Raw genomic sequence first — 72,089 nt, 5'->3', positions numbered from 1 at the left:
TTCCCATGATCTGGAATGCTTTTCCCTCAGACGTCTGACTCATCTGCCTCCCTCTAGACTGTTCAAATTCCACCTTCCCAGTAAGACTTAGCCTGTCTACCGTTTAAGTTGAAAGCCTTGCTCCTCTCTGCCCACAGTCTCACCTCACCATATACTGCTTAATCTCCATAGCATTTATTCCTGGCGAACCTACCAGATAATGTACATGGGTTTCTGTTCTCCCCTCCAACTGGAAGATAGGCTGCACAGACTCAGGAATTTTGCCATTATTAAACCTAGTGGGGGCCCAGCAGAGCTCTAGGGTCAGCCAGAACTGGGCACAATTATAACTCTCGTGATTTGATATTTTAGTGGGTTAGCTCAGAGCCAAGCCAGTTATTAAAGAGGATCTTTTCTGCTATTTTAAGCAGCATGGTACATTTGAGGTCAACTTAAGTTTTCAATAATTACAGAGCAAGTATGAACTCTTCCTTTGTTTCTCCAGACACATGAACCTGGATGCCAAATCCATCCTCTCTGGGTGTAGTGGGAATGTATGAAGATGACTGGCCTAAGTCTCAATTGAATAAAAAGATGCCCCAAAAGACATTTCAGCATTTTCGAGAAGTTCAGTCATAAAGTGGGTTCCTTATCACACATCAGGGATTATCTAGCCTCCAGTGTGGTGGTTTTTTTTTTTTGCAGTAAAAATGTGTCATTTTATATTTTAAATTTGCATTATGAAAATAAGTCTGTACACGAAGTAATACATATTTAATGAATATGAATCATGTAAATTTGGTCATGGTATTTAAGGTTGGCTTTGGCTTTGAAGTATTTTTAAATTCATAGAAAATATTGAACTTCTAATAAAATAAATAAAACATTGTAATAATTGATATTAATAATCAACTTCAAAATTTCTTTGTCTGCATTTTCTGTTCAATTTTAAAAGAGAAGTCACTTTCAGTAGTGTTCCAAAGTGAGTGGATTGCACCTTCTATGATGTGAAAAAAGATCCGATTGCCATTAGCTGTTCTTAAGTGCTGAACATAACTGAGAGAAATTGTAACAAGACACTCTCTGTCACTGGCAGGAAATCCATCTCCATCCTTTGCGGGGGCAGTCCCGAGCTCATGTTTTAATGGACGCGAATGCAAACCGTGGTTCTCACGTGACTTTCTGAAGAGCCCCCGCAGCAGGCCCAGGTACCTTGAGTGGACTAAGTCTCACTTTATGGCAGTGGCATCAGATGGTGGCTACAGAAGGTTGCCGACGTCCCTGTGTGCTCTGACAGGCTCTGCAGACCGGGGGACGAAAGGACCAAGGAACTCTGACCGCCCTCGGGAATCCCAAGTGACTGGAGGGACACCGCGTCAGGGCCCCAGGCAGTGTCGCCCACTGTTCCGGAGGCGGGCGGAGGCTCCGCAGCCTCATTTCGTCCCGTCCCTTCCAGTATTTAAAATTATTGTCAAGATGCTGCATTAACTCAGGCAGGTCTACAAAGGCGTCCTAAGCAGCAAACATGTCTGTGATGAAATAGTCAATGAAAGAGATTTGGGATTTGGGGATGCTGCAGGTATTTCTGTCAAAAACTGCCATCACCACAGGCAAGTCCTGTCGCTTCTCTTCATCAGTCTGAGAAAAACATTCTTCTGAGACACGTGCGGCCCACTCAATGCACTGCTCCAGGGGTCGGCAAGGATTGGACACATCAGCACACTTAATCAGTCAGGGTGAGTCACCCCAACTCTCCCTCCTCTGGACCTTAGTTCCTCCTGATTGTCACTCGTTACACTGAAAACAGATTTCAGGAGTCAGCATGTGCAGCCATAATGTGTGCCTAATTCCACATCCCAGTCACTGGGACACAAAATTTTGGTGTCTTAAGTCTGGCTCCCACATCACCACTCACATATGTCAGTTCTTCCTCTACAGCTGAGTCAGTGAGTAAAGACACATAAACAGAAGTAGATTAATACGAACAAGGTTTTATTGACATATATATATATATATGTACATAAAGCTGGGAAAGAGAAAGGCCCATTCAGGCAAATGCACAGGGGGAGAGGAAGCATCTGAAAACAGCAGTGGGCATCCTGCCCGTTCCAAGTCTAGGGAAAACTTGGGTCCGCCAAGTTAACAGTCAAGCCAGGGATGGCACAGAGGATGGTACAGGCAGCTGTCTTCCATTCTCCTGACTGGAGCTTCTCAAGTCTGGTGTAGTTCTGAAGTGGGCTCATATGCTCCTCACCCTCCAGCACACACACACACACACACACGCACACAGACACACACAGACACACACACACTTGCACACCCCTGAGGTGTGGTCCTCCGGCTTGCTGTAGGAAGAGAGGAGGTGAAGTTTCACTTCAAGGGGCTGAGCCACTTTCCAGTGAGGCAAGGTCCATTCATGGTGACACACAGTTTGCAGAATAAGATCTGCTCTTCATTTGTTGAGTTTCTTCATAGAAGAAAGGAATTCGCTGGTGGCTCCTATGAAACCCTGGGCAGGTTATGAGGCTGCCAGACTCCTATGAGCACAGGCACAGCTGCCCTGACCAGGGGCCTGCAAACACAATGCTGGCTCGTCTAAGTCAGAGGGGTGTCCTGACTCGGGGACCCCAGTGTTCTTCCTGAGAGTGGAGCTTCCTCTCTAAGTATGGATGCTGCTATCCCCCATGGTACCACCTGGGTTTTGACCGGGGGGGCCCTCAGGTGCTTTGTATGAATGTGGCACCAGAAGTGTATCCAGTCACAGCAGGTGTGGTGCTGTCCCCCATGCCCCCCCCCCCGTTCTCTGCACAGATGGGTTCCAAGTCTGATGGCAGTTATTGACACAGGGCCTCCCAGCACCGGTGAGATGTTGTGCCCTCCATCCGCACCACCTGTGTGTTGGCCAGGTGGGTCCCAGTTGTAAGCGGGAATAGCAGGTCCTCCAATCATGGGCATGATGTTGTTCCCTCCTAGACGACCACCACCTAGATTGTGGGCAGGTGGGCCCCTTGTGCTTGGAAATAAGGTACAACTAGAAGTGTGTTGAAACCCACGGGTGGTAACCACACTTGCAACTGCAACAGATGTGGTGTGCTCTGTTAGAAGGTGGAAAGTGACATGTCTCTTGACACAGATTTCTTCTCCTTGGTGATGGAACTTTGAAATGTAGATTTTCTACGTCCAGATGGGCCCTGTGTGCAGTGACGGAAAGTGGAAACTCTAGGGCCTCCCATCGTGGGGATGGTGTTGTCCCCTGCCATCACTGTACCACCTGTATTCAGCCCAGGTGGGCCCCAGGTATTTGGATTTAAGGTGGAATCAGGTATGTTCCCAAATGCTGGGATGGTGCCTGCCCCTCCTAGTGCAGCAGCCTTGCCGTGGTCAGGTAGATGGCAGGTTGTCTGGCCCAAAGTAGGAACAGAAGCGGTGCTGGGTGCCCCACTTAGTCCTGCCCCGAAGTTAAGTGGTCTGGAAGCCTGTGAGTGAGTGAGGCCTGGGGCTGACACACCGACCCCACGGCTCCCACCGGCCGTAGGGGCTGCAGGTCCCATTAACAGTGGGCCCGGTGTGGTGTCGGCAAAGAGCGAGCCACTGTCCCCAGTACTGGGCATCCTGGTGGCAAGTCCAAAGCCAGTAGCAATGGACACAGCCCTGGGGAGAATGCCTGGGTTGTCGCCAAAGGCCGGCTGCGTGTTGCTGGTGGTGGCGAATAGGGAAGCTGGCAAAGCTGACTGGATGATGCTGACTTGCGGTGGCTAGGCTGCAGGGGCGACTAGGACTTTATCTTGTGCTGAAGCTGCTGGGTTTCCCAACAGAAAATTATCGTTAGGCCTCTGCCCATCGTTGGCCCCCAATGTGGCCTGAGACGGGAGACCTGGGTCCAAGGAAGCTTGAAGTGTTGGTCTATCTGTTGGCCGGCGTTGCAGGTAAATGAGTCGAGTCATGGGCTGAGGCATTGCTACCACTGGGTGCTGTGTTCCCAGAACTAGGAACAGCCCTGTGAAATGTCGATTGGTTCTGCCTGGAGACAGAGGCAGACTGGAAAATGACAGCCTGGGAAGGAGGTGTGGTGTCCATAGGTACAGTGTCAGAGCTGCTGCCTGCTGAAGCATTGGTGACGGCCGAAGCCGTAACTGGGGGGCTGGGGAAAACAGGAGCCGAATGGAAAATGACAGCCTGGGAAGGAGGTGTGGTGTCCATAGGTACAGTGTCAGAGCTGCTGCCTGCTGAAGCATTGGTGACGGCCGAAGCTGTAACTGGGGGGCTGGGGAAAACAGGAGCCGAATGGAAAATGACAGCCTGGGAAGGAGGTGTGGTGTCCATAGGTACAGTGTCAGAGCTGCTGCCTGCTGAAGCACCGGTGACGGCCGAAGCCGTAAATGGGGGGCTGGGGAAAACAGGAGCCGAATGGAAAATGACAGCCTGGGAAGGAGGTGTGGTGTCCATAGGTACAGTGTCAGAGCTGCTGCCTGCTGAAGCACCGATGCCGGCCGAAGTCGTAAATGCGGGGCTGGGGAAAACAGGACCTGAAGCCATAAATGGGGGGCTGGGGAAAACAGGACCTGAAGCCGTAAATGGGCAGCTGGAGAAAAGAGGAGCACCAGAGAGAGAGGCCCTCTGCTGCCCATCAGAGGTCCCAAATATGGGCTGAGGGTTGGTTTGGGGGCCAAAGGGATGGTTAAAAATTGGGGTGGCGCAGGGGACCATCGGCACAGGTGGGGTGATGGACACTGGTGCCCCTGTAAGGTGCCTCTGCTCCACCCTGAAACCTGGGGGAGACCTAAAAATGACAGCTTGGGAAGGGGCAGCAGTGTCCATGTAGACACTACGCTGCAAGGTCACACTTCCAGATGCCGTGACCATGCTGGTGGAAGGGATTGCCACAGAAGTCCTGGGCTGCCCAGTTACAATAGGGGGATGGATGGTAGGGGCTGGAAGAGGGGTAGGTGAGTATAAAGGAGGGGTAGGATCTACACAGATGGGTGTTGGGGGTTCTTTTTCATGGGACGGTGTCTGGACCTTCCTTATATTCTTGGGGATCTTTTTCCAGCGACACTGAATGTTCTTCTCCAAGGTGCCTGGGTGTTTGGCAGCAGCTAAGCACGGAAGCTTAGGAGGAGGGGGCAGCTCACCTCGATCCCACGTCAGTGCCTCGTTCCCCGACGGGGGCGACCTCAGCCCTGGCAGCGGCAGAAAAAGCGGCAGGGGAATCTTCCGCTTCCAGGGCCTACTGCTGGTAGATAGCAGGGAAGAGGAGCTTCTTGTTGGGATGCGTGAAGACTCTTCATGCTGCAGCTCCTTCCCAGACATCGGTGAGCCTGGTGATTTGGGCCGGTGGTCTTCACCCAGCACTGTTTTTGTTGGCTTCTCCAGCAGCAGGGAGCAGCATGCGGTTGGGGCAGAGGACACCATGGCATGGGATGGGGCCTTCACCTCCCTCTTCTCACCTCCTTCCCAGGCTGTCATTTTCCATTCTGCCCCTGTTTTCCCCAGCCCCCCTCTCCTCAGTGGGAGGTGACTGGATGGTACCGGCTTCCTGACGTTGACTCCCTGCTCAGGGCAGAAGGCAGGCGCTGGAGCAGCAGGGTGGTCCCGGTCAGATGTGGCAGCCTCCCAGGAGGGCAAAACCAGCGGGTGACAGCCCACTGGGGCCCCACGGCGGGGCGGGCGGCGGGGCCGGTGGGGCCGGCGGCGGTGGCGGAGCCAGGTACGAAATTTGCATAGTAAATTGCCCATGTAGGACCGGTTGTGCGCCAAGCGATCCGAGAACAGAGTGTGAAATTGGGAGAGCTTCTCCTTAGCTTCACCTCCTCTCAAGGTCTAGCATGCACTGGACACTGGATGGCTCAGCCTGGCGCTTGTGACATGTCCATTGTACTCGTCACAGAGAAAGGGTGGGCGGGGCAGGGGGTGGGGCGGGGGGCGCATGCAAGCCCAGCCCGTGGAGAAAGCCCGGCCCAAGGGCAAAGGGCGGGGCCCCAGAGCCCTACCCCTTCTGGACTTTCTAGTGGCTGGGACTTCTCGCTGTGGGTGGCAGGTGTTTGGCACCGGATGGGCCACCATGCGGAGACTGTTGGGGACTGTGGAAGCCTTCTCCTGCAGAGCTCACCCTGCCTGGGCACCGGCTCTGCAGACCCCTCAGCCCTGCGTATGTATCGGCCAGCCCTCCCCCCTCAAGGGGCCCAGGGGCCAGAGCCTGTTCAGAGCTGAGTGCAGGAGGCACCCAGAGCTTGCCAGGCTGTGGCCCGCCTCCTCCAGGGACCTCCCCAGCTTCTCTGCGAGGCCTGATGACGGGAGCAACTTCTCCAGGGCTGCTCAGCTGCCAGCATCACCATGAGCCAGGTGGCGAAGGTTTCTGAGCAGGGGATGCAGAGCCCTGACCCGACTGGGTGCTGCACCCCACGATGTCCCTTCCTGGCAGATAGGTTCTTTCTTCACTTCTTTTTCAAAACTTGGTAAAACAACATTTAAACCTTCGACTGTTCTTCAGGTTACACAGATGGTAGTGGCTTAGCTGGGATTCGAAGCAAGCCTGTGTGATTCCAGAGCTCGTGCTCTGGACTGTGGCGCCTCCTTATCATATATGCTTCATGTGTTACTTTTGTTTTTTTTTCTTGTGGCCCTTACGGTACTTAGCCCTAAGTGCCATACGTGTGATGAACACGTACACTGCCCTGTAGGAGGTCTTCTTTTGTTCAACGCATGAATTGCTCATCCACCACACTGGGTTCTAGTCTCAGAAGATACAGGTCAGGGAGCACCAGTTGTCAGCATAGCAGCGTCCCACATTTCTAATTGAGGCTTGCAGCCCAGATTTTCCCTTTGGTCTAGTTTGAAGGATCCAGATATGTAAAGCTTATATTCTAGATAAATCATGGGCTATCCGGAAAGAAATTCACCAGTAAGTTATTCCAGTTTCTCTGGCCTTCCTGGAGTATATCCAGTAAGGCATCTCATTCATGTCTGGAAAGCAAATATATCATTTATTGCAACTTCATCGTGGAGCGACGTATTGGTTTAAAGTACGATCAACACAATTTGGTCATTGTGAGTATGCCAGCTGGGTCCACTGTTTACTACACATATGTAACTCTAGCGATTTTTATGCCCAAGAGAGGAGACATACTCTTGGGTGTCTAGGGCAAGGGAAACATGTGTTGTTATTCAGGAGCTGGAAGCTTCAGCATGACAGGAAATAATTGAAAAATCCTGGTCTACACATCACTTTACCTTGTTTGAAACTTGTTTCTTTGGCTTGCTTCATTGGAGTGTTTTCTCTCTCCTGGGGCTGACATTGTGTGTTCTATATCACGCATGTGACATGTAGAAGTTTCAGAACCCAGAGTCATATAGATGAGTAAAAATTTGTTTATATATTTTAGTTTAAAATCTATTGAAAATAACACTGGGCATAATTCATATATTCCAAAATTAGTTTGACCCTCTGCCCATGAGATTCTTTTTATGATATGTGACAGCTAATTTGGACTTCCATCCCCAATAAACTTTGAGGTTTGAGGACACAAAAGGTTTTGCTCAGACCTAAATTCTGTCTGAAAAAAAGGGGTAAATATTATAAGCCCTTTCTAACCTCTCCAGGAGCAGAAATGATTTACAGCTGTGGCATCGAACCATAATTCCTTGATCTCATTTGAGAAGAGTTCAGTAAGAAACAATGTCCTGATTTTTGTTTGTTTTGTTTGTTCCCTGTTTTCTTGTCTTGCTTACCAACAATCCATTGTAATTCATGAATTTGTATGGCAGCAGGCTGAGTGTTCCCTGGAGCTCTTTAAATGAACTTTTGTTCCTAAAATGATTTTTGTCTCCTTGTTTTCAGCCCCTCTTCTTTCCTCTGCCCTTGACTATAACCAGAGCTCAGCAAAAGCTGACTGGCTTTGTGCAGACCCTACTTAGGGTAGTCTTATCTTAATTATTTTATTCATGGCTCCTCCATTTCATTGTTTGCCTTCTCAAAATGTGTTGAAATCTTTCTGTGGTTGATGACTTCCACAATGTCTTGGCTTTTATTGGTTGCTTAATTTTGGTATTTCTACAGTTTCATTTAAACATGGTTTCAGGAGGAACAGAAAGTAAATGTTTCCTAGTCTGCCATCTTGCGCTGAAAATCCCTGTTGATTTTAGCATCCAGTGTTCCCATGGGAAAAAACCCAACCTTGGCATTAATAGATGTAACACTCAAGATTTCAGCTTTTCTTGAGCAATCACTAAGGATTTAATATGTGGTCATTTCTAATGGGAAAATAATAACTATCTCATGGAGTTGATTTGAGGATTAAATTAGATAATGAACATGAAAATGCTTTGTAAGGTTTAAAAATCTATAAAAATGCTTTTTGTTATTATTTGATTTGTTGCTATTTCAACTTTAGCTGACAGTTGTTTATGACCTTGCTTATGTGAGAAAATGCCTTCTGGTTTATTGTTTTGAAAGCCAGAATATATTTTTCAATAGCTGAATGGAAATGGCATCATTTGTGAAGGTTAAGGGTGAAGGCATAAATGTTTCTTGACACCTATCACTTTACAATGTTTTCAGGAACTAATTGACTCATGTATTCCTCTTCCAAATTTTGCTGAGGACCTCCTACCAGCCAGATGCCTTCCATCAGGTGTTGGAAAGCATTTTCTGGATTTTAAATGTCTTAGGCTTTGTGGGCCATATACAGTTTCTGTAGCTTCTCCTCCCCTTTTTTCTTCAACAACCTTTCGAAACGTGAGAACCATTATTAGCTCACAGTCACACAGATCCAGGCTGAGCGCCTGATTTGATTTGTGGCCAGTATTTGCCGATCCCGGCTCTGCGTCCTCACTGAGGAGGAGGCGCATTTTTGAGTAAATCATTTCTTTGAATCAACTGTTGGTCTTCTGGGGCTTGTCCTTATTCTCCTACAGTCTCTAATCAACATGGCATCCAGAGAGATCCTATTAAAACAGGTCAGATCATGTCACCCAAGTCTCTTCAATGGCTTCTTCACAAGGAAAGGCAAAGTCCTCAAAGTGCCTCCACAGCCCTAGAAATCTGGGCTTCTGTTTCCTCTCTGACTGTTTCCTTCTCCTCTCCACTTTGCTCCCTCTGTTTTCCACACACTGACATCCTTTCTGCTCCTTGGATACTCCAAACCCACTCTTGCCTCATTGCCCTTCCATCTGACTGTTCCCTATGCTTGTACTATTCACTTCCCAGATATGCACCTTGTTCCCTCTCACAACCTTAAGTTCCCTCTTAAATTTTATCTTCCCCAGAAAGCCCTCATTGATCACTTACTTTCAGATCGCAGCCTCCTCCTACCAGCTAACAATCTCCATCTCCCTTCTCTGCTTGCTGTTTTTCTCCAGCACTTACCTGATATACTAGTTATTCTACCCATTTATTTAATTTTTATTTACATATTTAAACTTATGATTTTATATTTGCTTCTTTACTTTTGTCTCTCCCCTCAGCTCGAGAGAGGCTATATTCATCTGTGTTGATCACTGCTGTGTTTCCTGAACATGCCTATAAAACATACTGAAGAAGGGTGCCTGAAATTTGGTAAGGGATCAATCAATTTTCTTGGCTGAATGAAGAAATATGTTCATAAATTAATGAACAAATCTCTGGGGTTTCTGAATTAAGGACTAATGGGAAGAGGAAGGCAAATGGTTGGGACAGGGTACTGCAAGAAGTAGTATTTGGAGTACTCTGATAGCTATCCTAATAGATACGATTTTGTTCATTTAAGTAGTTTTAATGAGAGAGCTGGGAACTAGGGACACACAGCATCAAGAGTTTTATAATGCATTCTGTAGAGTTCTTTTTAAGTGTGTACAAATATCATTGAAAATATATGCATGCATATACACCTCTGTTACTTTATTTAGTGCTTTACAAGAGCCCCTCAGTGAAGGGGTAGTAGCAACTATCAGTATCCTTCCTTTATGATGAGCTTAATTTATTCAAAGTTACATCATAATTTATTGGTAACTGAGAAACTAGACTTAGTAATTGAGTAGACCCTCCCTAGAAACCTATGACATTAATAAAACCAACAAAAATTTGTTCAGTTTCCAATGATACACACACTACAGACTCAATTATGGGCCATCCATTTTAATGAAGGGAAGAAGTGATTTAACAAATACAGAGCAAACAGAATATTAAGTTTTGTCCTCCGTTAATATTAGTAACGGATAAAGTAGGCTCCAGAGCCTTCAAGATAGCTTGAGACCATCATCTCTATGTCATGGGAAGGGGAATGTTCAGCCAGGATGTCTTTCTCTATCACTGAGAAAAATTTCCATAATATATAATGATACTTACTGAAACAGATATGGGGCATTTGGGTAATTACGAATCCGTTAGCATATTTTTCCGGAAGCCTTGACTACAAAATGAAGATAGCAGATTTGGACACTTTCAGCTATGAAGAAGTTGTTTGGGTATTCATCTTTATGCCAAATGAAATAAGCTTATTTCATCTCTGCAGCTTCCCATATACCATTTTCCAACCTCTGTCTTGTGTTTGGAAAGACTTTTAGAAATTAAAAATCAAGTTAAAAAGTGAGTGACAACTTAAATGGTATATGGAATATTTTGCTGACTTACAGGAGCATGCAGAATTAAATATGACCCAGTTGAAATGTTAATTTTATTTTAATATGTATGTTGGGGTGGAGTCTTCAAGGTGCCAGAAAACAAGAATTCACCCATCCTGTTTGGAACTGCAGCACACACACACCTTCAGTTACCAGTTCTGTTCATTCCACAGAATCATCTTGAGAACACATACTGTTTTTTATGTACCTGGTATATATCTCAATTAGTTTGAAGAATTTCCCAGATACCTGTTAATATGTAGTTCTCCAATTCCAATCTTGCCATGTCCTGTACCAGTGACACAGCACATAGGAATTTTATTTCTCTTTCTTTCTCTGGGTTGTTTAGAACCCAACGAAAGAACAATGGAATGGCATCAAAGAGATCAGCGTTCTTGACCCAGATTTACCATAAAATAATTGTATCCTCTTGGGAAAATTATAGTTATTCTAGGCCCCTTTCCTTTTCTTTACTTTGACAGAGCTGCACTAGATGACCCCAAATAACATTGCACTCTTTCAGTCGTAGCTTAGATGTGATTGGTTTTCTGAAACAAATGAAGACAATGACACATGAAGCTGTGCAACATCTCTGTAACTATGTTTTCTTAGAGTTGCCTCCATTGTACAGATGATAAGATGGCTGAGCACAGAAGCAGATGTTTTGACCAGAGGTTCCGGAGTAAATGGAGCTAAACCACAAGTTTCCTTCCTTTCTGACGCTCACTTAGCCACAACATAGGCTTCTGAATATTAAGCTGTAAAGCATATTATCAGCATAGTTTAAAAGAAGCTGTTCTTCTAGGATTTCCAATTAATAGCAGGAGGTTTTGAAATTCTTAAAAGATCATCTAATTTTGTGAGATTTACAGCTCTGTCAAGCAAGTTGTATTAGTGCCAGACAATCATCTGAGCTTCTGGATGCTTCTCTGAACCTCTTGAATTTTTCTTCCTGCTACCTGAAATTCATGCCAGATAAGCCTTTTTATAGAGAGTATGTACAGACTTGTCTATTTTCATCTAAGAAAGCGATGCAGTGAGTCAGGATGGGGGTTAAGCCCTCATTCTCAGAGTGGTATTGAGCTCCTGGTGAAATATAATCATCATTTCCTCAGAATAGAAAAGCAGTTATCTCAAGTTTTTAATGCCATTAACTATTTATACATTTATGTATAATACATATATTTATTGTACCTATGAGGTGTGTTCTCTTCGGAAAGTACAAAGCTATTTGAGACATAGGTTGTTCACTTTTTTGTTTTCCCACAAATACTGTGACCCTTTGAGCAGGAAGGTCTATATTTTACTAACATCTAGAACAAGCAGCTAACACGGTGTCTAAGATGTAGTCAATAAATATGAAATAGATAAATGAACACATTTTTAAGGAAAGGCCAGGACATGAACAAATAGAAAATTTTCCTGTTCAGTCACAAAGCCACAACAGACATAAAAATGATACAGACAACAAGTGCTATGGTCATTCAAAGAAGGCATAGAATAGATACAACGAGGATCTCCTCTATGGCACAGGGAACTATACTCAATATTTTGTAATAACTTATAAGGGAAAAGAATCTGAAAACGGAATCACTGTGCTGTACACCTGAAACTGACACGACATTATAAATCAACTATACTTCAATTAAAAAACAAACAGACAGCAGCAACAACAAAAAACCAAAGAGGTCATAGAAGTTCTTATGAGATTCCATAAGAGAAGAGAAGCCAAATGAGGACAGGAGAGAAGGCTTTTGAATCAGTTCAGAGGAGAAGTCACAGAGGAACTAGTCTTTGACCTGAACTTGAGATTAAGGTTAAGATGAATTAATCTTAATTAATTAAGATTGCAACACAGGGATATTACAGATGAAGGTAATCACATAAACTTACTATACTGAAACTTGCAGAGGTTATGAGTGTTGTTCAAGATCCCAACGCAAGTGCATTGTGGAATCAGAATTTTAAGTGAGGCCTAATGAACTGAAAACAAACACAAAAACAAGCCCTTCCTGTGATATCCACGTTGCCTTTGAAGTCGTTTTTTTTTGGTGGGTTGGTAGAAACTGGTTCCAGTGTTTTGCACAACTGTACAGTGTTTCTTGCAGGAATGACTAGTTCTGTCCCCCCGCGGCCCCCCACCCCCGAGTTGATCCTCAAAGTTTCCTTTAGAATGGACTTGCTAAAACGCAGACATGCAAGTATTCATGATGCCTGTGTCCAATCATTTCTCCTGCCATTGCCTACTTCACTTCTGGATTATGTGAACAATTCACTGTCTTCATTTATGCTTTTCCCTCCTCCGAGAATTCCTTTCTCCCTATGGGGCACCTGGGAAACCCACTTCATTTTTCAAAACTCAATTTACATATTATGTCTTTTGTGCACTCTTCTTTTTAGTGTTGTGATCACACGCTCCTTTTTGCTACCCTTGCACTTCTGCATGCCTGATTGTTGCACTCGCTACACTGTATTGTGATTGTATTTTTTACATATCTCTGTGTTCTCCTGGGCAACATTCCTTGGGGCCAGGGACTACCTTTTTTCATCTATTGATGCTGCCTTAGCATGTTACTTGTTGTGAAGTAGTTAGTTATAAAAATGAGATTTGATTAAATTGAAAATTGTTATGTACATATTACTTATTATCACTTTACAGATATAACAGGAAAAAATATTAATGTTGGTGCTCAAAGTTCACTTCTAGTAAATGGTGGTGGTACTTGACTTTACTTATATTATTTTCCCCACTATTTTATATCTTTCTACCTGATACCTCTTCTTTATTTCCATCTATGTTTCTTTATTACTAAACCAAGAAAAACAGGGATAAGAGTAGGGCTAGGCCATACTTGGCTGGAATAGTAAAGAAATTGTGTGGGGTTTTGGTGCGAAAATCCTGAAGCATACAGGTCTGCATCTTCCCTTTGAGGCATGTGGAGGGGTCTGCTTCTAAAGAGTTTTATTAGCAACTAATCAAGATGCTTTTGCACAAGGTTCCTGATTAGCTGTTGGTATACTGAGAGTGAATCAGAGTTAGCGTAGTTTCTGATTTCTTTTACATTGTCAATGTGGATGATCATTTTTTACTGCTGGGGGTGTGGTGGTGGGGAGTGAGGGAATGTTCCTTTCCTGCTCCTGATGTCTCAGTCCCGTCAAGAGAGCTCTTAGGGTCATTTCAGCCCTGCTTCTTTACTGACTCTGCCCCAGGGTGATCAAGTGACTTATATAGAAAGCTTGAAAAGAATTAAGTGAGCATGCTTGCCTTGACTAATTCTGTTCTCTCCCTTGAGAGTGTGAGTGAGTGTCTACTGTTTCTCTCATTCTGTGTATTACGAGTTAATAAATCTGTCCAATTCTGGGGTTCCGTTATGTGATCATTGAGTTCAAACTGGATTCTCAAGCCAGAGTTATCCACAGTAACAGGAATATTCGGCCCTCCATCTTTTCTCTTTTCTCTTATTTCCTAATTTATTCCAAACCAAATGGAATTAAGGCATTGTACTTGCTGGAAGGTAATGAAAAGACCCTAACATTTGGTGCATTACCTGGGAACACTGAGAAATAAAAAGAAAGGAGCAGGCATTTTGGAGAGGAAAATATCCATGTGGAAAATATTTTGGTACTGCCAAGGAAGGTAGTCTAGTGCCTTGGTCTTTAATGTATGGTGGGAAGTTGAGACCTTTGACTGTTTGAAAATATTTAGGTTTGTGCGGTAAACTGCTGAAGCCTAGAGAAGGTTTAATGCACGCTGTATAAGTGTCCTCCGTGCTTGCTGGGAGACTAATCAACTTGGAGGCTTAACACAATAGAAATTTACTATCTCACAGTTGTAGAGGCCGGAAGTGTGACATCAAGGCGTCAGCAAGGCTGCTCTCCCTACAGATGCTCTAGGGGAGATTCTATCCCTGCCTCTTTCAGCTTCTGCTGGCGGCCAGCTTCCTTGGCTTGAGGCCACATCACTCAGCTTTTGTCTCTGTCTTCACATCACCCCCTTTCTGTGTCTGTATCTTCTCTTTTGTCTGTCTCAAATGTCCCTCTGCCCTTCTTGTATAATAAGGACAATTGTCATTCTATTTAGGACCCATCCAGATAATATAGGATGGAAATCCCATCTCAAGATCCTTAATGACATTTGCAAAACCTTTTTTTTCAAACGAGGTAACAGTCAAGGATTAGGACATGGGTATATCCTTTTGGGGGCCACCATCCAACCCACTATACCAGCCGTAAGATACTTTGATTTTGGCTGATGGCTGCAGCTTATGGCATGGGAGAGTGGCTGTTTCTTTAGAGCCACTTAAGTAAAAGTCTGACATAAAGAAAAGGGGCCTTAGGGAGTTGCAGGTGACTGAGCAATACCTGGAGCGGAATGAATAAGGCACCTGGAGGGTCTTTAGTATACAGAGACCTTTACCTGGCACTTGACTTGAGAGTGTGCAGGAGTTTACAGGGCAGGAAAGTCTCAGGCAGCCGTCCACCTTGCCTTACTCTTCAGGTACAGTTTTTCCCAAGCAGGCTTGACCGAGACAAAGACTCAATTGTAAGGAAAACCTGTTTTGTAGAACTTGTCGGCATTGACACATATGGTCTACCGTAGGCTCAAGTGACTCCCTTTACATGTGGACCCAAGCTGACACTGGATTTGTCAATTATGTTGGAGAAAGAAATGTTCTCTTAAAGGCAGCCGCCTTTGGTCTACGCAGTTCCATAGCAGGAGGCAGTGAAAATGGTCATGGCGGCATAGGACTGTCAAATCTACGCATCAGAACTGGAGGTGTAATGTCACTCGACAGAAGCCATAATCAGTTCAGTACTGCAGTGTGAACCACAAGGTCATCAATGAGGAAGGATAAGTCAAGAGTCCACGTGTGACAGATGCTCAGGGCTGTGCACTGCACATGGCAAATTCATAGTGACAAATCAACGTCAGGCTAAAAGATTCCTCCTGGTTCGAAGTTGGCAGGTCAGAAATTTCAAATAAATGGCATAGACTAATGGACATCCTAGTGAGGCTAAAACGAAAGAGACTTTATCTTTCTCTCAAATGCCATTGAGTTTCTGCTATGTTCTTTGGTCGAATTCTGTACTGGATTCTGGGAACAAAAATGTGCCTAGTTTCACTCTTCTAGGAGTGGGGGATTGGCTTGCTTTTGAGATTGTTTTTAAATTTTGGGGATAGTGCTGTAAAATCAAATTGTATCTTAGGAACTCTTTAGACTCTTTAAAAGCATGGTTCATGAGAGACTTGATAAACTGATAAAACAACCAAGGCCCTAAGAGACCCACACCCGTGTCAGTGACAGAAGTCCAAGCTACAGATACTGAAGGAGCCCTCAGTCCCATTCAGGCAGTTAAAGCCCTGTCACTGAGAATGAACCAAATGTACATTTGGGAGGATTGTTTATGGACATTCAGGACTTTGGATTTTTAACCCACCGTAACAAGGACACTTGATTTCAAAATTGGGCTTTAATACTTTGGGACCTTAATTCATAACAGCGTTTAATGTGTGCCCTTTTAATTTCTCTGTGAAGAATTTGATACTGGCAATGGTGTACTTTCAAATTTGCAACATTTCTATGATTTCTGAATTGTATTACTGGATGCTTTTATGTATTTAACCTTAGTGTGTCACTTAACCTCATCAACTTTCTGTGGTTAGCTGTGCTGTGGATGGCTGGTCGAACAAAAAGTTGTTTCTGATCATTGGTTATGAGTAGCCCTGGAGTTAATTTAAATTAATGCAATTTCTCACCCATATCAGAGACTTCTGGGATGAAACTCTAAGTCGTCCACCAGCAGTTCCCGGAGGCCACTCAAATGAGTAGCCCAATAAAAGTGTGAGCAGGACTGTCCTGATAAAGGTCTATTCTTTTTCCTGAAGGGAGAGCGATATTCCGTTAATTACAGGCTTACAGGCATAGTTGAGTGGGTTAAGAGATTGAAAAAACCAGGGAAGCATTAGTGACAATTTCCCTTCTCGTTCCTAATGGTACCTCCATGTGAAGGGAATTTGATTAGTATAACTTTTAACTTCCCTGCTCTTCTATTCACTGACACTGGCTGGGTGAGGTGACCTACTTGACTGGCAAAGTTAGGAAGAATAACTGGCCATGCTTTGCTAAGCTCTTCTTTCCTTCATCTTGGGAGTGAGTCTGGTGATAGAGAGACAAAAGTTCTCTGCTCCACTGTGGACACGCCCCTTTCACATGGGTTTGCCTGGAACCAACTTGCTGCAACAAAGTGTGTAAGTCTGGATAATTCTAGAATTCAGTTGACAGACTCACTTGGCTGTCTCATGAAGCCCCTTTTCCCCACATGGGCTCTAACAGTAAAAAGTGACATAATGTGTGGGCTCCAGTGCAAAATGAAACTATAGTGCCTCTTGTTCAAACTGCAAAGAAAAAGTGTTGTTGAAAGTATTTGCACTGGGGTGCATAGTGTCCTCCCCAAATTCATGTTCACCTGGAACCTGTGAATGTGCCCAAGTAAATTCATTTTTCAGATAGAATCGAGATAAGATGACATCATACTAGATTAGGGTGAGCCCTAAACGGGTTCTATGGGTTGTTCTCTCTTCTCTTTTTCATATATGTCATCTTTTTCAGCAGAAGTGTTTGGCTAATATTGGGAAGTAACACGAGTAAGAAAGGATATGATAAGATTTCTTGGACATTCTTGTTTCTTAAAAAACAACTGCTTTCTTTCTGTGTTAGAAGTAAGTTCAGATTCAGATGGAAAGCATGGCCTCCCGGAGCTGTTAACACCTTCACTTAGTCTTGGATGTGACCAGTAGCACAGAATTCTGGTGGAACTCAGTAAGACTCCAAATGGGTACCAAATAAGCATGTCATGGAAAGCACACCATAAGCAGGGTGAAAACTAGATGGGAATGGGGCAGCAGGAATGGTGGCAGACACACATATTGCACATGTCTCCTCTGCTCATGCGTATATTTTATTGTCCCATAAATTTTACTTACAAAACGTAAGTTCAAAGATAAAATCATTAAGAATTTCAAGACAGCAATAGCAGAGCATGAAAGCAAGCAAGCGTGGGGCCCTTCTGAGCATGGTTCATGCGGGACTTGATCAACTGGTAAAAGAGTCAAGGCTCTGAGATGCCCACACCATGTCAGTGACAGAAGTCCAAGCTAGAGATATTGAAGGAGCCCTCAATGCCACTCAGGCACTGAAAGCCCTGTCACTGAGAATGAACCAAAGTGTAAATTTAGGAGGATAATTTATGGACATTTAGGACTTTGGATTTTTAACCCACAATAACAAGAAAACTTCATTTCAAAAGAAAGTGTGAGGTCTTCAAGTTTGCTTTGGTTATTGAGGGTCCTTTGTGGTTCCATATCAATTTTGGAGCCGCTTCTTCTATTTCTGCAAAAATAGGGGATTGTGACAGGCATTGCATTAAATCTGCAGATAGCTTCGTGTAATATGGACATTTTAACAATAGTTCATGAACATGAGATGTCTTTCCATTTATTTATGGCTTCCTTAATTTCTTTCAGTAACACTGTAGGTTTCAGTGTACAAGTCTTTCATGTCTTTGGTTAAGCTTATTCCTAAGTATTTTATTCTTTTTGATGCTATTGTAAATGGAATTGTTCTCCTAATTTCTTTTTCGGATTGTTCATTGCTGATGTGCAGAAATGCAAGTGATGCGTATATGTTGATTTCATATTCTGCAAACAAACTTTGCTAAGTTGTTTTATTAGTTCTAATAAATTTTTTTGTGAAATATTTAGCATTTTCTACATCTTTTCCAATCGTTTCCCTTTCAGCCTAAGTGTATCCTTCAATCTAGGGGACATTTTGACCTCCATCTTAGGCTTTCATGTTAATTCTCAACTTATTCAGAGCCTTAGTTGGTTAGTGTTCTCCTTATTGTTTGCCACTTTGGAGAATCCAACAACATGTTCTACTCAAGGTGAGACCTGTTTTCTCTTCCACCTCTGAACCTGAATATCACTTATTACTTACTTCATTCTCTTAGAACTTAGCATTCGAAGTTTCAATGGTGATCTTTCTTAAAGGAGGTCAATATGCTCACCGAATTCAAGACCTCTGGTGAGTTGTGTCAAGTGTGTAGGAATCATATGAACTTGTCGGCTGTTAGCACCCCTGGAAACATTTCTAAAGTGGCGTTTGAGCTTGATATTCAGGTTTATTGGACACCGCATTAAAGAGTTTAACAGAATAAGAGTAGGCTGGTCTTTCCTAAAGCAGAGTTTATCCAAGGGTGACCTTGTAGCCAGCTGCATCAGGCTCATCCCCGTTGAGTCATTGAGTGCCCTCAACCCCCCTAAACTGTAAACTCTTTATAGACAAGAATTATGTTTTATAGCTCTTGTTCCCCTTCCCTATACCTAAACATGCCTGGAATAGAAGGTGCCTCTACGAACAGGTGTTGCTTTATTTTAAACTACATTAAGTACATGTATATGTTCATTTCCCTGTGGGAAAGGAGGCTACATTCCACGGGATTCAAATATCAAGCCTTTAAACTTCCTTGAACCCATAGATATATAAATACTTGCATAACTATCCTCCCTCTATACAACTCTAAGATGATCATATCAAAATATGGTCATTAATTGTTTTTCATTGCAAACAGATAATAAGCAAAGTGAAAGGAACTTCTTCCACCAAAGTAAAGGCCAAAATTCAAAAAGTCAAATGAATATGGGATTTGTTACTATTCTGAATAGTAAAGAACACTGACAAGAAATATCACAGTGCTGGTTGCTATTATCATCTTTTCATTTTCCATTCCAGTTGTTTATATTATCTTCATGGGATTTCACTGAAGTTATCAAGGTTTTTTAATAGTCAAATTAAAAAACGAAATCCCTTGAAATGCCAATACAAAGAAAAATTAGTCAGAACATGAAAAAATGTTTTACACAAGTTGACAACATATATTCTTTGCTCATTTCTCTCTTTGAGACAAGTTCCATCTTATTCACACCCACATGTACAATAGACTGAATAAAATACAACCCCATCACTCGATGGTGATAAAAAAAGGAAAGACAAGCTGGTTCCAGAAAATTCCTCTATTTATTCCTAGTATCTTGTTGCATCTGGCAAAAAAGAGCAGTTTGAAATATTCTCTAAAGTTTTGTATTTTATTTTATAATAATTTGCTTATTTATTTCAATGTAAATATTTAAAACGCATGAGAAATATTTTAACATTTGGCATTTGACTATTCCTATTTCCTTAATGTTTCCTTTGCCTTGTATGATGATCTTTTGGGATAGACAGCACATACCACTCTCATACTCCCCAGACTCTACAGCCCCATACACATGCAAAATAGCTCATGGGGATGTGTTAACATACACTTGGTTGAGGCAGGAACGCTGTAGAATACATCGTTTTTACACCTCAACATTTTAAGTGTTTTTGGAAAGTAACCCTAGTTTGAGTGCAAGATCCATCGATTTATCAAATGCATTTCAGGTATACCTAGGTATGTCCAGTCAAATGGTAAGGCTATATTACTGGGAGACTATTTACATGAGCAAGTGAAAAGACATCAGTGAAAGAATATATTATAACCAAGAGTCAGATATAATATATCAGTCAAATAGAATGTAGATCCCAGAAACATATCCACACATATAAGGACAATTGATTTTTCAACAGAGCTGCAAAGCCAATTTTGAGGAGAAAGGATAGTCTTCTTGACAAATGGTGCTGGAAGTATATAGCACACGGATATTGTGCATAGATAGCCATATGCAAAAGTATGACCTTTGATCCCTACTTCACACCATATAAAGAATTAGCTAAATGTAGATCAAAACATAAATCTCTAAAACATGGACAAAATCTTTTTGACCTTGGGTTAAGCAAAGATTTCCTAGAGATGACACCAAAAACAAGATCCATAAAAGAAAAAAAGTGATAAATTGGGTTTCATCTTTGGAAGCCATTATTAATAAAAGAAAAGCCACAGGTTGGAAGAAAATATTTACAAATTATATACCTGAAAAGACCTGTGTCTCTAACACGTATAGAACTCTCAAAACTCAGTAATCAGAAAAATTTTTTTAAATTAACAATATGGGTAACAATATATAAAAAGAGATCCTGCCAAGGAGGTGTACGGATGCAAATAAGCACATGAAGTTGCTCAATGTAATGAATTATTATCTAAATGAAAATGAAAGCCCCAGGAGATACCACTACACACCTATTGAATGGCTAAAATTAGAAAAGTCCAAGCACACCAAGTACTGGTGAGGCAGTGTAGGAACTGGAAGTCTTTTGCACTGCTAGTGGGAAGGAAAATGGTACAGTCACTTCAGTCAACAGTTTGGCTGTTTCTTTATAAGTTGAACATACACCTACCATATGATCCAGCCTTTCTGCACCTAGATATTTATGCAAGAAAAAGAAAGCATATGTTCATACAAAGACTTGTACGTGGATCATCATAGCATGTTTATTTTTAATAGACAGAATTGTAACAACCTCGAGCACCCATCAACAAGCGAATGAATAAACATACTGTGGTATACTCATACAGTGAAACACTACTCGGCAAGACAAAGTGATCAACTATTGATACCCACAAAAATATGAGTTACTCTCAAAATAATTACATTGAGCGAAAGAAGCCAGATAAAAGAGTCCTCACTGTGTGAATCCATTTATATAAATTTCTAGAAAACTGCAAACATATCTCTAACGATAGAAAGCATATCAGTGGTCACTTGGGGATGTGGAGGGGTGGAATGTGGGGACAAAAAGGGGCTTTATGAATGAGGCATAAAAACACTTGCAAGTGATGGATATGTTCCTTTTCTTGATTGTGTTGGCAGTTCCATGGGTATATGCATATTTCAGAACTTAAATTGTGTTCTTTAAGTATGTGCGGTGTACTGTGTGTCTGTTCTATTTAACAGAGCCATTACAAAAAGGCTAAGAACAGACGCTTGTCTCAACAAATAAATGTAACAAAGAACAGAAAAGTCAAGTACAGTATGATCTCTGTCAGTTGAATTTTCCTATAGTTGATTTCCCTCAAAAAATATTTCCCAGTTCTTAAAAGAGATGGGACTCTTAATAAAAGGTAAAAAAACCGGGAAAAGCCATCAGCAGGGTGAGCTCCAGCTACTTTTCAATTGTGAGACACTAGGTGCACGGTGCAGACATGCTAGGATGTTTGTTCTTCCTGCCCAATATTTTAGAGAGGATATTAAACACCCCCGTTAAATGCCTGCAAGTGATGGCCAGAGTGGAGTTTGGAGAATGATGGCTGTGATCTTTAATATGGTTGTGCCTTTGTAAAGAGTCTCACTCAGAATTTCCAGGGCAATTTTGCAGTCAACTTTTTTTTGTTTTTTGGATGATATATATGTCTAACTCACCTCAAGAATATATCCACGTAGACTTCAAGTTAGGGACCAGCTGGTGTAAATTTGTGTGGTTCTCTCCTGACCTAACCTTTTAGCTTCTCTTTGTTCCTTGATTGTAGTTAAGCTTCACCTTGCCTCAGGGCCTTTGTATTTTGGAAATATTATTTCCAGAAAAATTGTCCATAAATGATTCCTTTCTATTCTTTGGCACTCATCTCTTAAAGATATTTTTTCCTTGATTGTCCTACTAGCCTAACTCAGTCCCAATTTATCAGATTACCTTACTTCTTTCACAGAATAATAATCAAAACAGGGCTTCCCTGGTGGCGCAGTGGTTGAGAATCTGCCTGCTAATGCAGGGGACACGGGTTCGAGCCCTGGTCTGGGAAGATCCCACATGCCACGGAGCAGCTGGGCCCGTGAGCCACAATTGCTGAGCCTGCGCGTCTGGAGCCTGTGCCCCGCGACGGGAGGGGCCGCGATAGAGAAAGGCCCGCGCACCGCGATGAAGAGCGGTCCCCGCACCGCGATGAAGAGTGGCCCCCGCTTGCCGCAACTGGAGAAAGCCCTCGCACGAACCGAAGACCCAACACAGCCAAAAATAAATAAATAAATAAATAAATAAATAAATAAGAAAATCCTTTAAAAAAAAATCAAAACAAATATTATCTTTGGTGTCTCTTTGTATTTAAATGAACTTCTTCCCAAGGAACTCAAGCCCCACAGTGACAGAGGTTGTTACCTTTCTTATCCCTTATTCTGTGTCTTAGAACTGTGTCTGGCATGTAGTAATCACTCGAGGCCTGTTGACTGTGTAAAGAATATGTGAGTAGATGAACAGATTTGGAGTTATTTGAGGTTGCTCTTAATGATGGCTGGTGTTGGTGATTAAATTAAAACTGTAGGTTTTAGAGTTGGAAGTGATCTTGCTGAGTCTCACAGCTACGGCAAAACTCTCCCTACTGTAGCATCCCTGACAGATGATCAAGTCTGAGCTTGAATAACTGTATATGAAAGACCCTAGCCAGGGCAACCTCCTAGCTTTCTTCAAGCAGATCACAACCTTCCATGGGAGTTTGCTCTCTATTATTCAGCTGTATAGGAGAAAACGGTTTGATTTACCCAGAATCATCTTCTCTCAGTCTCCTTGTTCTAGTTCCTAGAGAATAGACAGGACAGAGTTTCCTCTAAATTACATCCTTTGGGTTTGCATTCCTGCTTGTAACAAAATAAGCACCGTGCTATGGCAAAATTCCCCTTGATTGTCTGCCACTTGTAGCTACATTGCTTGTTAGTGTTTAGAAATAATTTGTGTTAATGTTCCACATTATAATTGATGGAGTACAGAAATAAAAGAGATCTTGGGGTTATGTCAGAAGCAATCAGACAGACATTTTAACTTATGCTTTTAATGTATTTAATGCTGACACTGTGAGGAATTGAGCAGTATAGTCACCGCGTTATTGCCATTGCTGAAAAAATGTATTTATGGTGAAATTTATGGTAACTTTGAAAGCATTAGCTGATGGGGGAATTGTCAGCTACATCTTAGAGCTCTGAGCATTTCTCAAAAAGTTGTGATACGAAACACCTCTGCCTTTTCTTGTGTTTCTGTTATGTTCAGCTACTTCATAAAAAGCATTCTTCATATTCCTGAAATAATGATGGGCTTAGTTGAGATTCCTTTGGGTCCTAAGGGAACAACATGTGTGCATAATAGTGTCGAGTTACACAGAGCCTGGATGTTTGGCTCCAGACTGAAAGCCCCATGGAGTCGTTTTTTCACATCTGGTCACCAATGTGTGTGAATGGGAGAAAACCAAAGTTCTGGTTTGTTCGATCAAGGGGAGCCACACTCCTTTTACTTTTGCTGTGACAAACAAGTAAAGAGGTGTAAAATATCTGAAAAGAGCCTCTTAGGGTTTGGTAGAGCGCTTAAGTGGGATGTAGAGAATATACAACAAAAAGAAAAGCAAGTGAGTACTGCTGGCAAAGTTTTTCAAGGACAGCTAACAAAATAATAATAGTAGTAACAACAATAGTAAGATTGATTTTAAAAGACTTAAGAGTGGCATGGATTCCTAAGCACTCTACCTGTATTAACTCCACGCCACAGCTCTGTAAAATGGGTGAGGTTATTAAAAGGAGGTTGTTTTTCAAAGAGTAGATGAAACACAAAGAAGTAACACTCCTGAAGTCCCACCACTAATAAGTGGTGGAGCTAGGGAAAAGAGATCCAGGCAAATTAATTTCAGAGTTAGCACTCTTAACCAGTAGGTTATGTCCCACAGGTAATATTTGCACATTTTGAAATCACTTTACAAATACTATTTTTACCCCTAAAGTACACAGGGAATACCCAGGGAAATTGGCATTATAATTATTTTTATCTCTTTGCCACTAATCTGTTAACTTTTGGCAGTTCAGTATCCTTCCCCAACTTCTTAAAAATTCAGCCTACAATCCCAAACAATAAGAGCTAGTGAAAATAAATGTCTTGTAAATCCAGTTCAAGAGAGCAACTAAAAACTAAGGCCCCCAAGGATGTAAAAGAGAAAGCAAAAGAAAAGAAGAGACAAGAAGCCCAAACCTTATGATTAAGCTCCACGTTGTTACGTAAAGGGGCATTTAATTAATGCTTCTTTAATACCTTGTGCACAGAGGCATGGCTCTACAGAAGCCAAGGAGTCTCCCTTTCATCACGGATTCATGGTATGCTTCTGGCAGGGTCACTTCCTTCTTTGAGCCTCAAAGCTTTTCATCAAGACAGTGAGGGAATTGGAACAAGGTTAGCTCTCACAAGCCAGCTCTCATGTTCTCTCATGTTACCTGTGAGTCTAGGTAAGTGCCGAATGTCTTTAACATGACAGATTATATTTTTTCTTAACCATTTCTCTTCTCCTGATTTTTACGTAATTTCTAATACATGGTAGAATAGTAGAAAAGAAAAAATACCACACTGAAAAGTAACTGATACACTAACTTTCCATTCTCATTTCACTGTCAATTCAGCCAAAAGCCTTCTGTAGAATTCTGATGCAGACCATGAAAACACACTGTAAGTGTTCCAAAGTCTTTTCCATATTTGGTAGTCCTGTGATTTCCATTGGCAGAACTGTCTTGGACTGTCATCTGAAAATCTATCGAAAAGAAATTAAGTAATAGGAATTCATATCAATGGTATTGAAGAAAGAAATCCTTGAACTTATCTTACTGTGTGAACCTTCATCCATGTACAAGATCAACAAGAAAGCTTAAACGTTAAAGGCAACATATTCCCATGAATAGAAGGGAGAACATAACACAAATAATATACAATGCTAACATTATGTACATACACATATATACAAGTGGTCTTGAAATATATTCCCAGATATTAATTGGATTAAAGTTTGGGGCAATAAAGCATTTTTTCTCATAGAGAACATTATTCTTTAAGGCACATACAGACACACATATCTGCCCTGCTGGCCTCTCACAGTTTCAGTTGATTCCAGTCATGTCCCCAGTTCATTTCCCCATATATTTATTCTCGGATTAGTGATTTTTGAACAGGTGTTCATCTCTTTAGAAATACCTGTGCCATGACCGCAGAGTACTCAGATTTCTTTTTGGCATTTGATGGCATATGATGGGGAAACTGACGAGTTGTATGACAGGAGAGGTACAAGGTGAACCTTAGAGTAAGTAAGACTTTATGCATAGTTCTTAATCCCAAAAGGAAAAGAGAAGGATAGCAGTGAAAGTCATTGGAATAAAGGACCTCTCAGATGAATCAGCATTAGGATAATTCATTGGTTACTGACTGTCCAGTCGGTTTAGGTTATAAAGTATTCCTGAGTGACTGCATCACTTTATGAAAGGATCTACCTAACTATAGCTTTCTTTTGCTGGAGTTAGTTTATATGGCAATAGAGAATGGCAATTGTGAATTCCTGTCTTCCCCAAATTGAAGACACTTGTTAAGGTACAAGTTCCCCCAAGACTGCAAATGATTTATCCGTACTATACTGACTGAAACTGTGTCTTACCATTCTTGTTTGTTAAAGGAGATAACAAGGCTAACTTTGAGTAGAGTAATAGCAGGATACTTAGAAAATACTTTCAGGTTAAGTTTTGTATACAAAGTTCAGTGTTTACCCACCAAAAGGAAATCAGCTCATTTAGTATTGCAGGAAATGCCTTCATACTTTTTCATTGCCACTAAAGGAATTTAAAACACCTGTTGGATATATTCCCTCCTAGAATGCCATTTGTACACTTATTCCTAATTGGACCTGTTATTTTAAATGCAAACTCATACTAGAAGGCTCAGAATTGATACTCAGTATTTTTAGTGATCACATGGTTTAGGGTTCTCAGATTTGGGCTCAGACTTGCATTTCAAGCATTGCAATCTGGGCTTGTTAAATGATTTCCTTGCAACCAGGAAAAATTGTTTATCTGAATCTAAAGTCCAATTAAAGAAATGTGATAGTGGTGATAGTGGTTGATGAAGCAGACTAGCATAGCAGCTCGGGCAATTATGGACAAGTTACATTTACCCTCTCTGTGCCTCAGTGTCTTCCTCTGAAACTGAGTTTCTTCATCAATGGTGATAAATACTGGTACCAATCTGACAGTTATTGTGAGAAATGAAGGAGTTCACAAATTTCCTAAAGGCTTAATGTTTGGCTTGTCATTACTAAATGCTGGTAATTATTAGTAAAACAATATCCCTCTATTATTTATTATATCAAAATAATAATGATAAGGGCCTGTTATTTTAGTAGTTCTATTTTTTGGTCATATAGTTTAGACTAACTCATATTGTTTAAATGTGAAACCAAGAAGAAAAACAGTTTTGTTTTGTTTTTTTAACCTGGTCAGGGAACCCAAATCACCTAATTCAGAAATGTTTCTAACTTGGCATCTGCTTTGAATCTGTCACAGCCAGAGAAAGTTTATTGTCTCAGAAAGTGACAGCCTTGTATTTGTGTAGCATAAAAAAGAAGATACATGCTAGATAAGATATAGACCCCTTATCATAGTCATGCCACATAGAGTGCAAAACTATTCCTGCTGGGTTCAAACATTGTGATCCAGAGCCTGCCATTGCCTATTATCAGGAGCAGGAAAGCGTAAGAACCGTATGTGTTTGCCCTTAAGTTGGTCTACAACACAGATACTGTCAATCAGCCTCTGATAGTACCCTCCCCGTGGACAACCTTCTGTGCTCTTTTGAGCATGCTCAGATGGAGTCTACCATCAGTGTGGTGGGAATTCACTTGGCTTCAAGTGTGTCCACATTGAAGGGTGAAATTAACAAATACTAACCAAATTTGTGGCTGTCCAAACTAGGAAAATAGTTAAAGAATCAGGACATGAAGAATCAGGCAAATACTCATTTGGCGTCAACCCAATAAAAAAGCTTCTTGGTGAGAAAAAAGTTGCCAAGATGAAAGCCCAGAATAGTGCTACTTTAGCCTAACCACAGTGTCAAAGCAAATAACACACATACACACAAACGCAAAAGGAAGCCCTCTTTACACTAATGCCCCAAAGTCCTTTATGGGTCTTCAAATTGAGCAGATTAGGTAGGTTGATGGTTGTCCTTTACGGACTGGGTCCACCTAACAAGACTGCTTACTAACAGAATATCTCTGTTTTGTCATTTAATAGACATCCCAAACTTAATATACCTTGCAATCAAATACACACATAGTCACTCATGCTTTTCCTGTAGACTTTCCAAAACAGAAAAGGGCAGCTCCATTCTTCCTGGTGCTCAGTTACAAAATGTGATTCATCTTTGACTTTTTCCTTTCTCTCTCCTTTCACATCCAATACAGAAGCAAAATGTGTCGGCCCTATCTTTGACATAGAACCAGAATTTGACAGTTTCTCGATTTTTCCACTATTACCACTCAGGATTAAGACTTCGTTGTCTGTCATCTTAATTATTATCCCTCTGAAATGTGTCCTTAACACAGTGGCCAGAGAACCCTTTGAGAATCTAAGTCAGAAGAATTATGTGACTTCAGTGTCTTCCCCTTCATTATAGTTGAAGCTGAAGTTCTTAAAATGCTGGAAAGTTGCTACATGATTACCCTCCACACTATATATTTGATCTCATCTCCTCTACCTCTACTCCTTGCTCACTCTTTTCCAAACACCTTATACTCTTTAGTCCTTGATGTTCAACAAGTATAGTAGGCAGACATTTTCACTTGCTGTTCCCTTTACCTGAATTGCTGTTCTCTTTACTATCTACAGTACTCATCCACTCACTTTTTTAGGTTTTTTCTCAAATATCACCATCTCCATTATGAGGCCTTGCTTGGATTCCCTGTAATAACCTGCAGCCCCACTAATACACACTACCTCCTTAGAAGCCTCCCTTCTGCTGTAGAATCTGTTGAATGAATGAATGGAGTGAGCTATGTCTAATTTCCAAAAAAATAAACATCAGCCATAAACACTTGTTGAGAGACGGGTTCAGGGTATAAAGAATAAAAGAAGTGTAAATTCAGGCCTTACCATTCACCATCCATTCCCTCAGGGTTCTGCTATGGTGTATCTTTGAATAAAAAGCACAATTTGATAAGACTAATTAATAGCTTAAATTCGTTAGACTCCCAAACTTTTTATAGTAGAAATGTGATAAAAATTGTGTCAGAGATTCTCAACAAAATGTTAGCAAATTGAAGGCAAAAAAGTATAAAAACAATTACATACCATGACCAAACGGGATTTGTGTCAGGTATGTAAGGCTGGTTCAACACTTGAAAATTAATTAATATCCATCCAAGACAAAAAAGGGAAAAAAACCCATATAAATACATGCAGAAGAAGCATTTGACAAAATCCAGCATGCAGTCATGAGAAAAACTCTCAGTAAACTAGGAATAGAGAGGGACTTTCTTAACGTGATAAATACGATCTACAAAAAACCGATAGCTAACATCATACTTACTGGAGAGAAACTCAGTGCTTTCCCACTAAGATTAAGCACAAGGCAAGGATGTCCTCCTTTATTATAACTTTTCAATATTGTGCTGCAAGTCCTTGCTAATGCAATAAGGCAAGAAAAGGAAATAAAAGTGTACAGATTGAGAAGGAAGACATAAAGCTGTCTTTGTTCACAGATGACATGATCATCTATGTAGAAAATCTTAAAGAGTTGACCCAAAACTCCTGTAGCTAATAAGTGATTATAGCAAGGTTGCAGGATCCAAGGTTAATATACAAAAGGCAATTACTTTCCTATATACCAATAATGAACAAGTGGAATAGGTTAAAAAAAAAAAACCCACACTATTTACATTAGCACTGCCAAAAATGTAATACTTCAGTATAAATCTAATAAAATAAGTACAACCTCTATAGGAGGAAAACTACAAAACCATGATGAATGAAGTCAAAGAATAACTAAATAAATGGAGAGATATTGCATGTTCATGAATAGGAAGACTCGATATTATCAAAATGTCAGTTCTTTCTGACTTAATGTATAGAAACTCAGTGAGATCCCAATCAAAATCCCAGCAAGTTATTTTATGGATATTGGCAAACTGATTCTAAAGTCCATATGAAGAGGCAAGAGACCCAGAATAGCTGTCACCTCACTGAAGAAGGACAAAGTTGAAGGAATGACACTACCCAGCTTGAAGACTTATTATGACGGTGCAGTAATCAAGACAGGTTGGTATTGGTGAAAGAACAAATAGATCAATGGAACAGAATAAAGAGCCCCAAAATAGACCCACATAAATACAGTCAACTGATCTTTGGCAAAAGAACAAAGGCAATACAATGGAGCAAAGATAGTCTTTTCATCAAATAGTGCGAAAACAACTGGATGTCCATAGTAAAAAAAAAAAAAACAAAAAAAATCTAGACACAGACTTTATATCCATCATAAAAATTAACTCAAAATGAACCACAGACCTAAATGTAAAACACCCAGAAGATAACAGGAGAAAACCTAGATGACCTTGGTTATGGCAGTGACTTTTAAAATATAACACCAAAGGCACAATCCATGAAAGAAAGAATTGATAAGCTAGACTTCATTAAAATAGAAAATTTCTGCTCTGTGAAAATCACTATCAAGATAATGAAAAGAAAAGCCACAGAGTGGGAGAAAACATTTGTAAAAGACACATCTTGTTAGGATAAAGTGGCAACTTGCAAGCTTCTTACATGTGCAACTGGTGTAATTTATTTTGGTATGTAGTATGAGGTACAGACTTTAGTTTTCAATGGGTGTGTAGTTTTCTAGGCATCAGTTTTAAAGATTATACCTTGACTTTATCACAATCAAACTTCCCAGACATACTTAGAACTATTTGTGGATATTCTTTTCTGTTTAATTTGTATATGTGTTCATTCACGTAGTAATGCTACAATGTTTGAATTGTAGTGGCTTTATAGTTAAGTTATATAGCTGCCTGCTAATTAACAGATACTCAACTTCTAATAAAGTTTATTACTTGTACCTGAATGCCTCCAGATTATGTCCTTCATTCAGACTCTTTACTATTCACTCAATATAAATTCAGAGCTGATATACATTAAAAACTGAACTAAGATGGCTAACATGTTTTAGTTTTCATCTATATTCCTAGATTTAAAATATGAGAAAGTAATAGAATGCAACATTTTTAAAAACCTCTAATGACTCACATTTTCTATCTCTAATTAAAACAGAAAACCCTGTGGAATATCTTTGCATCATTTACCCAGTTTCATTAATTCTGGCTGCTGAAGTTAATTTAAATTCACTCTGGTGGGCTTCCCTGGTGGCGCAGTGGTTGAGAATCTGCCTGCCAATGCAGGGGACACGGGTTCGAGCCCTGGTCTGGGAAGATCCCACATGCCGCAGAACAACTGGGCCCGTGAGCCACAATTACTGAGCCTGCGCGTCTGGAGCCTGTGCTCCGCAACAAGAGAGGCCGTGACAGTGAGAGGCCCGCGCACCGTGATGAAGAGTGGCCCCCACTTGCCGCAACTGGAGAAAGCCCTCGCACAGAAACGAAGATCCAACACAGCCAAAAATAAATAAATAAATAAATTTTAAAAATAATCTGTTAAATTCACTCTGGTAAAATGAGAGCTCAGTATAAGCTTTTAGGATTCTCAGTGAGACTTACAAATAGTCATCTGCTAGATGGTAAACAGTAAACAGTCTTGTTTATTGCAAATAATCTTAGCCAATAAATGTTATTTATGCTCCATTTAAGAATAAAGATGTTCATCTGAGATCACAGAACGATCTTTTTGTTAAAGCTAAAAGCAATTCTGCTTTAATTAGTTGCAAATGCAAATATTACCCAACTTCTTTCTCCTTCTTTGATAGTTGTATAGAAATAAAACGAAATATAAGAATGTAAGCCAGGGCTTCCCTGGTGGCGCAGTGGTTGAGAATCTGCCTGCCAATGCAGGGGACATGGGTTCGAGCCCTGCTCTGGGAGGATCCCACATGCCACGGAGCAACTGGGCCCGTGAGCCACAACTACTGAGCCTGAGCGTCTGGAGCCTCTGCTCCGCAACAAGAGAGGCCGCGATAGTGAGAGGCCCGCGCACCGCGATGAAGAGTGGCCCCCACTCGCCGCAACTGGAGAAAGCCCTCACACAGAAACAAAGACCCAACACAGCCAAAAATAAAAATAATAAATAAATAAAAAAAAAAAAAAAAAAAAGAATGTAAGCCAAACCCACTACAAATGAAACTGCACTACAGGCCCAGTATCTTCAGTGATTTTGATGATTTCTATGCTCAAACCTTCATTCTATCCTCTTTTCCTAAACAGAATTGTTTTGTTTTGTTTTTTGGGGTTTTGAGTAACTTTTATTACACTAGGGATTCATATTCTTTATAGAGAAATCATGTAATCAAATAATCCAAAAATAGATTAAAAAGCAGCCATAATTCCACCTCTCAGATACATTATCACTGTATCTATTTTATAGTATAGCTTTCATATATATATATTTTTAACATCTTTATTGGAGTATAATTGCTTTACAATGTTGTGTTAGTCTCTGCTGTATAACAGTGCCTCAGCCGTACGTATATATATATCCCCATATCCCCTCCTTTTTGCGTCTCCCTCCCATCCTCCCTATCCCACCCCTCTAGGTGGTCACAAAGCACCGAGCTGATCTCCCTGTGCTATTTGGCTGCTTCCCACTAGCTATCTATTTTACATTTGGTAGTGTATATATGTCCATGCCACTCTCTCACTTCGTCCCAGCTTACCCTTCCCCCTCCCCATGTCCCTAAGCAGAATTTTAAGAAGTTAGCCAAGATAAAATGAGAAACTGATTTAGACTTAGGTCCCAAATTTACAGCTTCAATGATTTAGGAAAATTCCTTGACAGCTATACTGAGCCTCAGTTTTCACATTTGTAAAAGGGTGAGGATTAAAAAAACTGATACTTCTGGAAAGGCCTGTCATTCTGATTGGATATTTTTAAAATGTTAACTGAAATTTAAATGTATAAATTATAAAAAGATGACAAAAAGGCCTATTATCATTTTATTACCCTGGTGGTCCACTGATAGGAGAAGGGGCTTCTCTAAGTAGTTTACTTCATCCTGATTTCTGGACACTCCCTTCTTTAACCTGCTTTTGGAGGCAGCGGGTGACATTTTGGCAAGTTTTATTCAATTTCTTTATGCCTTGATTTTAGGAAAGAAGAATAGTAGCTGTGCTGAGCTCTGCCAGGTCAGATAGAATTTTGGAGTATTCTCTTTCTCTCTCTTGTAGACAGCCACTGTCATCTGGTAAGCCATAAGCCTTCCTTTGCTTTGACTGTGGTTAGTGTGTTTGCTGGATTTCTAAAATATATTTTTAGTGTTTACTTGTTTAGATTGAAAAGATTGGGCTATATTTTTAGAAGTTTATCCCTTCATTTTGGAAGGCCTTTTAAGTTGTGTTATTGCATGCAAGAGAGCTAACGAAATTCTGGACTCCATATTTTCGTTTTTACCTTTTTTTTTTTTCTCAGACTTTGAACCAACACTGGCTAAGAATGAAAGGAACTCAGACCTAAATATTTTTTCCCTTGTAAAGCACAGAGAATATGGGAAAAAATTAAATTGGGAAATTGTTTTGCTCCTCTTCCTCCTCCTTGTTGGTCAGTTACCTTAGTCGTCCACCTCACTTTGTATTTCTAGCCTGGCTTCAGAAAGACCTGAATTTGATGAACTACACACTGTTGGAGTAGTAGATTGCTAGAAGGAACCACGATCCAGAAAACCTTAAATGGCGGCTTCATGGAATATATTCAAGAAGGATGGTTCAGCCAATTTCCTCACTTCCATTGTGAAAGGAGTTCCCTATTCCTAAGAAAATGGACCTATGTCCGACTGACACAGAAGATGGAGATTTATCCCAGTGCATTTATATATGTATATATATTAAAATTATATATATGTATATATTTATATATATATAATGCCTAATGGAAATATCTCAGATGGTCTATGTTGTGTTTTTTCTTTAATTTTACTTATAAAATTGTGACCATTTTTTAACTCAAAAGAGGAGAACCTTAAAAATTAATTAAAAAGACATTCTCAGTAGTCTAAGGTTCAGAGTGACTTGGCAGAGAAAATTGCTGAATGGTTAGGTAACAGTGCTGGTATGCTTGGCTATTGTAACACTTTACATTTGAGATTCTCTTCCTTGAAATTACAAGAACTATATGACTCAAGAGAAAGACTGATAATTAGGAATATTCTGCTTGCTTTTTATATAGCCTATTGAAGAACACTTTGATTAATTATTTGGAGGTCATAGGAAGGAACCTTCATGATCTAACTTTTGAACAAGTAGTGTTGCAACACAAAGCTATGACTTCAAATTAAAAAGGAAATTTGAAATGACCTATTTCTTTTGGCATCTCAATCCAGATATCTGTCAGTAAAATGAGTCACTTTTCAGTCAAATGGGTGGTCAGCAATATAATTTTTTATTGGGAAGCTGAAAGACACCATTGCCAATCAGAGCATCTGCAGTGTTAACATCTATATTTGAGCATCTTTCGTTTTCCCAAGGGGTGCACATGAGAAGAAGGAAGGCAGAGAAATGCACTTGAATAAAGCTTTTCAAGATGGATAGAACAGACAGCATTCCCAGAGGCAGGTCAAGTTCAACCCAAGAACAACTCTCTCAGTGCTTTCACAACTAGTTAAAATACAAGACCAGTAGTAACTCAGCTCTCAAATCAGTGCTGAAATCAAGCAGAAGGTTGTTAATATTGATACGGTTAACATACATCAAATAGGATTACTGAATTTTCTGAATCGAAAAGTTCTCCACAGTGTTGACATTTCCTTACTGAACTCCCAGGATTGTTTGGTTTCAAAGGCTGTTGGGCTCAAGACGCATTTTGTTTTAAATAATCCTTCATAAAAAGTTCAGCTTTCAGTCTAATATGATTGAAACCCAGCTTGAGTGTGTTTTATAATGCACTGAGCTGGAAAGACTATGGGCATTGAATTATTCAAAACATGGTAGGCGAAGGAGTGATATGTGGGGAGGAGGTGATCAAAGAAATCAGTGAGACTTGATATGTCTTGTTATCTCATTTTATTTAGCTTTTAGAACTCTTCCAAATATTAGAGGAAAGAAATCAATATCAATTTTCACGTGTCACGTTCCACACTTCAATTATTAATGAATGTCAAATTTAACCACAGTTTTCTGTACCACCTGCTCTGCAATAATATTTCTGAGCCTTTATTAAAAATGTAAAATTGTCATTGAATTTCCAAATATGATTCTGCAGTGGCTAATTCAGCTTGTTTTATTAATAAGCAAGTTCTGATGAGTAATACTAATTTAATACGCCTGCCTGTAAGGTTAAAGTGTAAATTATTCCTGCCGAAGGTGATGAGATATGACTGCGATGTGGTGGTAGGGCACTCACCTTCCTGAACGAACCCTGCGAGCACACAGTTCTTGGGAGAAACCAGTACTTCATATAGTAGCAAATCTGATATTATTTTGCATGTCTCCTGTAGCAGTGGAATGCACACACACACACACACACACACACACGATCATGGGTGAAAAAACACACATGCGCACCTTAGATGCTTGCATTAATTTCTGAATATAGTTCCCCGGAAAGAAAAAGCTTTACTGATGATTTGTATCTTTATAGTTTATTATTTTGTCCATACTAAAACACTTCATGAAATCACTTCCTGTTTTGTTGTCCATGGAATCCTTTCAATTTTGAGATGCGAAATAGAAATCGAAATAATGATTATAGTCCTTGGCCATGAAAGACTTAAGTTACAGAGAGCCCGGTGAGTGGAAGTCAGAGCTGACACGGAATTATTCCCTGCTCCGGAGACCATTAGAATATCACTGTGTACCCACTTAAGGATAGAATGCTGCTATTGAGAAACTAGCTCTCTTTTATTTATGCTAAAAGGAGAGAACAGTAGGGGACCTTGGCTGTGTGATTGTATGAGACTTTCTTTGTTTTGTACAATAAGCCAAAAACTATACATGAAATAGCCTCGGGCCTTTTGTCTTTTGTACCCAGCTCTTTCCTGTATTGCTCCTGATCAATTACACTTAAATCAACAAGAGTTGCTTGAACATTTTGACAGGTGTGTTCCCCATACCCTGAAGCATTTTTAAAGGGTTACTGAGATAAAGCTATTTCAAAAAATACTCCCTCCAAATTTTTTCAGGGTGGCATCAATGAAAGTAACTTAGAGGAAAAAAACTCCACCTTGAGTTCCTGGCCTACCACTCTAAGGCCAGGCAAGCGTAAACCTTCATAGCAAAACCTAAGTTTGCTCCCAGTTGAGAATTTGGTTTCCATGGTCTTATATAAAAAGTATATGGAGACTTTAATTCCCTATAAGCCCTTTCCAAAGAGTAAATACAGTTCATCATTCGTAAGAGATGATGAAAATTACAATTTTGTTGAATAGGTGGAATATATATTATATATAATATATATATTTATTTTTAATATATATATAAAATATATAAAGTTACTATTCAGAGTCCTAAAACATGGATTTTTCTTACTTACCAAGAATGAACAGTAACTTGATCTCTAAACACAATAAAGCACCTGGTCATAGCAGAATCATAACAAATATTTGATATCAGAATGAATTCACTGTTCAGGTGTAAAGAGGGAATACCTTCAGTTTTCCTCTTTCTTGTACCCCGTTATTGCATCCTGGACAGAGGGGATTTTCTTGATTTTAATCTAAAGGAGAAATATTCACTTTTGTTAAGATGGAAATTGACAACCTCAGTAGGCAGAGGCACTGTTTTTATTTGGCTGAATTCATGTTTCTAGAGATAATTCAAGGTGTAATAGGGTTTTCTCTGCCACTCCAAAATCTGAAAATGATAAGCATCTCACCAGAGTTTCAGGACAGCCCATTACCTATTCTGTGGAAAGGATATTCAAAATACCATGCTTCATCAATGTCTTCTTTGACTTATTCATCAATGGACAACTACTGAGTTAAGACAGTGTCTTATCCTTGCTTCAAAAAAATAAAAACAAAAAAACCCCACAAACACAAAAAAACTGTTAATGATGAAAACTTATTATGCCAGGACTTAGTATGGCCTGACGTGAAAATTTAGTTTCAGAGGCTTTTGTGAATATACCAAGGAAAGAGGACCTAGGTGTATCTTATTCCCACAGGCCGCCAATAAATATTTGCTAAACGGAGAAAAAATTAATATATAGTATAGGAGAGAACCTGACAGATGCTTAACGTTATTGAGTGATAGCAATGCCCAAACTCATCTGTGATCAAACACTATGAAGTATCCTCCTAAGGATAAACTGATTACAAATAAGAAGTGAAAATTCAATTATGGAGATACTTTCAGTTTCAGCCCTGATATGCAAAAAGTTTGGAAGTTGTCACTGTATCTTGTCCTTACAAGATAATGCTGTACAAAATGAAAATCAATGACTTTTCTCAGACATGATTAATAAAACATGTAACTATGAAAGAATTTTAAAACTGTAATTATGTATGTGTATATATGTGTCTCTGAAAAATCTGTCAAAGAAAACTGAGGCTATCAGTATAAACTCATTTAACTTCTATCTCTTCTTACCTTTATTTCCTCACAAACTTACCAGTATCCATCCAGCACGAAGGATACAAATGAGTTTTATATACTGTGCAAGGTTTTTTTCTAATTCATATGTCCATGTTTCCCCAGTTCTCTAAATTATTATCTACATCTTCAGGATCTCCTTTATCAGTTTCTTCATTGCAACATATAAGATATAAGCCCTTCTCATTCTAAAAAATTCTTTTTTGCTAATTATTTTCTCTTTTCATCCAAACTCCTTCAGAGCAGCCTATTCCCACTGTCTTCACTAGCCCCGCCTGGCCCCCACAGGCAGCCCTACACCCTCAATTTATTGCAATCTGGTTTTCTTGTCCACCACTTCACTGAACTGCTCTAAGGTCACTGGGGACCTAACTGCCCAAATCCAATGGACACTTACATTCTCTGAAGGATGACACTGTCTTCTACTTTCTCCTTCTTGAAACCCTATCACCTCTCTCCTTCCCAGAATTCTTTCTCTGCTTATTACTTAAACGTTGTCAGTACTCACAATTCTCTGAAATCTCATCCATTTTCATGATTTTAATGACTGCTAAGTGCTGATGACATTCAAATTTTTATCTTTCCATGTCTTCACGTGCAGGTCCAGTTATCTACCAGTTTGTCTCCTGAATTCTACAGGTGCTTTAAAATTCTACATGTCCAGGACTAAAGTCTTTTCCCCAATTCAGTTCTTTATCCCCTATTTCCAAACTCAATGATACCACCACCCAACCTTAGTCACACAGATGGGGGTTCAGCCTCCGCCTCCTACTTCTTCCTTACTTCCCAAGATCAAGTCTTGCTTGTAATTTCCTAAATAAAATTAGAACTTATTTCCTCCCTTCACCTATACCTTATTTCAGACCCCTTTCTATTACCTGGTCTAGAAGTTACCAAATTGCTGTTTGGTGGAACCAGTTGTTAGACACTTCTATTAAAAAAGGACTCTAGAGTCAAATAGCTTTGAGGATGGCTGTGTACCATACGCCTGCTGTGACGATCCAGAATGAACATTAGCCTACAGCAGCCCCGAGAAGCTGTGCAGTAAAGAAACCTGATTACCTTTACTTAAGCCAGGTTCTCCCTTCTGCCGGCCGATAAACCTTTCAGTAGGGACAGGAGAGGAGGTGGCAGCGTGAAAGTCCCACTCGAAAATAAAAAACACTGCTCCTCAGAAGAGTGGGGCATAATTGTCTCCAGGCTTCTTCAGATTCCTCATCCATACTGACGTCAGTGGTCTAAAATGCCACCTGAGCTTGTCCTTTCCATTCTTAGCTATTTTCTGAGGAAACCAGCTCCACGCACATGGATGGCTAGGACCCGCTCTCCTCCTCCTCGCTGCCTCCTTTAGGGGCGCTTGCCACTGCCTGGTGACACTGCACCGACGCGCCAGAGCCTGCGCCTGTGCCTCCGTGACACACGCCTCGCACACTCACGGCTCTGGACTTCCGCTGTCCTCTCTGCCTCGAGTGCCCTTGCCCTCCACCGGCTGACTCACCAGTTTCTCACGAGTCCTTTAAGACTTAGCTTAGGGACTGCCTCTTTCCATGACTTTTCTTTGCCTCACAGCTCCCCCTCTTCTTCCACAAACACTGATGAAACGCCCTGAATATGTCCGTCACAGCAGCATGTCACGTGCAGGATGAGACATCTGCTGTGCGTCTTCCCCTCTCACTCCACTGCTACAGGGCCAACGCTACATCTTGCTCATTGTTTCGCTCCTCTAACACTCAATCCATGACTAACGAACTAACTAGTACTCTAGTAGTCCTCTTAGTAACAATCAGGCAGGACCTTTTAGAAGAAATCTGACACTCTAGCTTTTCTCTGATCTCACCTTTCAGTCTGATTGAACTAAAGACTTATCTGTGCATGTTTTACCAGGGAGACATAATTTAATCCAGAGATGTGTCATCACATACTCTTACATACTCTGCCGTTTAACAATTCTGCTCAGATGGGGAAAGGAGACAGGTGTGCTTTCTGACAGCCCCACTGTTTTGCACTTCTACTGCTCACTGCTCACTGGCTGCTCTCTCGGTGCCTTCCTTAAACCCTTCTTCTCTTAACAAGGAAACAGGATAACAAAGTAATTAAGAGCCTGGGTTCTGCCTATCTGTGAAACAGAAACATAACCAAGGACATAGAGAATAGACTGGTGGTTGCCAAGGGGGAGGGGGTGGGAGAGGTTTGGATTGGGAGTTTAGGATTAGCAGATGCAAACTGGTGTATATACAGGATGGATAAACAAAAAGGTCCTACATGGGACTTCCCTGGTGGTGCAGTGGGTAAGAATATGCCGGCCAATGCAGGGGACACGGGTTCGAGCCCTGGTCTGGGAAGATCCCACATGCCGCAGAGCAACTAAGCCTGTGCACCACAACTACTGAGCCTGTGCTCTAGAGCCTGCGAGTCACAACTACTGAAGCCCGTGTGCCACAACTACTGAAGTCCATGCACCTAGAGCCCGTGCTCCGCAACAAGAGAAGCCACCACAATGAGAAGCCCGCACACCGCAAAGAAGAGTAGCCCCCGCTCACCGCAACTAGAGAAAGCCCGCGTGTAGCAACGAAGACCCAATGCAGCCAAAAATAAAAAATTAAATAAATACATTTATTTAAAAAAAGTGGATGTATTTAAAGAAAACCAAAAAGGTCCTACTGTATAGCACAGGGAACTATATTCAATATCCTGTGATAAACCATAATGGAAAAGAATATGAAAAATAATGTATATAAATGTATAACTGAGTCACTTTCCTGTACAGCAGTAATTAACACAACACTGTAATTCTACTATACGTCAATAAAAAATAAAATTTAAAACAACTGCCATAAAAATAATCACATAAGGGGGACTTCCCTGGTGGTCCAGCGGTTAAGACTTCGCCTTCCAATGGAAGGGGTGAGGGTTCGATCCCTGGTCGGGGAGCTAAGATCCCACATGCCTTGCAGCCAAAAAACCAAAACATAAAACAGAAGCAATACTGTAACAAATTCAATAAAGACTTTAAAAATAGTCGACATCAAAAAAAATCTTTAAAACACAATCACATAAATCAGAAACAAATGAAACATAATAAAGTCCATACATTAAAAAAAAAGAGCATGGGTTCTGGTCACATCCCAGTTTACCACTTACTTATAGCTGTGTAATTCTGGGTAACTCACATAATGTCTCCTCAGACTCCTCATCTATAAAATGGGGATGGTAATAGTTCCCTACCTCATAGTGTTGCTGTAATCCGTAAACACAGTTAAGTGCCTTGGTAAATGTTTGATGCTCTCTGGTTATTGTGAATTAAAATATGTCAATGGCTTCTGGCCATATGATTCATCATAGTTTGACATTTAACCAAATGGTAAAACTATTCCATTTATTATTCCCATCTCTTTTTACCCCTTACCCTGTTGTGTTGTTTATGTTTTCTCCCACCACAGAGTGTTAGTTCCAGGAGAGTAAAGGCTTTATTTTGTTCACTGTTGAAAGCAGTAGCACCCAGAAAAGTACGGTACATATGAAGCCCTCAGTAAACACTAGCTGAATGAATGGTGCAAACTCTCACAAGGAAAAATACACCAAAACTTTCATTATAATAAAAAAGTATAGATAAATCTTTCTCTAATGGCTTCCAGTCAAGTATTTTAAAACACCATATGCTATAATAAAAACATAAGTAATTTATTAAAATTTGGAGGCAAAAACATAATTTTAAAAGATTTTTAAAAGATTTAGACCTATGTTAGGTGTGATGGAGTATGGATGCTTTCTTGAAATTCACAATCAGATCCACGAGTATCACTTTCAGAATGTTCTAGTAGATTGAGTTTACTTTTAGTTGTCTTTGATGAAACAGTCACTATTCTACTCTCTTTCTTAACAAAAATGTGTTTTTTCAAAGACTCACTTCTAATTGGTTCATTAAGCAAAGAATTATTTTGCCCAATTCCTTTGCTTTTCTGCTTTACAGGTGAGTCAGAGCAGGAATGCAGGTCCTTCCCAGGTTGTTTCTTAGCAGAGTATTTTTCGGTATATTCACCTGCTTTGCTCATTTTCTCTGAAGAAGACCTGCTATTTCTAGATAATTCCTCTTCTTTTCTTTGACTTCCAGTTCCAGAAATGACGTCTGCTGAAGGAGAACATGTTCTAGCAATGAAATCTTCAAAAGGCTCCTGCCGCTGCTATGTGACTGGGACCCCCAGGTTGTCTTTGGAAGTTTCTAAGGCCTCCTGAGTAGAGACTGGGACATGGAAGGAGTCGAGAGGCAAAGGAGTCCCAGCATCACCTGTAATTTTCTGAAACTGGAGGGAAAGACAAAAGACAAGACAAAAATTCAGTGATGAACAAAGCCAACCATTAAAAAGTAGAGTTCAAAACTTCAATGTTATTCTGTGATCTTATTATTAACACAGTAATTGATTATTCAGAAGATTTCAGAGCCAGTTTTTTTCTAATTCTATCTTGCCAAGTGATTTTCAACTTAACCTAGCTATATCCAAGGCTATGTCCGCTACATTTTCAGACTTTGGTGATTGGGGTAGTTATTACCCATTTCCTTTCCCTCACTAAAAATGAAACCCTACTCTGTAAGAAAATTAATTTCTTTTCTATCCTCCAGGCACATGTGAACAGTATATAGTTTGTGACCAGACTGTGTTCTCAAGCTGTCAGTTCCCAAGACCAGTCTGAGACTGGCTGAGGTGGGCGAAGGGGGCTCCAAGTAAGGCTAGAGGAAAAGCTGACAGGTTTCCCCTCCCATTCCCATGACCAGGTGAGTCATTATAATATCTTACATATTAGGTATGTCAAGATTACTTATTTTAAAAATTCTATCAGTACTTATTTAAAAATTCTATCAGATAACCAAAGTTATCGTTTTATTAATGATATTTCACAAAAGATCTCATTTCTAACTGGTTAAATTCTATCAGTACCTTCATTAGTGTTCCTTCATTGAAAGCTGACTGCATACAAATAGAAACCTAGATAAAATATGAATAGAATAGACATTTATACAATTTAAAATTTGGAATATTTTCTGTAATGTTTTCTTTCTTCATTAAGGAGAGTTTGCTTTAACTCATACATTTTCTAAAGAACTTCCAGTTTTCTTATGTACAGCAATACAGTATCATGAAATGGGCCCACATTTACTAATCTCAGATTTGGAGAGGACTCCACAGTCTTCTAGCTCCCGAGCATGTGAACTATTAGAGACTGACCGTTATTATTTTCTCTCTGACTTGGTCATTTCCTTTTTGCTAATCACTCTTAGAATCATTAAGTGCTGTCCTGTCCACTTACTTGGAGATTTTGCGTTTGTACTGGGACACTCTGCTTTGATTCTGATTTTTCTTCTTCAAGTGCCTTCTTTTCTTCTTTAGGTGGACTGCTAACAGTAGAATTCATATGGGGACGACCTAGTAAATGAAAATCTGACTGATCTATAGCAGCCATTGCGGCCAGCTGCCCAAGCCTGGACCAGAGGAGGAAAGGAGAAAAGACAAAGGTTATTATAATCACATAAGAGCAGTTTAGATTTCCCCAGACCTACAATCATGAAATACTTCTAAAATCTTAAAAGCCAACATCCTACTCCAGACTACAAGCCTCTCTCTCCCCCAAATTCTCAGCCCTTTCCAGATTCATCCTCTAGGAGACATCCCACTGTCTCACTAGCAGCTTCAATAAGTACCACGCACCTCGTCCACTGTCTGTCACACCTCCATTCCCACACTTCTTTACCACCTTTCTCCAGTTTCCAAGAATGTGTTTGTGCCTTCCTTCCCAACACCAATTCATTCACTGACAAAACACCACTCCATCAACTATCAATCTCTGCTTCCCTCTTTCAGCAAAATTGCTCCCAGTTGAGAACCACTGACCTATATCTTCCCTGAAGATTAATAATAATTTTTATGTCTAAGACAAAAATAACTTTAATTCAAACTTATCAAACAAGCAAAATAAATGAAAGATAGGAAAATTCTTATCCATTCCCGAGTATTTTCAATGAAAACTGCCTTCAATTTAGTCTTTACAAAAAACTATACCTACTAATTATTCTGTCTACAGGTTACTCTTTTATAATGGGCTCCCCACTCTACCAAAGCAGGCTCCCCTATTTGCATTTCTCAAAAAATTTAATTCCTCATTTTAAAACGTCAACTATATTACCTATAATTACACTAAATTTGGCTAAATATGGCCACGTAAGTGATGAAAATTGCTCCAGTTCCTCAGCAAACTACCATTATAGTTGCAAAGAGAAGAACGCCATGAAGCGAAATGAACTAACCCAGCATCTTTAAGGAGATCCAAGAAAGCATGGAACTTCTGAAAAGAATTCTCAGTGCTGCCCAAAACACCTTCATCATCCAGGATCATGCTTGTCAATGAGTGGGCATGAAGGCCTTCAGACAAAGAGAAATTTATATTTCTTAACTGGGCATTTTCATGTTCCAGCTATAAAAGAAGACTGAAAATGTCTGACATGATTTTTTCTCATTGTCATCAAAAGTAGTCTTGTCTACTTTCAAGGAACAAAACTAAAACACTCAAAATGTAATTAATCTGTAATTAACCTAACTCTCCACCAGTAAAGACAGAGACCATATCACACAATAACCAAAACCCCCAGGCACCCAACAAAGTTTCCTATATAACACTTAGGTGGTATATCAATAAACCAAAGTTATCGTTTTATTAATGATCTTTCACAAAAGATCACATTTCTAACTGGTTAAATTCATAATGGAGCCTCATTCCACATTAGAAAATTACCTGCTTTAAGTTTCCCTTAAATTAGAAAGTGAATTATAGAATCTGATTTGAACAAAACATATTACAACTCTGCTGAATGTTAAGAATTAACTTTAGTGAGCAAAATATCTAATGCTTAACGTTTAAAAGTCCTAAATCGTACCCAACCCAAATTATTAAATGTACGATCACCAACATTTTCTTTGGCTTCTTGAAAATATTCACTCCCGTGCACTCTTCCCCTTCCGCTCATCACCTATGCACTTAAAACCCCCTATAAGCTCAACTCTAGTATTTCTCAGAAAGGCTGTTATGTTCATGAGGCCCCTTTTGCCTTATATAAGCAGGTGCTCCACATTTATTGAATGAGTGTCCGCCAATCCAATGGATGCACTTTGAAAAATTCCTCCCTACGTTCAACCTATGATAAAGTATATTTAGATGGAACTTTTTAGATTATGCCCTGCTTTCATGCACATTACCTAATGTAATTCTTATAGTATATATTTTTATCTTGCATTACATTTGTACAAGTTTTCCAATATCTTAAATTTATTTAAATGATTCACTTTCCTAATTCATTGCCAGGAGAGTCTCATCATGTCTTTTATGCTACTGTATATACAGTATATGCACAAAAAGTGCTTTCTTGAATCAAAGAATCATGAACAGAAAATAAGCTAGTGTCATATGAAAGCGCGCGCACACACACACACACACACACAAAACGAGATTTTCACATTTTTAAAAACATGCTTTCTGGAATATAGATCATATGATCACTAAATACCAGTAAATGCAAAAGTCCATATGATACAACCAATTTGCAACATATTACAGTTTTAAAGTTTACAAACTGTGTATATGGCTTAAAATCAAATCAAAATAAAACGAAAACACTCTCAAAAGTATAAGAAATTGTTTGCCTCATTGACTCATTTATCAGCCTTAAGTCTTATTACTCTTTCCTCCTTTAACTGCTTTAGGCACTCCTCCAGTTTTTCCTAAACAGAGTAAATATTATAACTAATTCGTAGTATAATATCCAAAAGCCTTTCCAGCTATAGGACTCATCAGGATTTAGGGGCAGAGCCAGAAATGAACTCAGGTTTTAGTCTGCTACTGGTAATATCATACCATGCTAGTGAAATGAATTATCAAAATCTATCAAATTAGCATAGTAAAGATTTATTTAAATTCCACTTTTTCCAACATAAATTTGTGGCAGCCCACCATAAAAGGCATATGCGTATAACATAGCAAGTCAGAAATAAATAGTTAAGACCAAGAAAGAAAACTTCTATTTTTATTTGTGGGTCTCTTTATAGTAGGAAGTCCTATTAATGAACATGCTTAATATACCTGAATTGCATAATTGCAGATTCAAAAGCATTCTTTTAAAAAGTAATCACTTTTAAAGCAAGTTACAGTCAAGCACTGTTCCTGGAGTTCCCTGGGCATTAAATAATCTAATCATCAAAACCCTGAGGGGGCTTCCCTGGTGGTGCAGTGGTTAAGAATCTGCCTGCCAGTGCAGGGGACACGGGTTCGAGCCCTAGTCCGGGAAGATCCCACGTGCCGCGGAGCAACTAAGCCCGTGCGCCACGACTACTGAGCCTACGCTCTAGAGCCCCCGTGTCACAGCTACTGAAGCCTGCGCGCCTAGAGCCCGTGCTCCGCAACAAGAGAAACCACCGCAATGAGAAGCCCGCACACCACCACGAAGAGTAGCCCCCGCTCGACGCAACTAGAGAAAGCCCGTGAGCAGTATCAAACACCCAGCGCAGCCAAAAATAAATAAATAAAATTAATTTATTACAAAAAGAAACCCTACGAGGAAAGAACAATCACTAACTCCATGTTATTTTACAGATGAGGGAAACAGAGGCAGAGAAGTAAAGTAGAGCAGCACAGCCAAGGTGACACCACTAAGTAGCAGAGCCACACTGTGGACTCAGGAAGCTGGGTGCCGTTCCTGTTCATGGAGGTGGTAGTCTTCCCATTCACCAAGGCCAATCAAATAAAATGAACACTGATAAGCTCTCTTAGGAGTTTTAGGAACTAAGACACTTCGGTCCTTGAAGTGGGGACACTGCTTGCAATAGGCAGAATTCTAACAAAGCCCCTAAGACTCCTACTTACTGAAGTACACAAACTTTCCACTTATCCAATCAAACCCTAAATCTGGGTGCTGTAGTGAAGGGATTTTGCAGACGGAATTAAGATTCAAAATCAGTTGATTTTTTAAGATAGGGAGATTATTCTAGGTGGATGTGACCTACTCAGGCACCCCATGAAAAGGACTTGAACTCTTCCTGAATTGAAGTACAAAAGGGACAAGAGGGAGATTCTCCATTGCTGGCTCTGAAGAAGTCCAATGCTGTGGCAGGGAAGGCAAGCGAGAGGCCTCTAGGAGCTGAGACCGTCCCCCGACTGACAGCCAGCAAGGAAATGGGGACCTCTGTCCTGCAACTGCAGAATCTGAATTATGCCAACAAGCCGAAGAAGCTTGGAGGCATTCTTTCCCAGAGCCTCTGGATGCTAACACAGCCAGACTGACATCTTGATTTCAGCTCTGTGACCCACACAAACTATGGTGAACATCCAAAGTTTGGGGCTCAATGTTTACACTTAAATTTCACATGCTTTAACACTCTCAGGAGGGAACTCACATGTTCCAGTGTGTATCTGAGCAGGAAACCCAGTCACGCTGTGCCTGGACTTCTGACCTGCAGAACTGTGAGCTAGTCAAATAGGTATTGTTTTCAGTCAGTGAGAGTGTAGTAAAAGAATTAATATTCTACTCAACCTCCAGGTTCGTGGACAAAATAAATGATTGTCATTGTTTTGGGCCACTGTTTCGGGGTGGTTTCTTATGCAGCGATAAACAATCAGAATACCTATACTTATGAAAACAGTAAGGTATATTTATACATTTTAACCGCTTTGAACAATCACTTAAAGAATGAGGAACTCTATTATATGCCGTCATTGGGAGAGGAACTGGCATCACTTTCTGGAGAGTAGCTTTTGGTACCTAACAACAATCCTACATCAGGAGTTTACCCTAAGGAAATCAAAGATGTGGGCAAAGATTTATCTACCAACACGATGTCATAAGATTGTTTATAACCAAACCCTAGAAGAAAGCTAAGAGCCTCCAAATTGGGATTGGTTTCAATAAAAATAGCTCACCGTATGAAGGAATGCGCTGTGAAGCCACTAAGAAAAGAATGACAAGAGGTCTCAACCAGAGTTTATGAATGGGCTTCAGGAGTTCTACATTCAAAATATATCTGTGCGTTTCTCCTGGGAGATGATGCATAAGCTTAATCAAATTCTCTGATGTAGAAGAGTATTTAGTGACATGGCAAAATATTTTTGAAACTTTTTTAAGACAAAAGAGCAGATTAGGTGTGTGTACATGCAGAGGTGGCTTTTATTTCCTTCAATAAGTTGGTCACTGTTTTCAAAGATTTGCTCAATGAACATATATTTTTATATTTAGAACATGTTTAAAAAATTGAGAGTCTAAGAACTTCAAATTCTTTAATGTTTCATTACTAAAGCCAGTCAAGTTTTCAATGGGGAAAAACGGAAAAAAATTGCAAAATTCCTCTACTTTTAATATAATGGTTTAATCAATCTTCTAAAACTGATTTCAAAGAAATTCTAAACAAATAAGCAAACAAACAAAAAACCCTCACCACAGTCAGAGGAAAGTAGACTAAAATTCCTGACTGGTTCTAAATAGCACATCAAAGTGCAATTACATGAAATAGTTTCTCCCTCTAATGGAGGGAATTAGAACACAGTGTGAAATTTTTGTGAAAAAGTGTACCCTCCTCCTACAAAGTATTAATAATTCATGTCCCTTACGTGGAAATATGGAACCAAAAAAGTTAGAAAGTAAAATTGCTTGATATTCTATTATTTAAGTAAGACTAATGATAAGGCTTTGGAATAATTTTCCTTCCTGTCATCTGCTCTCCTTCCTCCCTTCTGTACACTGGCTAGGGTGATTTTTCTGGGACAAAGCTCCCATCGTATTGGATATCAAATTTTATGTTCAATTTTTCTCCATTTAACATTGAAATCAATCATTTCTCATATAATCAGGGGATTCATAACCTTGATTTTTTTTTGTGGGCTACAAAATATTGCACTGAGTGGGTTTACTGGTTAACCATTTTACACATTTAAATTCTTTCCAACTTTTCAATATTATAAGACAAAATAACCTTTTTTATGCATGAAGGCTTTTTTCCATATTGAGAATAACATTCTTACAATAAATCCATAAAAATGAGTTTGAGATCAAAGCAAATGAATATTTTTAAGGCTCTGAGGTACCTATCTCCAAACTTCTTTCCAAAAGATTTCTGAGATTTTATACTGCCATCACCGATGTATCATTTGGCATATAACCTCTACTATAACTGTTGGCTTACTTCCTCACCTAGAGTGCAAGTTATTTGAAGATAGGGGGTGTATTTTATTAAGTGTTTATCCCCAGCACCTGTGCCTAGCACAACGTAGACGGTCAATAAATAATTGCTTAATAAGGAAAATCCCTGCCAATACAAGATGTACGTGTGTGAAAGACAGACTGTGTGTTTTTCTCTAACTGGATAGATGAAAACTTGTCATCTTCTTTAATGTGCAATTTTTTGGCTTATAATTAGTAATTAAATTTCTCTTTTATATTATATTGTAAAAATTCAGATTCTCTGAGGCAAATGGGCCTGGCACTACCCATTAGCTATATAACCTTGGATAAGTTCTATAACTCTAGGCCTCAACTTCCTCATCTATAAAATGGAGATAAGCTCCCATATCACAGAGCTCTTGTGAGGATTACATGAGTTAAAACACATATAAAATTAGAAGAGTGCTTGGTACACAGCATATGTTCAATTAATGCTGAATGAATGAACATGTGAACGCAAGCAGTAGTGAAGGGCTTAAAATGAAATAGTCTCATCCCACTCCCACATCCAGCACTCAAGAAGCGACCGATTCTGTACGCAGGTTTTTAATTGTAAAATATGATATGTGTACTGAGAAGCGCACAGGACAAAACTGTCAATGTGACAAATAAAAAGAGAATACTTACATAACCACTACTCGAATCTGAAAGTATTGATACTTGTCAGCATCTCAAAAACCCCCCATATCGTTTTCTCATCACAAGCTCCTTCCCTCTTCCCGGTTAAACACCATCCTCATTTCTCGACAATCATTTCCTTTAACCTGCATGCATCCCTAACAAAAGAGTTTAGTTTTGTCAACATCGAACTTTATGTAGAGGATCATAGTATATGAAGTCTTTTCTATCTTATTTCTTTCACTCAACATTGGTTTAAAAGATTCATCCACATTGCAGCCTGTAGCTCTAGTTCATTCAATTTTATTGCTTGATAGTTTTCCCACTGTATGAATACACATAATTTATTTAATTTTTGACTCTTAATGGACATTTGGGTTGTTTTCAGTTTGTGCTAATGCAAATCACGGACAGGAATCCTGCTGTACCGGTTATTCTGGTGCATTTACACAAGGCAGGGGTGAGGGCTGCTGGGTCACAGGCTATATATATACCTTCAGTTGATGGAGAGTGCTAAATGCTTTCCAAAGTAGTTGTGTCGATTTATACTCCAGTATAAGCAGGGTAGAAGATTCCCATAGTACTCCAGGTCTACAATACCTGATACTACCAGACTTTATTTATGTATTTGTCAATCTGATTGGCATGTAGTTTCATTGGTTTTGACTCACTTTTCTCTTATTACTTAATGAAGTCGTACACTTTTCTGTGTTTACTGGCTGTTTGGATTTCCTTTTTTATGAGGTTTACGTCAACTATTGTTATTTTTTATTCTCATTTTTAAAATTATTATTTATTTATTTTTGGCTGTGTTGGGTCTTCGTTGCTGCGTGCAGGCTTTCTCTAGTTGTGGCGAGTGGGGGCTACTCTTCATTGCAGTGGCTTCTCTTGTGGAGCACAGGATCTAGGTGCGTGGGCTTCAGTAGCTGTGGCACGTGGGCTCAGTAGTTGTGGCTCACAGGCTCTAGAGTGCAGGCTCCGTAGTTGTGGTGCACGGGCTTCGTTGCTCCGTGGCATGTGGGATCTTCCTGGACCAGGGCTCGAACCCGTGTCCCCTGCCTTGGCAGGCAGATTCTTAACCACCAGGGAGGTCCAATTATTGTTATTTTGAATTCTTCTCCATTTCCAAGTAATACTCTTACATGACTATTTTCTGACTAAATTTGAGGCATTATCTGTTGACTTTCTGATTTACTAAGTAAGGGTTTAGTTCCTTTACACTCTTTCCTATGTCCACACTGCTCAGTAAAGTTATGTCATCATTAGTTATTCCACTGCTCATGATCTCTTTGACTTGTAGTGATATACTTAAAAACCTATATTGTTGGGCTTCCCTGGTGGCGCAGTGGTTGAGAGTCTGCCTGCCAATGCAGGGGACACGGGTTCGAGCCCTGGTCTGGGAAGATCCCACATGCCACGGAGCAACTGGGCCCGTGAGCCACAGCTACTGAGCCTGCGCGTCTGGAGCCTGTGCTCCGCAACAAGAGAGGCCGCGATAATGAGAGGCCCGCGCACCGCGATGAAGAGTGGCCCCCGCTTGCCGCAACTGGAGAAAGCCCTCGCACAGAAGCGAAGACCCGACACAGCCAAAAATAAAAAAACAAAAACAAAAACAAAAAAACCTACATTGTTGATCCACTATAAACTCTCTCAGCGTCACGCTTTGTAAAATGAGGACATTCATACCATCTTCCCTTTTTTTCTACCTCCTGTCTACCTTCCAAACCTAGCTTTTACGTTGTCAAAGTTGAAATTTATATTCTGTTCTATGTGCAGTTAAGTCTTCTGTCATTTGAGAGTCAGTAGGGAGTAAGGTTTAAGAGAACAGGCAGAGAGCCTAAACTCAAAGCCTCGATCCAACCCTAAATTCGGTACAGCCTGGGCAAGTTCCTTCCCTGTCTTAGCATCCTTTTCTCAAAAGTGGGAATGATATTAGCACCAACCTCATAAGGCTATTCAGAGGATTAAATGAGTTAATATATGCAAAAACACTTAGAGCCTAATGTATACTAAGTACATACTAGTACACAATACATTTCAGTACATACCAAGTTAATACTAATACATACTAAGTATAGTTTAGGTTAGTTATTTGTTATTACATGCAAGTTGACAATAAAAGCTGCAAACCAAGACAGTATTGCCATTATAACAATTAAATTAATATTGCCCACTGCAGATGTACTGTGTCTCTGTGTATAGACTACACCTCGTTCCATACTGTGTCAGTGTCACTGCCCTTGTGCAGGGTGACCACATACCCCAAGCCGCCGTGGGCTGTTCCAGTTTATACCTGTTGTCCTGATGTTACAGCATTAGAGCGCCTCCTTACACTATTGAAGTGTAAGGAGTTTGGACAAGTTCTGGTTTGGACAACAAATTAGATAGGTGGTCATTACCCCTGTGTGTCACTGAAAATGGGGACATCTATAGTGTCAAGTTTAAGTGGATTCTTCTCTTCCTCACCAATAGTAGGTTAAAAATCAACCATAGTTTAGTTTGCTTCATGTTTATGTCAGTATAGCCTTTTCTCTGGAGTTCAAGTTCCTTCTCCTCTTCCTCTCCCTCCTCCCTTCCAACAGTGCCTAATACCTAGTAAGTACAATATGCCTCAAGGTGTTTCTAAGCTCTCAATCACACAATCAATGGAAGCCTCTCCAATCTAGACTAGCTGCTCTCTGCACTGAATCCCCTATTACCTTCCTTCTTGGTTTATTGCCTCATTTTGCTGGATTATTTCTATAAATAGCTTAAGGTGTAGCACAGGAGGTAAATTTTTCAAATTTCTTTTTGTACAAAATATCTCATTCAGCCTCCACTTATGACTGATAGTTTGGCTGGATACAAAACCCTAGGGTGAAAATTATGTGCTGGAAAAATTTGGAGGTATCTTTCTCATGCCTTCCAGCATCCATGGTGCTGATGACAAGTATGATAAAGTCAGATTTTAACTTTTTTTTTTTAGGTGACCAGTATTTTTCTCTCTGGAATGGATGTATCCTCTCAGTATTTTATTCTATTTTAATTTATTTTTTCAGTATTTTAAAGTTTCACAATGAAGGGTGCCTCGGTATGAGTCTATTCTTGTTCATCTTGCTCAAAACTTGAGTAACTATTTTCAATCTGAGGCCTGATGTCTACTTTCAGCTGTGGGGAATTTTGTTGCCCTTTGACAGCTTCCCTCCATTTTTTGTCTGGGTCTGGAGTTTCTAATGGTAACATGTTGGATCTCCCAGATGCAGCCTCTCTAACATATTGCTATCACATTTTCCATTGTGTCGTTCTTTTTTATATACTGAGAAATTTTTAAAATTCCTACTGAATATATTTCAGCAACCATATTTTCATATCCAAGACACCTCTCTTGCTTTCTGACCATTCTCTTTTTAATTAACACCCTAGTCTTATTTTATAGTTGCTAGCTCTTTTTTTTTTTTTTTTTTTTAAAGGATTTTTCTTATTTATTTATTTATTTATTTATTTATTTATTTTTGGCTGTGTTGGGTCTTCGGTTCGTGCGAGGGCTTTCTCCAGTTGCGGCAAGCGGGGGCCACTCTTCATCGCGGTGCGGGGACCGCTCTTCATCGCGGTGCGCGGGCCTTTCTCTATCGCGGCCCCTCCCGTCGCGGGGCACAGGCTCCAGACGCGCAGGCTCAGCAATTGTGGCTCACGGGCCCAGCTGCTCCGTGGCATGTGGGATCTTCCCAGACCAGGGCTCGAACCCGTGTCCCCTGCATTAGCAGGCAGATTCTCAACCACTGCGCCACCAGGGAAGCCCGCTAGCTCTTTTTAAACCTCTCTCAGGATACTAATTAGGGTTTTTTCTTAAATTATTTTGTTCCCTAAATTGTCCCCAGTCCTACCAGGATATGTTTTCACTCTTTTCCCCCCTCTCTCATGTTGTAAGCTTTACTCAACTATCAGGCAAATGACAGTTATTTTCTATTTAAGAATGAGCGCAGAGAGCTCCCTGAAGTCAACGATTGATTGGCTTCTTATGCAGGAAGAAGTGGGGAGTGACTGTAATAGGATCCCCCCCAAACACTCTTTTCTAGGGTATAAAAACTCACACTAGCTGCCCTAGTTCTCCCCAGTTTCACTGTTTTCAAAATTAAAATCATCTCACTTCAGGAGCGTGAGGGCGGGGCTGGGAGTCCACTCCTCCAAACACAACCCTTCAATGAGCTCCCCTATTTCAGTCACACTTTTAACTAACTCCACCCTCTCTCCTACATGCGCATCAAAGCATGAAGCTACTTCTGCAGGTGGGGTCAGAATCCTCCTCAGTTGCAGGTGGTACCTGTGCATATTCTAGGTGATGCTTTTCCTCTGTTCTACTGCTTCAGTTTCACACTCTTCCATGTGTCTTCCGTCTTTCAAAACTATGTTGAAATCTCTTGACTGTTGTTGGCTTATGTACTTAAACACTTTGATACCATCCTTGTAGTGTCTTGTCAAAACGGAGAAGAGCTGCAAGGGTTCTCAGTGCATTCTGAATCTGCTATTCTGTGGTCCCAGTGTTTAAAGTTCTTGGTCTTCCCCAGTCTATCACTGCTTTTAGAAATACAATCTCCTGTTCTACTCATGAAGGAAATGAATACAACACATCTAAAATAACAAGGAATGCGGGTTAGATGCTCTAGGGTCTTGTCGTACTCTGCAATTTACTAAGAAATCACTTATGTGCTACAAATTGTAGGTGCTCATTTATAAAACGAAAGGGGGTAACTCTACATGAACTATAGATTTCTCCCACTGTAACATTTCATAATTTTCTAAGTTTTCTTAAAATTTCTCTATATTATCATTAATTTTAATTAAAAAAATAAAAATCTAACTTTCTCTTTTGAAAATCAAAGAGTAATTACCATAGTCCTACAATAATGGGATAATTAGTTCTGAAACCTGTCAAGTTTCATGTTTCATACGAAAAGAGAATCATATTAAATAATTTTTAAAAATTAAACATGGACTTTGTAGCACAAAGACAAGGTTCCCCCAAATGGTGTTCCCTTATTTACTAGAAATGTTCAGCTCTGCATTAAAGTTGAAATAAAACAAATATATTATTTTTGAGGTGCAAAAGTTTCTTATGAAAATCAGTTTTTCTTTTCTGTCCATACAAACAAAAGTATGGAATCACATTAGATGTCAGGTTTATTAGGGAATATAATGTAGCTTCTTGAGGTTTTTTATTTTAGGAAAGGAGAATATTAACATCAAAACATTTCAACTTTACTTTTATTTAAAATGAGGCCATATTTTCCTCTTATAAAAAGAGAGTTCAACTAGAACTGTCAATTTTCTCATTTGTAAAACAAGAGCACTGAATCAGCTGACTATATTGATTCAGAACTCAATTTCTTTATCTTATGATCACTAAGGTTCTCCCTAAATCGAATATCCTAAGGTTCTAAGGAAAGGAAACTATATTACTAACGACATGTTTTGATTTTTATTTCTTAGAGTTCAAATGTCCACCATTCACCTTGGTCTAAGCTTAAGGAACCATTCAAGGGGATACAATGCAGATGGGAGGAGAAAACAGAACCCTCACTCAAGCTGTGCAGTGTTGCAATCAGGCTTCCATTTGAAAAATAATCTTCTCTATAGCTTTAAAGTGATAACTTTGTACCTGCAATGCTTCTTGTTTCAAACTGATTTTCTCTGGCTCTTCCTGAACACTTTCTGAGGAATCTTCGACCTCTTCGATTTCTGAGGAGGAAGGACTCTCTACTGTCACAGTCACAGGAAATTCTGATGGACCTGAGTGTCACAAGAAGAAGATAGGAAACCACAGAGTTGTTAAACTGAAGTGCAAAGAAAGAAGACAAGATTGTATAAAAGATAACACAAGCCAGATACCAAATATCCAAATATTAGAGGACATTTAACAAAAGTGATCTGACGTATCATTATTTATAAATGTCTCTCACTGCTCCTTAGTCTAAAACAGGCAATGACTAAGTAAAAGTACAGTAACTTATTTTTGCTATGTTACTGTACAGACCTCTGTTGTACATGGTTAGGATTAGTAATGGGAATTGTCCATATTTTATTAAGTTTCTTTCACAGAAGCCAAGTGAAGAGCCAAGATAAACATTTTTTCTCAGATCAACTTTATACTGCAAGTGAAAAATTTATTCTTTACCATCAGACGAAAACAGTCTGGAAGAAAATGTAGTTTTTCGGAGGAAAATACATCAGTAAAGGGACTGATGAATAATCAGAAAGTCAACATATCTAAGCTGTGAATAACAGACGTTAGAATTTTAAAAAATAAATCACATACACATACACAACTAAAACTGACCCATCAAAAATTTCATCTTCTCATCACCCTTAAGCCAAAACTAGGGTAGCAGTAATACAATTCTCCTGTCAAGCTTCACTGCCACTGCAATGTTGTTCCATAGGACATTTCCAAACATTTAAAAACTGACCTGGCCACAACCCCATAAAAGTCTACAGATCATACAGAAGTGTGCTGGGATTATATAACTACGCAGAAGACAAGTCACTAGGACATCATTTTCACAACAAGCAGCAAACCTGCAGCATAGGAAACTCCCAACAGGAGAACGAGGCGCACACCCCTCCCTCTGGGCATGCAAGGGCAGGACTGACACCCAAGGTGCTCTTCTCTCAATCTCAGCAGTGGTGCCTTTCACAGAGCAACTATGCAGTCTCCCAAGACCACTGCGAAGGAGAATCTGATACTGACAGTACTAGCTTGCCATGAGGCCATAAGAAAGGGAATGTGTGTGGCCTTGGTGAGAGAGCAGAGGTTTGGGAGATGTTGCTTTATATTGGCTTTCAGATCAGGAATTTGTACATACAGCCTGCAAACAACATTTCTTGAAAACATATGAACATTCTTGAGTATGACAGCTCCATGTGAGGGGTCAGAAATGGCAGTCAAGTTCGTTTCACTGGGTAACAGCTGATTTGCAGACTGGAGAACAGGCTTCCTTGTTCACAAACATAACCACAAGGCTGCCAGCTGTGTGCGAAATCCACACAATTACACGGTTGCATTGGGAGAGCGACCAGACAAGTTTTACATGGATTTATTTCAGAGAGGGAAATGCTTCTTGTAAGGCTCTGTCAGTTTAAAAAGCAAAAAGAATGACCACCCACCTTTCCCAATTCAACCCCTACATATCATAAATATGATAGCTACATACCTGCACCTGATTACATACATCACGAGCTTTGATGAATGGAAAGCCCTTAAAAAGATATCAATAAAACGAAGTTAGATCTTGATGTAAATACATCACCAGTTAAATCCAGTTAATACAACTATTTAGTATTATGTACAGTATCCATACAGAATTGTGTATAAAAATAAATAAGCTCAAAAGAAGGACCTGGAGGGCTCTGCTATGGAGAAAACTGAACAGAATTCAGCCGACTGGCTTGGTGATAACTCTCTGAACTGCTTAGAGGCCCCTTCAGCTCCTATGTTCAGGATGGTTGCGATTTCAGTCTCACTTCTTTAAATGGTGATATTAATCGTTCTCTAATTTACCACTCTGTATGATGAGGATGGACCTGAGATTAAGTATCTCACCAAGAAGATAGGAAACCACAGAGTTGTTAAACTCAAGTGCAAAGACTGGGGATTCAACACTATAGTTTATGCAACAGCAATTCACATTACCATTTGCAAAAAATTAGTTGGTTGTCCAATAGGGATTATAAACATCCATTTAACATGAGCTACTGAACAGATACTTTACACAGTAACTCCTTCAAGTACTATTTAAAATCAATTCTCTTTGTTTTCTTAAGCAATTGTTAACCCCCAATTTCATGAATACTACCAAGTAAGTCACTTGAAAATCATCTAGAGCAATCTATTTCACTTAGCAAGCCTAAAGCTATAATTCAACAATTTTATTTACTGTTCTATGACAAAAATTACTATGAACAGCTATCCCCTGGATAAGTAATCAGCTAAAGCTAGTTTGACTCACTAAATCTGATTTACTGAGTTAATAAGCCAGTTGATTTAGAATAGGTCTAATGCAGATTTCTCATCCATTCTGCATTAAACTACTTCCCATGCCTAAAATGTATTTTTTTCCCATTCGTACATATCCAAATTCCTACTTCTGTGCTGCAGGGCTTGGCTCAACTACACCTGCCTTTAGTGAAACTTTTCTTACCTGCACAATTGGAGATAATTTTAGTCTCCTCATGACTCCCACGGGGTTACCTCTGTTGTGACACTTGAGAAACAACTTGAAACTCCCAGTTACTTTTTGTTTTACTTCCTTAGAGGGCTCATTAGGCAGAAGCCATGTGTGAGTTATCTTTTTTCCTCTATAGAAAGCACCAGAGACCGCCCACGTAATGGAAGTTCCAAAATAAAGAATTCTGAACGACTGAAAAAGACAGGGAATGCAAACACATTACCTGTTGCTTTTTGCACGTTCTGCAGTACGCCACGGGAGGAAACCAGACACACCAGGTGGTAGAGGTTCAGGACCATAACATTCTTTACCAGCAGAGTGTTTCCTTCCATTACTTACAGGTTTCTTTGTGGCCAATCCTATGTTTGACAAAGCACGAAAGAAGGAATCAAGATGCACCAAAGGTCTACAGAGCAACTCTCAAAAGTGTACAGTTTGAAAGGAATCAAACAGGCACTGGACAATGATGCCAAGGCCATTAAAAAAAGTATCGTTTTGTAAAAAGGTTTTACATAAGCCAGCATTTTTTAAAAATATAAGTTCCCTACACTAACAAGTTATTTTAACTAAAACAAAAGTATTGAGATGTGCAGAAATGGAAAAATAAATTTTTTAAAAATCCCAAAGTATGATCCATTTTATGTATCATGCAGAAACACTCAAGTTTATTGAATCTTAGAACACCTTTGGCATTTCTGAATCTCAAGGATAGCGAAACACAGGTACACCCATGACTTCTGCCAAACAGAATCTTCAGAATTGGACCAAAATTTCAATTTAAGATGAATTTTTCTATGTAAAAACAGTAAAAGTTATAAGACTGCAAGTTGCTGGGTGGTAGGTGAGTCAATGTTACTCTCCTATAAGCCTGTCAGCCTTCACTGCTCCTTTGATTTCATATAGAAAACACACAAAAAAACAAATGAAACCCACTGGATAAAAGGGTGAAATGTGGAGACTTATCCTATATTTCAGTAGTAAAGAGGCAAGTATCTTTATATGAAATATTTGGTTGCAAAAACTAGACCTACGTGTTAATATTTTATTTAGAACAAGCCATATATTAAAATTCACATTTAAATATTTAATTTGAATTTACTGAAAACAAACATCATAGGTTAAAATGGTTATTTTTATCCTTCAAATCTACTATTTCATGTTATTTTATTTATTTATTTTAATAGATCTTTATTGGAGTATAATTGCTTCACAATTCTGTGTTAGTTTCTGTTGCACAACAAAGCAAATCAGCCATATGCATACACATTTCCCCATATCCCCTCCCTCTTGAGCCTCCCTCCCACCCTCCCTATCCCACCCCTCTAGGTCATCGCAAAGCACCGAGCTGATCTCCCTGTGCTATGCTGCTACTTTCTACATTTTAGCGGCATTAGGATGGAGTGTAAAATAGAGTGTATGTGGTAATATAGGATAAATATTTCATAGAGTGTAGCTTACTGATAATCACCACATGATTCTGTGTGATTTAACATGCCTCTTAAAAATATATAGGAGCTCAGTTCTTTTGTGCTATTTTATTTTGTTTTTTTAACTTAACTACCCTCCAAAAAAAATGTGTGTATGCATGTGGTTTGTATGTGTATACCCTTCCTTTACTTTCAGAAACTAATGCAAATACATTTGTATTAAAAATTTTTTTAATGACACTTTTCGTGTTAGGAGATAAAAAAAAAAATTTCTAATAAAAGTTCCCATCTTTTTTAGGCATAAATAATTACAATATAAACGTGACACAATTCACACCATTATCTTACCCCTATAATCACCTGGATCTAAGTATATACCCAGCTATTGATTTGGCTTACCTCTATGTCTCCAAATAACTGAGGCCAATACAAAAAATAGGCCAAGAAATAAAATTACTCTTAAAATAGCTCTATGAGCTTGTATACTTCAGTTACATTTCCACTTTGTTTAATCATGCTAAATAAAAAAAAAAATTTAATTGTATTCTCATTCCATGATGCCGTATTATATACCACCAGGTACTAATATTACAGAATTCCTAATATGTTTTACATATACATGTTTTATTTATATATATTTCCATTTCTAATATTATAGCAAAAGGCAACTTAGCTATTTTAAGAATGCTTTACATATCATATAAATTTTTAATGATAATATGTAATTAGTGTGATACCACAAATCTTAACTTCTTTGTATGTACTATTTGATTATTAAAATATCACTGTCTTGAAATAACAATTGGCAGACAAATCATAAGCTTTTTTTTGACTTCATAAACACTCTTAACAACTTCTATTTAATACAGTATTGTCCAAGCAAGATGATTAATGGAGAATCAAAAACATACATCTTTAAGTAGAAAAAGAAAAGTTGTATTTATGAAGATGTTTACAATAGTTTATTGTAGGTTATTTCCAATTTTTCAGCAATTTAAAAAATGGACTGACCGCCAGAGCAACAGTCAGCTCTACCCACCACCAGAGCCTCCAATCAAGCCTCTTAGATAGCCTCAACCACCAGAGGGCAGACAACAGAAGCAAGAAAAACTACAATCCTGCAGCATGTGGACCAAAAACCACAGTTACAGAAAGATAGAGAAGATGAAAAGGCAGAGGGCTATGTACCAGATGAAGGAACAAGAAAAAACCCCAGAAAAACAACTAAATGAAGTGGAGATAGGCAACCTTCCAGAAAAAGAATTCAGAATAATGATAGTGAAGATGATCCAGGACCTCGGAATAAGAATGGAGGCAAAGATTGAGAAGATGCAAGAAATGATTAACAAAGACCTAGAAGAATTAAAGAACAAACCAACAGAGATGACCAATACAATAACTGAAATGAAAACTACACTAGAAGGAATCAATAGCAGAATAACTGACAGAAGAAGGGATAAGTGACCTGGAAGACAGAATGGTGGAATTCACTGCTGCAGAACAGACTAAAGAAAAAAGAATGAAAAGAAATGAAGACAGCCTAAGAGACCTCTGGGACAACATTAAACGCAACAACATTTGCATTATAGGGGTCCCAGAAGGAGAAGAGAGAGAGAAAGGACCAGAGAAAATATTTGAAGAGATTATAGTCGAAAACTTCCCTAACATGGGAAAGGAAATAGCCACCCAAGTCCAGGAAGCGCAGAGAGTCCCATACAGAATAAACCCAAGGAGAAACACACTGAGACACATTGTAATCAAAGTGGCAAAAATTAAAGACAAAGAAAAATTATTGAAAGCAGCAAGGGAAAAATGACAAATAACATACAAGGGAACTCCCATAAGGTTAACAGCTGATTTCTCAGCAGAAACTCTACAAGCCAGGAGGGAGTGGCATGATATACTTAAAGTGATGAAAGGGAAGAACCTACAACCAAGATTACTCTACCCGGCAAGGATCTCATTCAGATTTGATGGACAAATCAAAAGCTTTACAGACAAGCAAAAGCTAAGAGAATTCAGCACCACCAAACCAGCTCTACAACAAATGCTAAAGGAACTTCTCTAAGTGGGAAACACAAGAGAAGAAAAGGACCTACAAAAACAAACCCAAAACAATTAAGAAAATGGTCATAGGAACATACATATTGATAATTACCTTAAACGTGAATGGATTAAATGCCCCAACCAAAAGACACAGGCTTGCTGAATGGATACAAAAACAAGACCCATATATATGCTGTCTACAAGAGACCCACTTCAGACCTAGGGACACATACAGACTGAAAGTGAAGGGATGGAAAAAGATAGTCCATGCAAATGGAAATCAAAAGAAAGCTGGAGTAGCTATACTCATATCAGATAAAATAGACTTTAAAATAAAGAATGTTACAAGAGACAAGGAAGGACACTACATAATGATCCAGGGATCAATCCAAGAAGAAGATATAACAATTATAAATATATATGCACCCAACATAGGAGCACCTCAATACATAAGGCAACTGCTAACAGCTATAAAAGAGGAAATCGACAGTAACACAATAATAGTGGGGGACTTTAACACCTCACTTACACCAATGGACAGATCATCCAAAATGAAAATAAATAAGGAAACAGAAGCTCTAAATGACACAATAGACCAGATAGATTTAATTGATATTTATAGGACATTCCATCCAAAAACAGCAGATTACACGTTCTTCTCAAGTGTGCACGGAACATCCTCCAGGATAGATCACATCTTGAGTCACAAATCAAGCCTCAGTAAATTTAAGAAAATTGAAATCATATCAAGCATCTTTTCTGACCACAACGTTATGAGATTAGAAATGAATTACAGGGGAAAAACGTAAAAAACAGAAACACATGGAGGCTAAACAATACATTACTAAATAACCAAGAGATCACTGAAGAAATCAAAGAGGAAATCAAAAACTACCTAGAGACAAATGACAATGAAAACACGACAACCCAAACCCTATGGGATGCAGCAAAAGCAGTTCTAAGAGGGAAGTTTATAGCTATACAAGCCTACCTCAAGAAACAAGAAAAATCTCAAGTAAACAATCTAACCGTACACCTAAAGGAACTAGAGAAAGAAGAACAAACAAAATCCAAAGTTAGCAGAAGGAAAGAAATCATAAAGATCAGAGCAGAAGTAAATGAAATAGAAACAAAGAAAACAATAGCAAAGATCAATAAAACTAAAAGCTGGTTCTTTGAGAAGATAAACAAAATTGATAAGCCATTAGCCAGACTCATCAAGAAAAAGAGGGAGAGGACTCAAATCAATAAAATCAGAAATGAAAAAGGAGAAGTTACAACAGACACCGCAGAAATACAAAGCATCCTAAGAGACTACTACAAGCAACTTTTTGCCAATAAAATGGACAACCTGGAAGAAATGGACAAATTCTTAGAAAGGTATAACCTTCCAAGACTGAACCAGGAAGAAATGGAAAATATGAACAGACCAATCACAAGTAATGAAATTGAAACTGTGATTAAAAATCTTCCAACAAACAAAAGTGCAGGACCAGATGGCTTCACAGGTGAATTCTATCAAACATTTAGAGAAGAGCTAACACCTATCCTTCTCAAACTCTTCCAAAAAATTGGAGAGGAAGGAACACTCCCAAACTCATTCTATGAGGCCACCATCCGGCTTAGCCTAAAAGCAAGTTGTTCCCCTTTCTTTTTTTTTTTTTTCTTTTTTTTTGAGCTTTTGATCATTTAGTCTTTTTCCTGGTATGTCCAAATATTTTTTATATTAAAATTGGGCTTAACTTATTTTAGGAAACTATAAAGATACCTCCACATTCTGGATGTTGTTATCGTTCTCTTGAAAAGATTTCCTTTTGCCCATGGCAGACAGTTACTATAGGGACTGGAAACCTTAGTCCATTCTCAGTTTGAGCTCATTCAAAGCTGTTTTTCAGTCTGTGTGAAGGTTGCTCTATTTCTGTCTTGCCCTTCCTCTACGGGTGTTGCCCTTTGGGATTACCATGTGGAAGTTTGGATTCTCCCTATTCCCAACTACCCTTGTATTTGTTAGGCTTTAAATATAATGGTTCCCCCAGCCCTGTGAGACTAAGGATACGTGTAGCTTGTCATTCCATTAGTTGTTGCTTTTAGCTTGAGCTCTTGCCGTTTGGCTTCTGTGGTTAGAGTCTTTTGAACTCCTTGGCTTTTCAGTTCCTAGGCTGTATGAGTTGAATCAGCAAATGCCCCAAGGAGAAAAGCTGCACCAAATGTCAAGCTTGCGTCTGTGTTTCCCTTCTCTCCAGAACTTGGCCCACATGTCTCGGTGTCTCTCGAACATTCGGATGCCGGCGAACAGATGTTTTCTTACTTTATCCAGGTTTTCTAAAATTTCTTTAGACTTCACCTGATCTTATGTTATTATTGAACTATCATCTCAATTATCCCTAGGAAAAAAATTTACAATTTTATGTTTTATTTTTTTTATTTTCTATATTATCTCAGTTTCTGTAGAGACCTTTTACCTGATTGTTCAGTCTAGTTCCTGTGTTACCAGTAAGATGGAGATAGGTAGAGGCTAAGAATATTGGGGGGAAAATCACTGATGAATGATATGTCTCATTCTTTTTGGTTTTCCTCTCCTTATTTACTCTGGCAGCCTACATTTGCCCTTCTTGATTTGACCCAGTTGCCCAAATAAGCAACCCACTCTGGCAAACACCTGACTTTACTCTCATAAATGTCTGCATGTTAGGATTAGCTAGATGATGAACACCACACCAAAGTTCTTTGTGTGATCAGTCAAAATGGCCATCATCAAAAAATCTATAAAGAATAAATGCTGGAGTGGGTGTGGAGAAAAGGGAACTCTCTTGCACTGTTGGTGGGAACGTACATTCATACAGCCACTATGGAATACAGTATGGAGGTTCCTTAAAAAATGAAAAATAGAACTACCGTATGGCCCAGCAATCCCACTACTGGGCATATACCCTAAAAAAACCATAATTCGAAAAGAGACATGTACCACCATGTTCATTGCAGCACTATTTACAATCGCCAGGACATGGAAGCAACCTAAGTGTCCATCGACAGATGAATGATAAAGAAGATGTGGCACATATATACAATGGAATATTACTCAGCCATAAAAAGAAATGAAATTGAGTTACTTGCAGTGAGGTGGATGGACCTAGAATCTGTCATACAGAGTGAAGTAAGTCAGAAAGAGAAAAACAAATACCGTATGCTAACACATATATATGGAACCTAAAAAAAAAAAAAAATTGTTCTGAAGAACCTAGGGGCAGGACAGGAATAAAGATGCAGACGTAGAGAATGGACTTGAGGAGACGGGGAGGTGGAAGGGTAAGCTAGGATGAAGTGACAGAGTGGCTTGGACATATATACACTACCAAATATAAAACAGATACTAGTGGGAAGCAGCCACATAGCACAGGGAGATCAGCTCAGTGCTTTGTGACCACCTAGAGGGGTGGGGTAGGGAGGGTGGGAGGGAGATGCAAGAGGGAGGAGATATGGGGATATATGTATATGTATAGCTGATTCACTTTGTTATAAAGCAGAAACCAAGTCACCATTGTAAAGCAATTATACTCCAATAAAGATGTTAAAAAAAATGTTAGAGAGTAAAAAAATTCAAAAGAATTGGCCACACTCCTCCAAAAGATTCTCTAACATTTAGCAGAAGAGAATTCACACTGAATCTGGTTTATGAGTAAAAGACAAGTCAACTTTAAAGTGGATCACAGATGACAACATTTCTTTTCCATGTGCCTGCTTTGGAGCCATATTTCTGCTGACCACTCAAAAACTTCCTCTTGAGTATTCTGTGATATATTAGAACCAGGAATAAGGGATATTAGTGCTGGAAGGGTCAGCCAGTGGTCTGCGACTTAATTCACATATCCTTTCTGCACTAGACTCTTTTAAGATCATTGAGTTAGCCTAAGAATTTTGAAGCTGTGGAATTCAAGACAGTACATTACAATATGCCAATATTACTATTCTCCTGCTCTGACATTCTCCACTGATGGACAGATGAAGGAGAAGGAAGGGCAGTCACCAGTAACTGAGAGTAAATGAAACTGGAATATTATAATTCAGTATCATTTGAGTGACTGAATTGGCTGGCAGAGTGTTCTCCAGTTAAGGGTGAGGAAAGATTAATTCTGCACATGACACCACTACTGTATTTATACAAGTCTACTGGTACAGTTGTTTGCCTTGAATTGTTTTCTTCATTCATTTCAGTCAGACAGTTGCGTTGACTGATTTTCCTTTCTGATGTATGAAATGGCTGTTTGACTGAATTTACCATTTAATTTCCACTAATGCACTGTAAAAACAATACATTAGTCAAATTGGATTGGCAGGTATGAAAATGTTTACCCCAGAACTAGACAGAAATATAATACTGCCTTCTACAGAGATGTAAGTCATATGCCCTGGATTTGGGGGAAATGTTCCAATTTTAACTATTTTGCCACTTTTCAAACATGTAGGGTCACTGATCCCATAGTAAAAATAAGAAGATCTGTGAAGTACAGATAAAAATAGTTTTGTGTCACTCTGACAATCACATAACATAAAAGAAAAAACTATTATGAGATAAATTTTACTGAGTTTCATACTTATCAAGAGGTGTTTCTATGTTAAACTTCTGAGTCTTATTCTACAAGTTCTTTAGGAACAAACACTTCAAATATATTCATAGAAAACCCTCTTTATTTATAATTTCATTCTTCCAATATTTATAGTTACTATGACAGGCCATTTCTCCATGTCCCATCCCATGATTCTCTGCTCCTATTGAACATTTGGAAATTGGTGGCATGAGCAGGAAAGTGAAGCAGTTTTTGAGATTATTGAATAATGTTGATGTTATAAAGACTGCTTTCTTCCACAGTTGACAAACTTATTATGGTACCGATGGTTGGATACTACTCTTAGAGATGAAAAAAGGTCTTAAGGAATCTTCCATATTCCATTCACCAATCTGTGTTCTTGTTCAAAGCAAAATTAATTCCTTTCAAAATTAACATATTAGCTTAATAATAATTTTTAATCTTAAAATAATCTATCTGTGAGAATGGGAATTTTTGGTAGGAAAAAGTGACAGAAGATGGGACAAGAAGAGAATTCATAGAAAGACAAAACAGAATTTTTTAAATGGTGGGTACGAACTTCTGTTTCCAACTATATCAGTTTACCTTAGGAAAACATACTAGAAAGGCCAGATAAATCATAAGCAACATTTGACTGTGAGCGTTAGAAAGCTACTGAGGTAGCCATGACCTAGAAGAGTAAAATAGAGAAAGAAACTCACTGAAGTGAGAACAATATTCTGCACATGCTTTTCTAGCCCAGTCATTTAGAAACTACTGATGAAGAGCAAAAGTCTGAGAAACCAAATGTGACTCCTAAGAGGTAGAAAAGCCAGTAGATCTTAGGACAATGTCATAGGACTAAGGAAACCAGAGTTGGAATTGAGAAATAACAAGGCAGCTAGAATTTTAAGGACCAAAATCACAGAGAGAGTAAAGATTCAGAGAACTGAGCTGGATTCAGCAACAGTGTTCCCTTGCAGTAGTTTCCATGTATAATAGGTAGACAAGGCAAGATGCTAAGAAGTCAAACAAAAGCTAACTAACTGAAGTCAAAGCAAAGACTTAGTCGGCTCATAATGCTGAAGAGACAAAATTGGGGTTCAGAACCTATGAAAGATTTCTGGCCCAATGGAAAACTAATGATATGAATTAGGACATTGAAAGTCTCTACATGTGTGTGTGTGTGTGTGTGTGTGTGTGTGTGTGTCTGTGTGTTGGAAGGTTGATGCAACATCTACATTGAACCTTATAAAGAAGGAAAATAAGTATGAAGTTGGTCCAGTGACTGAGGTGATCTTCCCCTCTGCTCCCTACCTAAGAATAGGAAATTCTCTCCTCAAGAAAATACAGTTGACCCCTTGAACAATGTAGGGGTTAGAGACGCTGACTCCCTGTGCAGTCAAAAATCCACATATAACTTTATGGTCGGCCCTTCTTATCTGTGGTTTTGAATCTGAGGATTCAACCAACCACAGATCATGTAGTACTGTATTACTTATTGAAAAAAAATCCATGTATAAGTGGATCTGTGCAGTTCAAACCCAGGTTGTTCAAAGGGCAACTGTAATGTCATTCAGATTCTCTACAACTTGTCATATCCCAAGTCTGGTATTCATTCACTGAAGAACCACCAAGACTACCAAGAAAAGGAGAATTAGAATAAAAAACAAAACAGAATCAGAATCATAGATGACCTAAACATTAAAGTTCATACATATTTTGGTAAATGTTATCAAGTTCAAGAAAATAGATGACAAGGTGGAGAATTTAACTTGACAACTAGAAACTACAAACTGATTGAAGTTGAACTGATAGAATTAAAAATTATACGAAATTTAAAACTCGGTAGTGGATTGGACACAGGTAAAGAGAGGTAAGTGAACTGGAAGATAGAGTAGTAAAAATATTAAGACTAAAGCATGGGAAACGAAAAGAATAAAAAGTACAGAAAAGCGCATTTGAGACATATGGGCCACAGGAAACATTTTTATCATATGTGTAAACTGGAGTCCAAAGAAAAAAGGAGAGAGAGATTGGGATGAAAACAATATTTCAGAAGTAACAGCTGAGAGTTCTCTAAAACTAAAAAGAATATATGGAGCCATACATTCAATAAGCACTAAAAAAATGCAACAAGAATAAATACAAAGAAAGCCACACCTAAGATCACCACCGTACAATTCATGAATAACAAAGAAAAACATGACATCTTAAAAGCAGCCCCAGGAAAAAGAGAGAGATTCCTTTCAAAGGAACAACAGGATTAAGATTACAGCTTACTTCTCAAGGAAACTGACTGGATACTAGAAAATAATGGAATAACATTTTTAAGTGCTAAAGAAAAGAGCTGCCCATTGGGAATTCTAGAGGCAGAGAAAATGTTGTTTGGAAGGAAAGAAGAAATAAGGAAATTTGCAGACAAACAAAATTTATAAAATATGTTCTCATCAGAACCGATTGAATTAAATTATAAAGGGAGACCCGCAGGCAGAAGGAAGGTTATCACACATGAAAATAAGGACTTTATAAAGAATTATGTATAACAGAAAGGATAAATAAGTGGATAAACCTAAATAAAATCTAACTGCACAAAAGAGTAATAATAAAATATATCAAAAATTAGAATGCATTAAAAACAAATGGAAGATGAAAAAAGTAGTCAAAGAAATTTAAGATCTCAACATTGCTTGAGAAGCAGTAAAAGAGCTAATAAATCATGGTACATGTGTAACTGCTACTTATGTAAAAATAACAAGCTAATACAAGGGAAAATGGAATTTGAAGAAATCTAAAAGGAAGAAAGAAGAGCAAAAGGAACATAACAAGGTGGGACAAATAGTAAACAAGGAGTAAACGGTCTATAAGAAAATACATTAACTGTAAATACTCCAATTAAAGGACAAGGAGTATTGAAACAAACAAAAAACCTAATTCTATGCCACTTACAAGAGACAAGAGTCAGACTGAAAATTAAAGGATTCAAAAATTATGTCATAACAACAATAAATACAATTGAAGATTTTTTAATGTTAACACAGATTTGAAAGCAAAAATTATCACTGGCGATAAGGCAGGATAATAAAAACCCACTGTTACTTTACAAGGAATATATTATAAATCTAAACTTCAATGCAATATATGAAGGGAAATTCCAAAAAACTAAGTCGAAATAGAAAAATCTAAATTACCTAGATCAGTAACATAGAACCACAACAACAAATCAGCAGATGATAGAAGATCTGAATACCATCATTTAAAACTCTGGCCTAAATTTACTAAAACCCTGGAATATATATATTACACAGAAATTTTTAGGTGCACATGGCACATTTATAAAACTGACTATATGCTGGCTATAAAACAAGACTCCGAATAAGCAAGAAATTAAAAAATATATAACCAATATTTTACCAAATAGTTGGATATTAAAAACATACTTCTGATCATTATGTAGGTCAAAGATAAAGTTGCAATGGGAATTAGAATTTTATTAATTGAATGATAATGAAAATATGCCATAACAAAACCTGTGGGTCGCAAATAAAGCTGTGGTCACAGAGAAGTTTATGTATTCAAATTATATTCTCTAAATGTAAAAGCGAAAGGAATAAAGCAACTAGAAGATAGCCTATCACCCTGAGGTAGGCAGCTCCTGAACTGTACCTGGTGGGGAAGGCAGGGCAGAACTTCAGGAGGCCAGCTGAGAGCACGGTGAACACCATGTCAGGAGCAGTCTCCAAGAAAGAGCATTTAATGTACAAAGGGATGACTAAAGTATATTTAAGAGCTAGCACCCTGACTCCTCTTAAGGATGACTTACGTTGCTGGGGAAAAAATAAGAAGTGCTCGATGTAGAAGGTGAATAACTTTATAATTCCCAGGAGAATCTTGGTACCAGGACCGCAGAATGAAGAACTTGGAGTCCCCGTGGCTAATCCAGCGGAGGGAAAAGGAGAAACACAGACGGGAGAGAAAATAAAGGGAACCCTTGGTGCAATTTGGTGCTGCTGCAGGCCCAAGTCCAGGTATGTGCTCTCTATCTCCACATCTTAAATAAAAGCCACCATGTTCCTCAGTCTTTCAGGTACTTAGAATTTCTCTTTAGAACCTGAAAATGGGGTCAGGTTTCCTGTCTGCATTGCTACAGTACAAAATAGAGGCAGGATGCTTGAAATAGTTCTCCATCTGGCAGAGGAGGCCTTGAAGCTGTGAGCCACTCACTGTGAACCAGCAGGACGTGAAGGATTCTTGAGCAGATCTGAAGCTACTGGGAGGCCTTTCAGGAGTTAAATCCCATAGTAAATACTGTACCTTCAATGGCCCCTTCTCCCTCTCTGTCCAGTCTTCCTCCACTCGCGTGGGGGCTCAAAGGGGTTAAATGAGCACTCTTTGACTTGTACTTGGTGGTCCCAGAACTTGACTTGGGCTTGGAGACTTCCATGAAAAGTCTGCCTTCCATCTACTACTGGCTTGCGTTTCTTGGTCTCTCTGCTCCAGGCTAATCCCTTCAACCTGCTTTTTCCATTTCTGCCAATACTCCCCCTCTCCAGACCTTCCTAATGCTCTTCTGGGGCGGGAGGAGGCTTACTGAGGGCAATGTGTATTTCTAGAGGGAGAGGTGACCACATGACTTCACAGTGCTCGTCCCCTTGATTATTCAGTTTCTGTCTGGATTAGTCGTGGGTGTTTGTGCACCCCAGCCTCACCCCCAGGAGGCTTTAGAACACTGTCCTTATCTCAGCACTGAGCCTCTCTCTAGCCTCCTTCCCTCTCTCTCCTTACCCACCTTTACCCACAGACTCGCAGGCTTTCTGGACCTCTGAGGAACAGAAGCACTTCACAGAACCTCTGCTACAGAACCAAACATATTGAAATGACTCTTTATGAAGATATTGAAACAACAGAAAAAGAATACATGATGATTGTTTCTCCTGAGGGTTCAATTACCTAGGGGGCCTTTAGCAAACTTTGATTGATAAATCTAACCCTTCTTTCCTTGGCAATAGTTGATCACACTGTGAGGAAAACAAGTTAGAGAATGGAAAAATAATATTTGGATTTCAACGAAATAATAAAAATGCAGGGAGTATCTTTGACTTTTGCAAGGTGAGAAGAGAGTTTACATTTTGATTATTTGATGGCAGGAATCCCTTTTAAAACAGGGCCAGTCTGCATGATGCATTGAAAAATCAACCTTTTCAAATATAGCCATAACCCCCACAAGATTTCTTGATTCCTCTGGGGTCAGATAAACCATCACATTTCACAGTGGTGCCCTGTATATGAAAGTGATAAACATAATCTGGAAGCACAGCAGTGGCTAAAAATATGGAGCTGGCAGTCATTCGCTGAAATGATTTTTTGCTTTTAATTCATTGCATAAAATGCTCATGTCCAAATTCAGGCAGGTAGATCTTACCAACCATCAAGAGCTTCAATCCTGCTAATAGTTAAGTATGCACTTTTAAACCCTACTTTGACTGCTCCAGAAACTTACTGGGTTTCTTTAAGGCCTCTGTGTCAGTTTGTTTTTCTTTAAAAACATAGCTGTGTGACCTTGGGGAAGTTATATTATTTCCTTGAGACTTGGTTGCCTTCTCTGTGAATATCTGGGTATAATTTTAGTATTGCTCAATAGACTTTTCAGTGATAATGAAAATATTCTATATCTGTACCATGCAATGCAGTATTCAATAGCTACATGGAGCTAATAAACATCTTTGAAATATGGCAAATGCAACTGAGGAACTGAATTTTTAATCTTATTTTTAAATTTGTTTAAATATAAATAATGCCATGTGGCTAGCATCTGTTGACAGTACAGATCTACATAATATTTTAAGGACACTCTCCACTCAAAAACTCTACCATTCATTAACTCAACCTAAATATTTTTGCCCTCTGACAAACAGAAAATAATTTATGCTTCCCTTGAAATTATCTGTCAAGACCTTTATCAGTTTGGGGACATTCTATTCTTAAAATTGACTTTGCTTTATGAAACTTTAATAATGTTGGAGTTTCCTGCCCTTGGTACCACCTTTGTGATGATGGGAAATACTGTGGATGATCAAGGACCATTTCAAGAGATCATGGAGAGAAACCTCCTTCTGGATTTAATTTCATTATGAGGATGTCAAAATGCTAAATTACTTAAAATAAAACCCATACCATTTTTATGCTAAGTTATATTCTACATGTAGCTGGACAAATGTTAAAAATATTTTTAAAGAACTGCACATCTATTTTTGAAGCTGATTTGGCTGTTCAAGGCTTGCTAGCACTTTATCCATCTCAGTACTATTTCACTTAGTAAACAAATGCAGTTGCCATAATTGCTGCATATGTGTCTGTGTGTGTTCCCTTCTAGGTGATATGTTTTTGAAGTTGGAAACTATATTTATATCACAGCCCCTATGTATAGCACAATATCCATTGCTAATTCAGATTGTGTTTTAAGATATGAGACAAAATTTAAGACTTTTATTATAGTCATAAACATCTAGCAAACCAACCAGAAAATAAAAGCTAATTTTCAATTGGTTGGCCAAGAACAAAAAAGAGAGGAATACCTAGTGCAAAACCATATCTCTAATAACTACTGTTGGATTTAGAGCACACACATGCTAAACTTATTTTAAAATATCTTCTTATCAAAGATTTGAGGTTGGACCTGAAAAATTATATCAGAAGTGAAAATAATCATGTAGTCTGACCAGCCTGGATCACACAAATTAAGTGTATACTATATATAAAATAGATAAAACTACGAGGTCCTACTGTATAGCGCAGGCAACTATATTCAATACCTTGTAATAACCTATAATGGAAAAGGATCTGAAAAAGAAATATATATATCTGAATCACTTGGCTGTACACCTGAAACACAACATTGTCAATCAACTAT

At 39.3% G+C, this 72,089-nt stretch overlaps 1 protein-coding gene and 1 long non-coding RNA gene across 2 annotated transcripts; one reads left to right on the top strand and one right to left on the bottom strand.

The window, feature by feature from the left end:
* The first annotated feature begins 5,666 nt into the window (after positions 1 to 5,666).
* On the top strand, positions 5,667 to 15,225 carry LOC130707272 (uncharacterized). Its single transcript, XR_009007170.1, has 3 exons — positions 5,667 to 5,686; positions 9,442 to 9,532; positions 15,176 to 15,225. It is a non-coding gene; the product is annotated as an uncharacterized LOC130707272 (long non-coding RNA).
* Positions 15,226 to 40,808: 25,583 nt separating this feature from the next.
* LOC130707198 (centrosomal protein of 78 kDa-like) lies at positions 40,809 to 57,381 on the bottom strand. The gene is given in 6 exon segments (XM_057540415.1): positions 40,809 to 41,372; positions 42,376 to 42,547; positions 43,370 to 43,484; positions 54,576 to 54,706; positions 56,128 to 56,172; positions 57,365 to 57,381. Coding segments are annotated over 5 exon segments (1,002 nt in total). The 5' UTR covers positions 56,148 to 56,172; positions 57,365 to 57,381.
* Positions 57,382 to 72,089: the final 14,708 nt, after the last annotated feature.

This window comes from Balaenoptera acutorostrata, chromosome 2 (assembly GCF_949987535.1).
Source record: "Balaenoptera acutorostrata chromosome 2, mBalAcu1.1, whole genome shotgun sequence".
Taxonomy (NCBI): domain Eukaryota; kingdom Metazoa; phylum Chordata; class Mammalia; order Artiodactyla; family Balaenopteridae; genus Balaenoptera; species Balaenoptera acutorostrata.
This window is presented reverse-complemented; position numbering and strand designations above follow the sequence as displayed.